Raw genomic sequence first — 72,089 nt, 5'->3', positions numbered from 1 at the left:
CCTATTTCATCACCTTCAACAACTGGTTGAGGTTCAGGTTCTCTGCCTTTGCCTCGACGTAATGGAAGTTTTTTCCTTATCACCATATCAGTAAAAACGATTTGCAGTTTTAAAACGAAGAAGAAGAGAAAGAAGAGATGATAACGATTTGGAGAATAGATGATCTGGAGTTTTAGTATGAATGAAAAGAGAAAGGAGAAGAGTTAGGGTTCTACAATGAGCAGAGAAAGAAGGGAAGCGTACGTGTGAATTAGAAATATGTTTTTGATTCTTTAGGTTTTTGGTCTATTCTCAAACGACTTCATATCAACAAACGGAATATTGGATGGAGATTTAACGACAAATTAAGTTGACCAAAAGTGTACCTAATATAGCTCAGTCAATATAATTTGGTGATTTATTTGGGTAATTGAAAAGTTTGTATTTTTTTAGAGAATTTGAGATAGTTTGGTATTTAAATACACATTTTCTCCGATCAAATCTAAAACTATGCTCTTTCTTAGCATTTTCTAATTCCTCATAAAAGCAATAGGCTTATCAAAAACTACGAGCTATCCCTTATCAAAAGCAGTAGGCTTATCAAAAACTACGACATATTATTTTGATTTCTTCTTTAATTTCTACTTTTATATCTCTACTTACATATTCATTTTTTGTTTGTTTGCATCTATTGAATGTGTTTAGAAAATGTTGCTTATAACATTGTTAGTCTTTTGTTACTTGTGCTTCTGAAAATTTGTAGTGTTTAGAAAAAATTTAGAAAGAATTTATGTAGTTTCACGAAAGCCTTCCAGAAAATCGGATGGTAACAAAATTGTAAAACTTTTTGCTTGGTGTCTTGTTCTCCTTAAACATGTTGATATCTTTGGTAGGCTCGTGAATTTTCTTATGATATTCTTAGTCTCTTGTTGCTTGTGCTTGTGAAAATGTGTAGAGTTTTAAAAATTTCAAGAAATATTTGTGTAGTTTCAAGAAAACCTTCCAAATAATAATTATTAAGACAATCTTAAGACAGTTTTTGTTCAAGATAGCTATCCTAAATTTGAAAAAAGTCTTCCAAAATCGGCAAAGCAAAAAGTTAATATTTAATATTTAATTAAAAATTATACCTGGAAGAATTATCAAGATCTCATAAGTAATACTAGAAATGTAAGATGAAATACGAGTATTAAAAGCAGATATGTGTACATCATATCATTCAGTGATCACCAAAGACAAGTACCGTCTGAGCATAAGCTGATGTCCACAGTGGAAGCCAACTCTCTCGCATGACCCGCTTTATTTGTTTTGACAACCTCCATATTAATCCCGGCCAGCTGTGAGAGTTAACAAAATCACACACAAGATACAAAAAGCATAATTATTTCCTGAAAGTTGCATAATATGTCATGATGTAGAGTGTAGACTACAACTGCAACATACAAATAAACACAAGGATGGATAAGGTTACCTTAAAAATTGGCTCCACTACATCATTAAAACTTTGATAGATCGTCCATGCCCTGACCTAGGGTTCAATATGACAAGCATCTTAGGTGCACTCTTACACCTGAAGACCAACTCAGGAGGAGTATCAATAGGGACCGAAAAAAAATTCAGACGAACCCTGTTTCTTCGAGACTAAAGGATGCGGCAAACAGTTGATAAAACACTCCTGATCTGCAAAACTAGCCACCCACTGAACAGCTTCCTCTACAGTAGGTGCGATGAAACGGAAATCTTTACGGCTTCTCTTTGGTTTTGTGAAGCAACCCTTCCCAATAGGATAAGCATGCACCGTGAAATGCTTGAGACCGACATTGTAAGTCAACTGTCAAAAAAATAACTATAGCATAGGTAAGTTTATTGACTCTGTTAGTGTATTACAAGATTCAAGAAAAAAAAAACTATACCGAGACAACATCATCAAGCTGTAGCACGTTAGAGCCCCAAACCAAAGCTCTCCTAGTAAGCCTTGCGTCAACTGCTTTCTTGTTAAACACGTCAGTGGCATCTTTCCCTCTCTTATCCAACAAAAGCTTCCCAGAGTAAACAAGACTACCTAACAAATCAGACTTCTCATCACCTCCTCCACCAATATCAATCCGATGCTCATCAGCCTTCGGTTTCACCTCCTCTGGATGATGATCACTACTAATCTCGCCGCCACTCGAAGACGCCTTCACCTTCTTGCCACGCTTCTGGGGGAACACGACGGGGGAAGACTGCTGAGATCCTCTTGTGGCTATCTGAGAGCAGGGACCTAAGCGTCTGAGCGACTGTTGTCCCTGAGTGATGCAGCAGCATCCTAATTGCTTTATCGACAAGTTTCCTTTTCAGTTGTTTCCTTTTTTCTTTTAGGGTTTATGTTTTCCTTTTAATATTAGGACTAGGATAAGACCCGCGCCTTGCGCGGGATGAAATTGTTATTTTTATTATGTTTTGGAGAATGAAACAACTGTTCGGTTTCATTTGGATTAGGGGTGTTCAATCCGGATATCGGGTAGGTTTCGGTTGGTTTGGTTTTTTCGGTATTTCGGTTAATAAAATATAATTGCTATTCTAAATTCATATTTACTTCGGTTCGATTTGGTTTACATCGGTTTTCAGTTTATTCGGTTTTATACCAAAAAACATAATTATTTACTTTGAGATCATATTATATATTTAAATAAAAGAATAAAAATAAAAAATGCTTCTATCATCTAATAAAATAATCAAATCTAGAATTAATATCCAAACTCTAAATTTTGGAAAAAAAATTAAAAAAAAACAAAACAGAAGCATGAAATAAAAACTTTTCTATTCTTCCATATTTAATGTGATTGTTTAATATCTTTTAATAATATAAAACAATAAAAGAACTAAGATACAAATATTGTTATCAAATATTCATTACTCATAATAACGAATTTTCATATATATCTTAATCATATTAGGTAATTTCATAACTTTTATTTAAGGAAAGTGCGAGATTGTTTTTTGTACATTATTTATCAATTCGATAGTTAGTTTAATAAAAAGTGTAATATAAGTTAAGATGAACAATATACTTTTCTATGAATATTATATTTTATATAGTTATTTATTAAATGAAACTTCATAATCATACGGTCCTATGATCATTCATATTGTTTTATAACAAAATATTTAAATAATTGATAACAAATTTTTCAATGTGAATAATTTAATAAGTTTATAATTTATAAATGTTCTTGAAAATTTATTGAAAGTTTTGAAATTAAAATATTGATGTAATCTTATATGGTATATAGTTTAATCTATATATATATATATATATATATATATATATTTGTTTTATTGTTAAATGATACTTTTTACTCATATGGTTTTAAAATCATGTGTATCTTTTTATAATAAAAGTGTTAAACCATTGATTATTAATTTTTAACATAATAATTTTAATAGTTTTAGTCATTTATTGTCATTTTGTTAAAATTCAAAATATAGCATATTCGAAAAAATCTAGAATTTAATTTTATAGGTAATTCAATTGTTTAATTTATTTTAATAATATAAAATTAAACAAAAAATTATGGAGGAGATATAAATTTTTATCAAATTTTTATTATTAGAAACATTAATTGTCATATATATATATTAGTCATTTATGATAATTCCGTAGGTTTTATTTGAGGAAAGAAAAAAAAATAGTAATTATATCTAGCAGAACAATCATAAATGCTTCTATCGTAAATATCATATCGTATGATCATATCATATAGTTTAACCAACAAATGTATCTAGCAACATATAAAAATCGAATGTGGACCTACTTATTTTTCAATTGAATGTAATTGACTACCTAATTGAGTGACACCTAAGTATTGGAGTCTTTTTTAATTATTACAAAATTGAAGTTACAATTTTTCAAATGTTTCTCTTTTAATATATAGAGGATTATCATAAAATTAAAATGCCAAATATATGATATTTACTATCATTAACTTTTCTTGCCAATCACTCAAAATTATTCTCGGGTTCTTTATTCGGTTTACTTGTGTATAATTAAAGTACCTTGCCAACCACTTAAATTGCTGACCAAGCATTCACGTTGGTTTTATTCGGTTTGTTTAGTTTTTGTTGAATCACGGTTTGTTTAGTCTTGATTGAATCACGTTTTGGTTAAGTCGTAACAACGCCAGCCACAATATAATTTTTGTACGTGCATTTTTTTATATGAAAAAATACTGCGTTCGAAATTTAGTTGGCCAACTACGTAGATGCATGAACTTTCACACGAACCTCCATTAACTGTTACGAAAGACACCGACCACTAATGATCACAAAAAATATTGATGGTGAAGTATTTTCGTACATAGTCTTAACTCCCCTGAAGGTATACTGAACATGAACTAAGACAGGCGTACCTGCATTAACTCATAATAAGTTTGAGCAACACTATTGGTTACAGCATACATCGACCATTTTGTCTTTTTTTTAACATTGTCTTAACTCCCCTGAAGCTACACTGAACAAACTCCACCCCTTCTTGTCCTTGAATGCAGCATTTCTTTGATCAATCCGCATGTACTTTCCGCAAGTATATTCTTCTTCTCGATCATTGCTTCCTCACTGTAACAGAAAGCTTGTTAACGGAGTAATGAACATAATGAACATAATGAACATAACTCGTAAGAAGTTTGAGCAACAATATGAGTTACATCAAACATCGACCATTTTGCATTTTTTAACATTTTCTTAACTTCCCTGAAGCTACACTGAACAAACTCCATCCCTTCATTTCCTTGAATGCAACATTGCTTTGATCAATCTGCAGGTACTTTCCGCATGTCTATTCTTCTTCTCGATCATTGCTTCCTCTCTGTAACAGAGCGCTTCCTAACAGAGTAATGAACATAATCGATTTTCTCTGTTTCATATATAGATTTTCAACATCAGAGCTTATCAACTTCGTTTTCAATAACCGATCATATTCATGCGTGTTTTAGGCTTCTCAGCAAAAAAATTGCAACTAATAAACGTCTTGCTCACACTCTATTGTATTCTCTGCTTCGTGTAAAGATTACCAACGTCAGAACTCATCAACCTTATGCTCAATAACCTATCCTCTTCATATGTGCTTTTGAATTCCTCGCAACGATTAAACGTCTTGCTCAAACTCTATTTACATTTTTTATTTTTCTTGCCAGCAGAGAATCTAAGTTTTTTTCATGTGGCCAGGAGACACTTGAGATCTCTTTGGTGTTCAAACATCTTAACACTGTAAACTAAACAGCATATGTGTGTGTAGAATCCCCGTATGTCGTCGAACAGAGTCAACTCGTCTCAAACAATCATGTATTCACTTTTTTTTTTCGTTTCCTTCTACGTTTAAATAAGGAAAGTTCGGAGAATCAAAAAACTCCCAAACGTTTCTCGTGACGACACGTGGCAGAGTCAATGTGAATACATTAAATGCAAAATGCTTCTCTTTTAATAATAAGGGGATAGAGATTTTAATGACGGTTTAAGAGTTCTATATAAAGAACTCTCTATTGGCTTTTGTATGGCATTCAGAGAATTTATAAAACTAGCTTTGGCTTTTAACCTTATAAGATTTGATTAAATTCATCTTCTAGGAAGCCTTGAACAAGATTTGATTGAATTCATCTTCTTCAAGTAGCAGGTCTCTGGAGATGTCAAATAGAAATTCCTAGATTGAGCTGATATCTATTCTTACCCGCCATCAGGTTGGTATCCGAGCAAAACACCCCACCGCCATTCCCCCAGAAATTTTTTCTTTCACCCGTCATCATGCCCCGACAGAAAAAAGAAACACAAGCTGAGATTCAGCAAAGAAACATGGAGGAGATGCAAGCTCAAATTGCACAACTCTCACAAGCGATGCAACGCTTGCTCGCCCAACGCAACGCCCCATAAGCTGTTGTTCGTGATGATGATGACGATGAACAATCAGATCATGACAACAATACAAACCCGTTCGCCGTTCCTGGAAGAAATCAGCTGCGAGCTCCTCTGGTGCAACACGAAGAACGCTGGGATCGGAGTTTCAAATTTGAAATTCCAGAATTTCATGGAAACCAGGTAGCAGAAGAACTCCTTGACTGGATCGCTACGGTTGAAGAAATCTTAGAGTTCAAGAAAGTTCCTCTTGAGCACTGTGTTACCGTCCTCGCCATGAGGTTTCGAAACAGAGCAACTGCTTGTTGGACTCAGCTTAAAACGTCTAGACAACGTATGGGCAAAGCAAAGATTGAGTCATGGGACAAGTTAAAAAAACATATGCGCAAGATGTTTCTTCCTTACAACTACGATCAGTTAATGTTTCAATGTTTGCAACATCTTCGCCAAGGAAGACGGACAGTGGAAGAATATTCAACTGAATTTTTCTTACTCCTCAACAGAATCGATCTTCACGATTCAGACAAACAACTTGTCGCATGTTTTATAGGAGGATTACGACAGCAGATTCAATTCACGTTGAACATGTTTAGCCCTCTTACACTGTCAGAAGCTCATCAGCAGGCTCTTACCATCGAGGGACAAAACATGACAACTGCTTCCCCTTGGTACTCCACTCGCCAACAACGTGTCCCACCGGCATCGTCTGCGTCCACATCAAATACATCACCATCCACTACTAATACGGAAACGGCTCTTGTACCCGTTGAGGTATCACGACCAGCACGAACAGGTACCTTGCGTTGTTTCTCTTGCGGTGAACCCAGTCACAGAATGGCAGCTTGTCCCACACGCAACAAACGAGGCCTTCTCCTGGACACTTCTGGTCGTGACGTTGAGGTTGTGTATGATGATACAACTGACGATGAAACCGAAGAACTAGTAGCCGACACATGTGTCTCTCTCATGCTACGAAGATCTTGTCTGGCGCCGCGTTCAGATGAGGAGTTTCCCCAGCGTAACAATCTCTTCCATTCCCGCTGTACTATAGAAGGCAAAGTTTGTAAACTCATTATTGACTCAGGCAGTTCTGAGAATGTGATCGCTGAAGATGCCGTTAAGAAACTATCTCTCCAAGACGAGCACCATCATGCTCTTTACAGGCTCGCTTGGCTACAACAAACCACCGACTTACTTGACACACGTCGAGCGTTAGACTCCTTTTCTATCGGTGATGCATACCATGACAAGGTTTACTGTGACGTTGCTCCAATAGACGCATGTCATATACTCCTAGGGCTCCCTTGGGAGATTGATAGAAGAGTAATCCATGATGGCTACCTCAACACTTACACCTTCAAATACAATAATCGCAGCTTTACTCTCAAGCCTTCTCCACCACCAAAACCACCTGCAATGCGCGAAGCAGACCTTGTCTTTGTCTTAACCGCAACACCAGCCTCATCACCCAACGACAATGAAACCAGACCAGAGTTTCAGGAAATTCTTCAAGAATTTGCAGATGTCTTTCCTGTGAGGGACTAAACTCACCACCTTATTTTTAGGTCAGGTTAAGATTTAAAGGAAGATAACGTGGGCTGAATCCCGTAAGAACTTGTAGAATGAATGAATGATTTTATTAATGTTTTCGGTAAGAACTGTTTACAAAAGATGTATATGAGATTACAAATATAATGACAATGTTTTAGAGCTTGCGCGTATGATCAGTTGAATTGTGAATAAGGGCTGAATGAATGTCCTCCTCTTCTTTGATCTTCTTTCTCTTTAAATAGCCTCAGGCCCCGATGGATCGTCACCAACTGGTTCCCGAGATTCCCTCCGTGATTTGAGGGATTTGTAACAGCTCCCCCTTGACCGGGTCCTGCGCCTACTTATACGTCCACGAGCTGCCTCCTTTCCGTGACCTCTCTAGTGAACATCTTTAGCTCACAGCCTTTGGCTCTGACTTAGCTGTTTTCGAGGTTTTAATTCGTGATGGGCCTATCGCGGCCCGTTATCATTTTCTGTTATTTACCATTAGCTAGCGGGCCATATTCGGGCCCAACAGTTGCCCCCAGCTTTCGAGAGACGATTTGTTATCTCGGGAGCTAAACCTAGCTGTCCAGCCTAGATCTTCTTGTTGAGATAATGATTATCAGTTATCTCAATCGTAGATATTCTTTGCTTAATCGGACGGCTGTAGTTATATTTAATGAGATCGACGGTTCAGATTAAAGGGAATTTGAAATGTAATTTCCGATTTTCGAGACGTGATGGGATATAAAGCTGCAGGTATTAACTGCTTCTCTCTCCACTTTCTCCACGCCTCTCGACGGTTTCCCAGGTAACTTCTCTCTTTTTATTTTACTGCATTGTCTTTTTTTTATATCTCTGTTTCTTGATCGAGTTGGTACTTCGTCTATAACCTCTTAGAGTTCCCGTTCTTGCTCGACGATTTCTTTCGATTCTTCCCTTTTCGCTTTCCTTTCTCTTTACCCTTTACTATCATGAGTCAAAAGGAAGGTTACGGTGAGATTCAAATCTCTGCTTCCAGTGCTCGTATTATGAAGGTTAAGCAAGAAGCCGGTGAGAAGATGAAGAAGGATGCCAAGAAGAAGAAGGCTAAAGATTCAATTGGAGGGAGAGTCTCCAAGCGAATGAAGAAGAAAGATGGCAAGAGCGCCTCCTCCGGACCTCACTCTCCTTCGCTATTGAAGAGTCAGGATGTTGTTAACCTCGTCGTCCAAGCTCACGGCAAGAAGGATTTAGCCAGAGCTTGTGCTGATGATGAAACCCCCGAAACTGTCCCAGAGGGTTGGTTCTGTGTCCATGAGAAATACATCTCCAAGTGTCACCTTAGGTTCCCTCTTCCAACCCTCTTGCTAGATCTTCTAGATAACTATCAATTACCCTTTCCCAGCTTTGCCCCTCGGTTATCCGAGTGGTGAATGGATTTATCACCAGGGCTAAGGAAGAAGGAGTTATCGTAGGGCTAACCGAGCTGATGAGTCTTTTCTTGATAAAGGAGAGCTCCACCAAGGAGGGAGGAAGCGGGACCTATTATCTCCCCTGTCGTCCAGGGCTAGGTATTTTTAAGTTCACGGCCAGTGATGATGACTGGCGGAAGAAGTATTTCTATGTCAAGATTGACCCTTCGACGGTTCCTGTAGGCCGAGCCCTCAGGACCTCTTGGTCTGACATATCTGGTTAGGATTTTAGGGATGTATTTGCTTGTTTACTTTTGCTTATCGTGATTTGCTAAACCCTTTGATTTTTCTTGCAGAGATTAAGGACCCTGTTAAGTTATCCAGTAAACTCACCAGAGCTCTCTGTAGGAAGTTGCAACACAGCCCTAATACCTGGGGAGCTTACACTACCACGAGAGTTGGATCAGCTAGGTTCCCTGATCGATTTAAGGCTTCTTTTCCTGATTCAGTCATGGTTGCAGGTTTCGAAGGTAACTTTCTTTTATTGATTTCAAATCTTTAATGCTTGAATTTGTCTTTTGCGATTAAGGATTCTCCTTTTGATTCAGTTTCTGAAGGTGAATCGATATTCTCAGTCTCATCGGGAGCCAGTACCTCAGAAAAGACTCAGTCACAAAAGATGCCTCTCCAGCCCTCGTTCCGTTCCAGGGGTAGATCAACCAAAGTCGCTAGCTCCTCTCGAGGAAGCGACAAGAATCAAGGAGGATCCTTCCTCAGCTCTGTGAAGGAAGTCCTTGATGAAGGAAGCTCTGCTCTTGTTAAAGATGCCAGTCGCTCCGAGCCCAGAGTTCAGGAAGTTGTCCCTCACTCCGAGGTCCCGGAGATGGAAGCTGATCCTCAAATGATGAAGGATACTCATGAGTTTGAGCCTCCGAGGAGCAAGAGGTCCAGGACCGACCAGGTTGAGAGACCTTCCAGGTCTTCCTCTTCTTCTAGAGGAGGAACCGTCGGCTGGAACTTCGCTCACTCGAAGCCTGGATCAGTCTTGGATGACTCGTGGGGTTTGGCTACGCTGATGAGGCACATGAAGAGAACTGGGTGCGCCCTCCCCTCGATCGCCAATCTCACGAACAAAGAGGAGTACGTTGAGATTGCCCATTGCATGCGTCAGGTATGGTTTTTATTTTAGTCTTTTAGCTTGATCTTCTTCAGAAGATGTTTATGAAGTTATCGTTTTCGTTTTTGTAGCTGGCTGGAGCTATCAACAGGGCTCAGTTCAAGTTTGAGGATACTGTGCACAATGCCCCCAATGCTGGTGAGCTAGCTCAGGTTACTGAGCTAGTTAGAGCTACTAAGATGGAGCTTGACCAGGCTCGGGTTCAGGTCTCTGAACTTCAAGCTGAGGTCGAGAGACTTGGCTCCAAGGCCGACATTCAACAAGGGAAGATTGAGAGTCAAGCGATGGATATCCAGGTGAAGGGTAGGAAGATCGCTGAGTTGGATTCTGCTCGGAAGATAGCTGAGTATCAGGTCAAGGAGCTGATTACTTCGTCTCAAGATAACCAGAAGAACAAGGAAGCTGAGGTCAAGTTGGCCGTTAGGAGAGGAAAGAGGGAGGTAGCTGATGCCTACAACAAGATCCTGGCTTCCGTGAAGGAGAAATTTGCCAAGAAGAAGGATGAGGCCGAGCTCCAGATTTATGCTCAAGAGCTTCAGGCTAACACCGACCTCTTGAAGGATATGCTGGAGAATGAAATCCAGAATGCTGAAGACGAGTATAACCGTTTGATGGCTTTGAAGCCGGAGGCGACTGCTGCATATAAGAAGGCGCATGTATGAGACTTCTCAATCAGCAAGCTTCCCATTCCTCAATTCTCAGAGAGTTCAGGTACATTCGAGATTAATATGTTTAATCTATCCTTTTCCGGAGACTATGGTTCTAACTTAGGTTTGGTGGACCCTGATTCAGCTCCAGTCGAGACGTCCCAGATGGGCGATAATAAGGAGGCAGATGAGGGAGATCCAGCCAAAGACATTGAACCAGCTGTGGGAGATAAGGATGTCGGGAGGAGTTCCCGTGATGATGTCTAAGAGTTGAGGCTCTTTTCAAGAATATTGTTTTTTATGACTTTTGCCCAATGGGCTTTAATTTCGTTTATGTATCAGATCTATAGCCTGAAGAGGCTTTTAAACATTGACTTGTTTTAGGGTCTTCGGAACCCTTGGTAGCCTGGGGAGGCTTTTAAACCCTTTTTATCTAAAACTTGGTTTTTATTTTCGTTCCAACTCTTTTGACTTGACTTAGTCGTTTCTTGGATGAATTCGAACTTCGTTAAGGGTTTCGATAGGAAATGTACCGCGGTTACTAAATAAGAGGTTTAGTGAATCCTCAGAATTAGATCTCGGATTTTTATGATAAGTCTAGAAGACTTGGATTGTATCTGGTTCCTTAAGAGGAGTTCCTGAAATATCGAGATTAGCTCAAGGTTTTTAGGAACCTGAGTTTGGTTTGGGGTTTTCTTTTGAGAGTGGTTCATGGGAACCTGAATTCGTTCGTGAGATTTTAATACCCATTGAAACTTGCTTAGGATTTTAAAACCTTTTGAGATTTGATAAAGATTTTAAAACTTTAGGTTCAGGTCCGTGGAGACCTGACTGTGTTTGAAGGATTTTAAGACCTTGTTGGTTTCTAAGGATTTTAAGACCTTAGGTTCATCAATTTGATTTTGCTTGAAGGATTTTAAGACCTTCAAAATTATTAAGGATTTTAAGACCTTAGCTCCAGGTTCTTGGAGACCTGAATTGATCCGAAGGGTTTTAAGACCTTAGGTCCGTGTTTGTTGGGACTTAAATTGTTAAAGAGTGGCGGTATCGAGGATAATTGCTTTATTAATAATAGAATACATGGTATCATAATAATCATACAATCGCCTGTTTGGGCTATGTGATTTTAATCAGACATATGCCCCATTTGGTCATGGTGAACAGAGTGTTGAAATGAGGTTGGGGCTGCACTCATGACGGAGTTGCCTACGTACCCAGTCAAGGGATCAAGCCTAACGTAGTTCAAGGAAATTAGGTACCTAATGATAGTATCTTTTGAGGTTCGTGGCGTTCCACGATCTGATTTCAGGTACCCTGGTTCGCACCTTCTGGAGCTTGTAGACTCCAGGTCGTACCACATGGATAATCCGGTAAGGACCCTCCCAATTGGTTCCTAACTTCCCAGCATCTGGCTCCTTGGTTCCTTCGAAAACTTTCCTAAGTACTAGGTCACCTACAGCGAACTGTCGGGGCCTGACTTAGGAGTTGTAATGTCGTGCCATTGCTTGCTGATAGTTTTGAATGCGAAGCAGAGCTCGGTCTCGTCTTTCCTCGATTAGATAGAGGCTGTCCGTCAGGAGCTGGTCATTAGCTGCAGGATCGGACGTACAGAGTTCCCGGCAGAGGCTACCAGCAGTGGTTTCGGCTGGGACGACAGCTTCCATCCCGTAGGCTAAGGAGAAAGGGGTTTCCTCTGTAGCCTTTCGTGGGGTGGTTCGACATGCCCATAGTACTTCGGGTAACTTTTCTGACCAGAGTTCCTTCTGGGTTCCGAGGCGTTTCTTGAGGTTTGCTAATACTGATTTATTAGCAGCCTCCGCCTGACCGTTTCCTTGAGGGCGTCGAGGTGTTGAGAAGGTCAGGCGGATATTCCATTTGTCACAAAATACTTTGAAGTCGTGGGATATGAATTGCCCTCCATTGTTAGTCACGATTTCGTATGGGACGCCGTGCCTACACACGATGTCTTTCCACACAAATCGTTCGACTTCGAATCTGGTTACCTGTTGAAAAGCTTCAGCCTCGATCAACTTCGTGAAGTAGTCTGTTAGGACTAAGAGGAAGCATAGCTTCTTCTTTCCACTTCCTGACGCTACTAGTGGTCCTACGATGTCCATGGACCACCTCATAAATGGGTAAGGAGCGGATATGTTGGATAGTTTTTCCGCAGATTGGTGTATAATCGGTGCATGTCTCTGGCATTTGTCGCATGAGGAAGAGTAGACCTCACAGTCTGCGATAATGGTAGGCCATAAATAGCCCTGTCTTTTGATTCGGATAGCTAGAGCTCTGCCACCGGCGTGGTTTCCACAGGAGCCGTCGTGCATTTCCTTCATGAGTTTCATAGCAACGAGGCCATGGACGCATTTTAGGTAAGGTCCGGAGACACTTCATTTGTGGAGGGCAGAATTGATTATGCAGTATCTCGCGCTTAATGCTTTGAGTTTTCGAGCCTCCCATTTATTGGGTGGAGTTTTTCCCTCTAGGATGTACTGCATGATTGGTATTCTCCAGTCCTCTCTCCCTACAACTTTGTTATGAAGAGACGAGAGAGGTTCCTGTTCGGGACCTGGTGTCGTGGTGCCCCCGGAGATATTCGTAGGATTAGGCTCTAGGAAGTCTGAATTCTGAGGAATATCTCCAATTTCCTCGTTGTTTTCCGGGGTCTGGATGGTGCCCCCAGATGAGTTTTTGAGAGCTGAGCGACTTCTAGTTTTGACTCTGCAGACGAGTGGGTCCGAGGTCTGGATGGTGCCCCCAGAGGTATTCGTAGGATTTGGCTCCTGGGAGTCTGAATTTCGGGGAATACCTTCATTTTTGTCGTTGTTCTCCGTGTTTTGGATCGTGTTCCCGGAGGTATGCTTTTTGAAGCTACGAATTTTGGCTTTTGGGAACCAGAATGTTGTGAGAACTTGGGTAGCTATCGTTTCAGGGTAGTTACCTTCGGTTTGCTCTTTTGGCTTGCTGTCTATCTCAGCTTTAGTAGCTATGTCGATACTTGCCTTTTCGATTCCTTCTACGGGTATAATCCGTTTTACGAGAGGATCTGATGTGGAGGCTAAAGCAGCCAACGCATCTGCTGATGAGTTCTCTCCTTGTGGGATCCTTGTTAGCTCAAATTTGTCGAATTGCCTAGTGAGGTTTTGAACGACTTCGAGATATACCCCCATTCTTTCGTCCCTCGTTTCGTATTCTTCGTGGAACTGGCTAGCTACTAGTTGTGAATCACTATAAGCGTTTAGCTCTCGAATTCCGAGGCTTAGGGCGAGTTTCAACCCTGCGTTTAGTGCTTCATATTCAGCCTCATTGTTTGAGGCACTGAATCCGAGTCTATAGGACTGCTCGATGGTATCTCCAGCTGAAGATGTCAGCCTTAGTCCGACACCGGAACCTTGTTTTGACGAGGCTCCGTCAACATACATGCTCCACTTCGGAGCTTCCATTTCCGAGTCTAATTGCTCAGATGCTAGCTCAATGACAAAATCGGCAAGGACATGTGCCTTTGTTGCTGCTCGAGGTCTGTACTCGATGTCATATTCGCTGAGTTCTATGGCCCACTTAGCCAATCGTCCTGATTGGCTGGGACTGTGCATAATCATTCGCAATGGTTGTGAAGTCATTACGACGATCGAGTGCGATTGGAGTAGGGTCGTAGTTTCCTGGCAGCTGTTACGACAGCCAGTGCTAACTTTTCCATAGTAGGGTACCTTGTTTCGGCGTCTATCAGACTCTTGCTAGTGTAATAGACAGGTCTCTGTTCGTTTTGTTATTCTCGTACCAGCACGCCGCTAACTGCAGCGGTTGACACGGCGAGGTACAGATACAGTGGCTCTCCTATTACTGGTTTGGACAGGATCGGAGGTTCGGAGAGGTAAGCTTTCAACTGCTTGAAGGCTTCCTCGCATTTCTCGTCCCATAAGAACTTCTTATTATTTTTTAGAAGTTTATAGAATGGGAGGCACTTATCGGTGGACCTGGATATGAATCGATTTAATGCTGCGATTCGTCCAGTCAATCTATGTACCTCTCGGGTTGTCTTAGGTGACGGCATTTCCAGGAAGGTCGCTATCTGCTGTGGGTTGGCTTCAATGCCTCTTTCGGTTACGAGGTAACCGAGGAACTCGCCTGAGGGTACCCCGAAGGTACATTTAGCGGGATTGAACTTCATATCGTATTTGTTAAGGATATCAAAGCATTCCCTTAAGTGGGAGATATGGCCTTCTCCAGCTGAGGACTTGACTAGCATATCGTCAATATAGACCTCCATAGTTTTTCCGAGTTGTCCAGCGTACATCTTATTCACTAGCCTCTGGTAAGTAGCTCCTGCGTTCTTCAACCCGAATGGCATAAACTTGTAGCAATAGGTTCCCCATTCCGTTATGAATGCCGTTTTTTCTTGATCTTCAGGATCCATGATGATTTCATTGTACCCTGAAAAAGCATCCATGAAGGCCAGAAGTCGATGGCCAGCTGTTGCTTCAACCAGGCGGTCGATATGAGGTATTGGGAAACTGTCTTTAGGACAAGCCTTGTTCAAGTCGGTGAAACTTACACAGATCCTCCATTTCCCGTTTTTCTTTTTTACAACTACCGGGTTAGCTAACCAGTCAGGGTAGTGTACCTCTCGGATGGACCCAGCTTTCGTAAGTCGGTCAACTTCTTCGTTAACGGCTTAAGCCTTTTCGAGGCCCAGCTTGCGACGCTTTTGTTTGATCGGTTTGAAAGTGGGGTCTACTTTCAGTTTATGGGTGGTGACATTCGGATCTATACCTTTCATGTCGTTGGTGGTCCATGCAAAGGTTTTGACATTGCTTTTTAGGAAGTCAATGAGCTCCTTTTTTGTCTCAAGAGGTAGCTCAGATCCAATGCTCACTTGTCTTTCAGGATTTGAGTCGTCGATGCAAACTTTCTCGGTGAGGTTCCTAGGGGGACCTCGAATATTTTGTTGCATCTCACGACCCTCCTGGATCTGTAATTGCTATTGGGAGGATTTTTTGAGGATTTCGAATCCTCCCAGGTAACAGATCCTGGAGATCTTCTGGCTACCATGTACGGTAGCTATCCCTTCAGGTGTCGGGAATTCACGCATTGATGATAAGTTGAGGCTACTGCTTTCATCTTATGGATCCAGGGTCTTCCTAGGATCGCATGGAATGGGGAAGGTCTCTCGATGACTACTAAATTGGTCATTTTCATTATTCCGCCAGCTATGATTGGGAGTTTGATAGTTCCTAATGAGGTAGCTGTTTCTCCGGAAAAACCTATGAGATTAGCTTTCTGGCCAATAATTTTGTAGTCGTCTATTTCCATCCCTTTCAGGGTGTTGTAGAAAATAAGATCGACAGAGCTTCCTGTATCTATCATAAGCTTAGGAACCTCGTACCCTGGGACGTTCAGGGTGACAATTAGGGCATCATCGTGCGGCCTGTCGAGGCCTGACGTCTCGCTTTCCCAAAAAGAAATCTTAGTGTTAGACTCGGGGTTTGGAGGCTTAGGTCTAGTGTTAGACACAGCCTTCCGCACGTTATTTTTAATAGAATTAACGAAGTCTTGACATATATCGGATCCTCCAAGGATACAGTCCACCCTCGAGTCGGGGCTCGATTGAGGTGATGGTTTGCTCAAGAGAGCCTCGATTTGTAGGCTTTTTCCTTGGGGGAATTTTCTAAGAATCATATCGACTCTTTTCTTGGGAGCTGGAGGTGGCGAGTCTGTCTCCTTCTCAGGTGACCTCTCGCGTTTTGGAGACGTATCTCTGGAACCTTTTTTCTGATAGGGCGGTGGCTTTTTGAGGTCCACGCCCTTTATTTCTCCGGCTGTGAATTTAGCTGCCAGCTGTCGTTATAGGTCCCAACATTCCTCAGTTGAGTGCCCTTCTCGATCGTGATAAGAGCAATGTTTGTTCTTATCGAAGCCTTTTGACCAGGGGGCTTTAGTCGTCGTGGCGACATGTTTTTCTTCCTTATCTTCCTCGACTGCATAAGAATGCTCTCCCTGAGTCTGATTGTTTCGGAAGTTCCCCTTTTTATGAGGTCCTTTTGCTTCCGAGGATTCACCCTTCGGGTGATTCTGAGGTTTCTTGTGGAGTTTATCCAGTGCAGCTGTCTCTTACTCCAGGGTAACATATCTGGCGGCTTTATGAAGAGCATCATCAATAGTCGGGGGAGGATTGAGTGTTAGCTCCCACCAGAATTCCGATTTATACCATAGACCTCTTCTAAGGGCCTCGATGGCGACTTGGTCGTTGGGGTTCGAGAGCTTAGTTCTTACTGCTCTGAATTTCTCAATGTAGACTCGTAACGAGTCTCCCATTCCTTGTCTGACTTTCCAGAGGTCAGCCTCAGATGCTTGTTTCAGGATATGGGTCGAGTACTGCTTCATAAAAGCATTGGTTAATTGATCGAAATTGTCTATCGAGGCTGGTTCAAGACCAGAGAACCATTCGAGGGCTGTTCTAACCAGGTTTTCGGCGAATGTCCTGCAGTAACCTGCTTCACATTCTTCTTTCGTAAAATGGGCTTTCACGATAGCTAACCGGAAGGCTCTCAAATAGGCCTTTGGGTCGGAGGTCTCATCGTATTCTGGGATTCTAATTTTTCGGGACTCTTATGTAAGAGCTGGCAATTCTGTCAGTGAATGGAGTCCCACGGGTTTCTTCAATCAAACTCTCAATTTCGGGAGCTGAGCTCGTTGCCTTATGGACTTGAGCATTCAACTTTAGGAGAGCTGCATGATTTTGCTCCATATATCTGTGAATAGCGTCAGGTCCCTCTAGAGGAAGGACATTTGGGTCATTATTAGGTATCTGACGGGCAGGTTCCTGACGGAATCGTGTTCGGTCATTTTCCCATGTAGCTGGTGGGCTAAGTCGCTCACCGGCTCTTGGGTTATTTGTATTTGTCCTTTGATGTCCGTCCGTATTCGGGGTCGAACTTCTGGTTTGATAAACCGAAGCTAGTTTTCTGCCCCCGGATGGGATGGATACTCCTGCTCCGGACCTGAATATAGGTGGCGGAGGTGGTAAGCGAGTGCTCTGGTCAGCAATCTGACTGGGAGTAGAGCTGGTTGTCGCTACGTTACTTCCCATAGCACTAGTGATGGGAGGGTTAAATGCGGGAGCTGTCCCAGCATGAGGTGTCTGGAAAGCATGTTCTCGTCCCTCCGGAACAGTGCTATCAAGAGAAAAATCTAAACGTCCTCGGGGGAACGAGGGATCGGTCAATCGTTCTCGGAAAGTGACCCCTGGACCTTGACGTTGCGGTGGTTGGGTTGTAGCGTTTAGATATCTGGTTATCTCTTCGAATCGTTGCTGCCGAACAGCTAGCTGATGCATTGTACGCTCATTCTCTTGAGCTTTGTCTACTAACTGCATCATCATCTGGCGAATCTCAGAAAGCTGAGCCTTCGTTTGATTCAGAGCGGTTTGCTGCTGAGGATTCTCGATGACTGGAAGCCCGGAGTTGGTTCCACCTGAAGATCTTGGGTTAGTTATTCCAGTGGCAGTCTGGCTCGTTCTAGCGCTAGCCAATGGCTGCTGCCCAGATCGGTGGTCGCCACGTCGAGGCTCCGGAGTTAGGAGACTAGAACCTCCATCGTTCGATGAGCCATCGCTCTGAATCGGGAGGTTAGGGTCAGATGGATTCGTTGTCTGATAGGTAGGATTCATCCTCAAGTGTTTAGAGTAAGGGATTCGATTATCTTCCCCACAAACGGCGCCAATTGTGAGGGACTAAACTCACCACCTGATTTTTAGGTCAGGTTAAGATTTAAAGGAAGATAACGTGGGCTGAATCCCGTAAGAACTTGTAGAATGAATGAATGATTTTATTGATGTTTTCAGTAAGAACTGTTTACAAAAGATGTATATGAGATTACAAAGATAATGACAATGTTTTTAGAGCTTGCGCGTATGATCAGTTGAATTGTGAATAAGGGCTGAATGAATGTCCTCCTCTTCTTCGATCTTCTTTCTCTTTAAATAGCCTCAGGCCCCGATGGATCGTCACCAACTGGTTCCCGAGATTCCCTCCGTGATTTGAGGGATTTGTAACAGCTCCCCCTTGACCGGGTCCTGCGCCTACTTATACGTCCACGAGCTGCCTCCTTTCCGTGACCTCTCTAGTGAACATCTTTAGCTCACAGCCTCTGGCTCTGACTTAGCTGTTTTCGAGGTTTTAATCCATGATGGGCCTATCGCGGCCCGTTATCATTTTCTGTTATTTACCATTAGCTAGCGGGCCATATTCGGGTCCAACATTTCCCACCGATCTTCCCCCTGGCTTACCACCGTTGCGTGACATACAGCACCAAATAGACTTCATCCCAGACGCAAACCTTCCTAACCGCGCTCACTATCGAATGAGTCCATCAGAACACGATGAGCTTCGAAAGCAAGTGGAAGATTTAGTTACTAAAGGTTTCCTATGGGAAAGCATGAGTCCTTGCGCCGTTCCGGCCCTTTTGATCACAAAGAAAGATGGTTCGTGGCGTATGTGCGTCGACAGTCGTGCAGTAAACAACATCACTGTACGAGTCGTTTTCCAATTCCTCGTCTCAATGATCTTCTTGATCAGATCGGAACTGCTCGAAATTTTTCGAACTTGGATTTGAAGAGCGGTTACCACCAGATTCGTATTCGTCAAGGTGATGAATGGAAAACAGCTTTCAAAACACGCGAAGGACTTTTTGAATGGATGGTAATGCCCTTTGGCCTCTCTAATGCACCAAGTACGTTCATGCGTGTCATGAATCAAGCTCTGTGCCCGTTCATCGGCAAGTTTGTCGTTGTTTACTTTGATGACATCCTAATTGTTAGCCTTACCATGGAAGACCATCTGAAACATCTGTGTGAAGTCCTCCTTGTCCTTCGAAGAGATAAACTTTTTGCAACATTAAAAAAATGTTCTTTCGGATCCTCACAAGTACATTTTTTGGGATATATAGTTTCTGCGGATGGCCTCGCCGTTGATCCTGCCAAAGTTTCAGCCATTATAAATTGGCCAGAACCGCGAACTATATTCGACGCACGGAGCTTCCATGGGCTTGCGTTTTTTTACCGGCGTTTTGTTTCTCAGTTCAGTGCTATCATGGCACCATTGACCAACTGCATCCGCGATGGAGCCTTTGTTTGGACACATGAGGCAGCAAACGCTTTCAATGCCATCAAAAACAAACTCAGTTCAGCACCTGTTCTCGCACTGCCGGATTTTTCCACCGTGTTTGAACTACACTGCGACGCATCTAAGACTGGGATTGGAGCCGTTCTTACTCAACGAAACCGGCCTATCGCTTTCTTTAGCGAGAAGATTTCTGGTGCTCGCTTTCGTTATAGCACATATGACATTGAGTTCTATGCTATTGTGCAAGCTATCAAACATTGGATGCATTACTTATTTCACAAGGAATTTGTCCTTTACACAGATCATGACGCTCTCAAACATCTCAGCACCCAGGACAAAGTCTTTTCGCGCCATGCTTCTTGGATTGCATATTTACAGCAGTTTACTTTTGTGATAAAGCACACCTCTGGCACAAGTAATCACGTGGCTGACGCTCTGAGTCGTCGAGATTATCTCCTCTCCATCCTTCATGTTTATGTGCCAGGCTTTAGCTCGTTTATGGACTTATAACCGACCGACAAATTTTTCGGTCGGATATGGGCAGCCGCGTCTGCAGGGTCCTCCTTAACTTACACTATTCATGATTGATTCTTGTTTCGGGATAACCATTTATGTATTCCAGACTGTAGTCTTCGCTTACAACTTATCTCTGAGCTTCATAAAGAAGGTAATGTAGGACGCGATAAAACTCTGCACCTCGTGACAGCTTCTTATTTCTGGCCAGCACTCCGCCGAGATGTGGAACGTTTTTTGGAACGATGTGTTACTTGTCAGAAATCAAAGGGACAAGCTTCAAATGCAGGTTTATATCTTCCTTTACCCGTACCTACTCAGCCATGGACTGATATAAGTATGGATTTTTCGTGGGGTTGCCAAGAACACAAAAAGGATTTGATTTTATTTTTGTCGTTGTGGATCGTTTCTCAAAGATGGTTCACTTTATCCCTTGCAAGAAAACTACAGATGCAGTTCAAGTCGCTACTCTTTTCTTCAGGGAAGTTTATCGCCTCCACGGCTTACTTGTCAATCGTCTCTGACAGAGATTCTCGGTTTCTTGGCCACTTTTGGCGCTCTTTATGGAAACTGTTGGATACAAGCCTTGATATGAGCTCAGCATATCATCCTCAAACTGATGGACAAACAGAGGTCACTAACCGTTCTCTCGGTAACCTGCTGCGTAGTCTCGTCGGTTCTTCAATAAAATCATGGGATTCTAAGTTACCACTGATATACCATGGATTTCACCCATTTTCTACCATGGTATAATGGTATTTTTATTATATAACTAATGTGTTTTCTAGCCTGTTAGGTATGTTTTCAGGTTCAGGAGTGTTTCGTGATAAAGTGATGCTTTTGGAGCATTTTGGAGTACAAGAGACAATACACCCTAGTTGACCATTCAAGACCAAGTCGGAAGTCAACATTCAGAGAAGAATCGATCGATACTCATCTAGAGTTGTCGATCGATGTAGCTGTGAAGATCCGCATACTAGAAGATTATAATCGATCGATACACATCAAGTGTTGTTGATCGATAGCGAGGACGAAATGGTTTAGCCGACTACTTCACCAAGACTTCACCAAATAACAAGATTGCCCTGACGAGTTTTTAACCTAATGGAAATGCTTAAATACTCTGCTAAGTGTTTTTGACGGCAAGCAAGCTTTTGCAACCAGAGAGAAAAGCAAGCAGAGAGTGTGAGAGAAAGCTAAAGTTTTATTTGTTTTGAGAGATTGGAGAGATCATTGAGAGATTTGTGATTGAACTCCATTTGTTTTCTATTCTCTATCTAATGCAATTCTTTGACCTATCTTGTGTTATGAATTGCTTAGATATGTCTGAGTAGTCTACTTGTTAGATCTAGGGTTTAAATAGGTTTTTGGGATTAGCCCGAAACTATATTTGCTAAATTGTGATATTCATCAAATAGATTGTACCCTATGCTTGTTCTAGAGTAGCTAACTAGAGCATAGATCACTAGGATCCTTATATTTTGAATTATCTGTTGAACTAGTTGTGTCCTTGGAGAAGAGCTAACCGCCCTCCTTGAGGCCTAGTGTTCATTATCAGCTCGCGCCTAGGCATTTCTAGAAGTCGTCGATCGGTATCCCAACCGGACAATCGATCGGTGCTGCGAAAGGTGTATCGCTCGATATCTCTAAAGGATATCGATCGACTCTTTTTCTGGTCAACAGACGACAGTTGAGATCAGAGATCTAGTTATTTAACCAGTGAGACATCACTGAGTGTTAAGCGGCTGAGTTCTTTAGTATCATGCAAACAACTTATTAGGCATTTATAGATATTATAATCTCCATTCCTGAATAATAGCCCTATGTCTAGCACTCTTCATTATCATTTAAACAACCATTCATATTGTTAGTTAGAGCAACTACCTTGCTCATTTTAGGATTGTCATTTACACCTAGGATTGATTAATTGATTAGATTTAATTGGTTCCCTAGCTCATCGTGATTCGATTCCTAAGTACTACAAGTGAACCTCTTATTTGAGAGAGTAAGGCTCTATAGGGTAATTTGAGCTGTATCAAATTTGGCGCCGTTGCCGGGGAGCTTTGATCGCCATTAGATTTAATTTTATCAATTTTAGGTTTTTCTTTTTCTTTAATCCCTTTCTGATTAAAATTTTTCTTGTCTTTTCAGGTACATGCCCAGCAGTACCAGAAGCAATAAGGGAAATCAACTACTATTCTCAGAAGATCCTGCACACTTGGAACGTTCAATCAGCAAAGACTTACGCTTTGCATCGATCGACAGAACCGCAGATCTGTCGACTGATATTCACGTTCAACCGTCGACCGATACTCAGACACCACCGTCGACCGATACTCTTCGCCGCTCCACATCGTTCGACACTACCCACCGTACATCGATCGATCGATACTAACCCGCCAGGCATGATTGCGATTGTTATTCTCACGCAGGGCGAGAATGGAAACATGTATGACCAGGATGGTCATCTGCGTAATGCAACAGGTTAGAAGCTAGATGCACAGGGTAACATAATTTCTGAGCCAGAAGCTGAGGCTACAGAAGAAGCTCAAACACGATCGTTGGCAGACTACAATCGTCCTGATGAGTACTACACCAACAGATCAGCTATTCGACTTCCAGAAATTCAGAAGCCGAACTTCGAGCTCAAGCCTCAGTACTACTCTCCCGTGTCACAAATACCCTACTCTGGGTTATCACACGAGCATCCTATGGACCATCTGGAGAGGTTCGAGGATCTTATAGCTGCTATTAGCATGAATGGAGTCCCTGAGAATTACATACTCTGCAAGCTCTTCAAATACTCACTGATTGGAGAAGCTTCACACTGGCTCAAGCAGCTACCTACAGGATCATTGACATCCTGGGCTGACATCAAAAACGCCTTCCTACGTAATTTCTTTGATGAGGCACATGCTGAAGACTTAAGGAGCAAAATCGCCACTTTCGTGCAAAAGTCTGGTGAGACTTTTAAAGACGCGTGGATCAGATTTAAGTTCTTCCAGCGAGACTGTCCACACCATGGATTCAATGAAGTGCAGCTGCTAAGCACTTTCTACAGAAGTATCGCCTTGAGGTATCAGATGGCTCTTGATACTGCTAGCGAGGAAAACTTCAACACCAAGAATCCAATAGAGGCTGTGAGACTTATTGAGAACCTAGCCAACAACAGCAGCACCAAGAACACTGACTCTGATAAGAAGAAATACTAGAGCTTGACCCGTGCGCCCGCACGGGTTGTTATTTTCATTTTATAGAAATGAATATTATTTAAATTTTATTGGTTTATATTTTAAATATTTATCATATTTTAAATATTTTATAAATACAACAATCAAATAGTTTACGTGCTGTAGAAAATAGTGATCCGTGTCCGCTACTAAACTTTTGATAAAATATTTACCTATTGATATGTTTGAGTAATATTTTTTTTAACATGAAATTATTTTCAAATGTAATAAGAATTTAAATATTTTGATAAGATATGGATCATACGGTGAGATTTAGATACATTAGAAAAAGAATATTTGGTTATAAACATTAAACATTGTTTTACAAAGATATTTAATTTTTTTGTTGAAAATAATTAATAGTAACTGAAATGACTAAATGTATATGTTAGAAATTTTTGAAATATATATAATCTTTGCGATTATATTATATTAAAAATAATATTAACTTAAAAATATTTCATATTGTTCTATAAGTTGTTTAAAGATATTTAAATCTTGGCATATATAAATTTTATTGTTCAAAATAATTAATGGTAAGTTAAACATATATTTTAAGAATATTCATAAGATTGTTTAGTATTGAATTTAAACTTGATTTATGTTCAAAATAATTAATGGTAACACTATCCAAGTTTAATATAGTTAAAATCGATTTTAAATTTGAATATCCCTAAAAATTAGTTAATTTGTTTAAGGAAATATATTAAATACGAAAATTAAGCTAAATTTGATTTATGAAATGGTTTAATAAATAGGAAAAGACAATGATTCCTTAAAGATAGTTTCATTTAATTACTTCAGTGGCATGTCATTGTAAATAAGTTGAAAAACTTAGGGATATTTTATATTTGTACTTCTGTTTTAATAATATAGATGTTGAAGCCATCGGGGAGGACCAAATGAGCTAAGTCAGAGCTAAGATAGTCTGCTCAGCTGAAGAAGGAGAGGCTAGAGAAGATGATATAGAGGAAAATGTGAACTACATTGGAGGTACTGGATTTCAGAGATATGGGAACCAAAATGGCAACATAAACTTTTTTGGCAATGGTCAGAAGAGTAACTACAACCAGAGTTCACAGTATCAGAAACATTTCACCAACACCAGGAACTATGGCAACTCAGATTACCAAAACCCACCACCACCCACCCAGGAGAGTAAGTTTGATGCCATGATTGATAGAGTTCTTGAAGGACAGCAGAAGCTTATAGTGGACTTCAATGGAAAGATTGAATCTGTCTTCAACAATCTGAACACAAGGATAGACACCATTTGTACTCAAGTTAGGAAGCTTGAGACACAAATTGTTCAAACTGAAGACTCTATCAGGAAAACTGGAACTTCTAAGAAGTAGGAGAAGGAAGCATGAAACACCACGTGAATGACATCATAGATAATGATTTCTGGCAAGTGGTGAAGCATGAAAACCTTCAAGAAGGAGATTTTGAAGTGGAAAGTTCACTAAGTTTTGGTGGATCGCAATGGTGTCGATCGACACCAGTTAGTCCATATCGATCGACACAATCGATGTCATTTCCAGATACGACTGCAGATTGCAACGCGGTTAGGATTTTGACACATGCTGAATTCACGGCTTCGCATCCACATTCACCCACCCCCACCTACGAAGATATCGACCGACGAGACGAGTCACTCATCGATCGACACAAAGATGAAACACGCATCGATCGACACTTTTCTCCACCTATCGATCGACACGCACCTCTCACATACCGAGTGCAACTACCATCGATTGACAGCAATCGAATCAATGCACTCCGACCCACACCGAAACCACCAGCTGACCCTGTAGAGACTACTAGTAACCCTTCAGACACTACACGGAACTGAAGGAAGAAGGTTAAGGAGTATGAAGGAGAAAACTCCTAAGAACCTTAAGAGGGAAGCTAATGAGAAGGAGATAGATGGTTTCACTAAGAGAGTTATCAGAATCCCACTAGAAAAGGTTTACTTCACAAGTAGATTGTGGATGTTCTTCAGAGAAACAAGGGAGACTGAAAATGACATTAGGAGAATGTTTGACAATGTCAGAGAAGATATGAGGAAAAGGATCACATTGAAGAAGAAGAGTGATCCTTGGAAGTTTGCAATACCATGTGTAGTAAAGGGAATTGAGTTTCCTCATGCACTATGTGACACTGGTTCATCAGTCAGTATCTTACCAAAGGTTATGGCAGACCATATGGGTTTGAAAGTAGAGCCTTCACCAGAGATCTTCACTTTTGTGGATTACACTCAGAAAAATTCTGGAGGCTTGATCAGAGACCTGGAAGTGCAAGTTGGTAATGCCATAGTCCCTGTGGATTTTCATGTCCTGGATATCAAGTTAAATTGGAACTCTTCCCTTCTACTTGGAAGAGCATTTCTGGCTACAGTATGAGTTGTATGTGACATGAACACCAACAGGATGTGCTTGAATATGATAGATCTAGATATCCACTACGACCCTGTCAAACTTGGCAAACCACCAGCCAAAACCGTGGGAAAAGAAGATGATCTTGGTATCATTGTAGTTTGTCATTGTGAAGTAGAGTATGAAACAGAGTACTCGGGATCGATCGACGACCTCATTACATCATCGATCGACAGCAGCGAGTCAGAAGAGATCGACACCAACCATGGATTATCGATCGACAGAGGTACACCAGATGATGAACTCGATTTACCATATCATTGCTACCCGAATTTCGCCATCCAACCCAACAACAAACAAGACGATTGGGCAGATACCGGATTTCATGAAAGTTTTGCAGTAGATACAGCTAGATATTCCCACAATGGAGACCACTTAGAAGAATATGATGAAGATTACTGGGAAGAAAGAGCTTGGGAACATTACATGGAGAATGATAGATTTGCAAATCGATTCCCAAGAACAACCTGCTCCAAATCAATCGACATCCACCGCCCACCATCGATCGGCTATCTACCTCATCCAGCAAAACGACATCGTCCATCGATCGACATCGCCAGCATCACATTGATCGATATTGAGTCAGACGACTTAAAGAACAAAATCGGAATTTCACCGATTAGGGCAACAGATGGGTATATAAAGTTGTCAACATCAACCACGAAAATTCAAACTTCAACAACACATACCCAGCAGCCTCCAGCAACAAGCAACATCACCATGGAGACCTGCAACATCAAGAACAATCGATCCAACCATGCAGCTAAACGATCATCATCGACCGCCATCACCACTGCACCATCGATCGATTCCTTTAGCAGAGCTCAATCTCGATTTCATAATTCATATGATATCAGGAATGCTTCACTAACACCTGATGAATTTGGTATTTTCAGGGACAGAGATTGCTTTGCAAGAGCCATGGATGGAAGGATCTTACACATATCCAGAGAGGACATAGCGGAAATCCTTCAAGTTGCCAATGGACCAGACAACCTGTTCACACAGCAACGTGGCCATCCAGACATCCTAGGTCACGTCCAAGACAACCACCACGTCACCATGAGAGAGGATACAGTTCCTCAACGTTTTGGTCAACATGGGAACTCACAATCGATCATATCGTTTCATCACCATCGATCGACAGCGCAAGAGCTAGATCAACCGACATACGTATTGAGTTTGGAAGACGTGCATTTGATACCGATGGATACAGAAGATTCAGATAGGAAGAGAGGGACGAATTTGGTGTCCACAGAGATGAGTTTGGACATGCTAGGGGAGTTGATGGTGAAATCTTCCCTGTCACCAAAGAGCACATAAGAAAAATCTTGGAGAGACATCTCTAGTTCAGAGGAGTTTCTTAAGCCTTCACGCCATTACCATGCATACAGAACATCACCAGTACCCTACAGCAAGGAGAAGATAGATGATATGGTGACTGATGTGTGGGGAGCTCAGGCACACCTGGAGGAAGAATTCCGCACATTGGTGGAAGATACCTACCAGCCATTGGATCGCAGCTATGGAGCTCTTCAAAGTGATATGGCAGTGCTGAGGATGGAGATTGAGAGCATTAGAACCATGCTTGAGAAGGAAGCTATGCCACCAATATCGATCGACACAGCACCATCGCCATCGATCGATATCGGCAAGACTACATCCAACACCCAACCAGAATGTTCATCACCTAAAAGATATGAATGGGAGATTGCTTACATTAATACACAGATTGGAAACGTCTACAGCCCTCTCAACAACAATGTCGAATGGTTAAGCAAAAGGATTGATCTTCTACAGCAAGATTTGGAAACAATTCGCCAGAAGGATCAACCTCAAAGTCAAAACGCGACATCGATCGACAGGCCTAGACCCACATCGATCGACATCGAGCAACCACCAACGCAGACAGCATGCACAGCAGCAGAAGTTGATCAGATCAAACATGAGCTATACGAAGCTATGGATGCTATGGAAGAGAGGCTCAACAGGCGATGTGATGACATTGACGACCCTCTCAACGAAAGAGTGACCAACCTATGCAGAGCTACTGGTCTATTGAAGAATGAGATACTTGCTATTCAGAGAACTCTTGAGTACCAAGGAAAACTTTCAGAATCGATCGACACAGTTACCACTGGATCGACCGACAGAACTCCCAGCGAGACGACCGACGCACACGTTGTAGCATCGATCGACACCGAGTCCTTGACAGACCGAGATCAACTGACTAATGACCAGATTGACGCCTTACAACATGAAGAATTGTTCGAGCATTCAACAAATGATTTCTACCATCATCAGTTCGACATGGAAGATTTAGACAGGAGGTTACAAGTCATCAAAGCCAATTTAGCAAATATACTCCAAAGATGGACAAGATCAGATGATGCCACAAGAAGTTTCACTGCTACTGTGTCCACAGATGAAGGAGATGTTTGCCCACCAGCGAACAACTGCTCCTACCACAACTGAGTCACACACCACCAAAGTCAAGCTAAATGACTATAACAAAGCGCTGAGTGGGAGGCAACCCACTATTAGATTTTATTCTATTTTAAGTTTTTGTTACATTTTTACTTTTATTTTTCGCATTGATTTTTGCAGATTTTAAAGATCCAAGTAGAATGATGATTCCGTCGACCGACACAATCCTTTCACATCGCTCGACACCACACGACCATCACTAACGATCGACGTATACCTATACGTATCGATCGACGCCATCGCGGTCAGGTTTAGTCATTCTATCTTGTTACATTAAGTACTTATGATTTATTTATTCACTTCACTCCGACTGTGTTACACTGGGACAGTGTAATTTAAGTCTGTGGAAGGTTTACTAATATGTGTTTTTATTTTGGTTTTTATTTAAAATGTTTTCAAAATTATTTTTCGCATAAGTACTAAAATGGGGACATTGATATTGATTTATACTTGATTATCTAACCACTCTTTAGCACCATTCTAGATTACTGATTGCAGATAGTACTAAAGATGCTAAAGTGGATCAACCTGTCACCTATATACACTAGCTGAGATTGTTTGAAGGAACCAAAGCTGACCTCCAACACTAATATTGACTTTATTTGCTTGTCTTGGGGCTTGGTAATCACTAGATCGGAATCCTCTTACAAGTCTGGAAGGTAAAAAGTCTGTGTGTTTCTGGTTCCCTTCCTTCTCTCTCTTCGGCATATCAAAGATCTAAGTTTATGTTATAAAAGATGGAAATGATTTCTTGAGAGGCAGAGGGGTAGGAGTGTCTCCTACGACCCCATTATTCTAAATCTCAGGGATGATCACACATTGTGGAAACGATGGATAGGTAAATTACCTGAGACCCCATTATTCGCTACACTTTGTCAAAATGTATGAGTTACAATTGCAATGTCAATGAGATAGACTAGATGACCTTCGTGGCATCAAAACCTATTGAAATTGAAACTAATAAGAGATCCAGAGAAGAGAGATGAGGGGAGAAAGGGATCAGAGAAGATTACATGTGTGTTCAGATACTTGTTTGAGTTGAATCCATGTGTCCTTTGATCGATACTCCCAAGGTAAAGCCTGAACTTTTATTTTATGTTAAGAAATGAGGTTAGTAGAGGGGAATGTGAGATGAGATTTGCTAAGTTGTGGACTAGATTTAATTTGGTTGCTAAGCTAGGACAATGCATAATGAACTTCTGTGATTAGGATGTTTAGATATGAATTGCAAACCCATAGAGTGATGACTTCAATGTTTTGAATCTTTGAGTCCCTACTGTTTTCAAACCTTTTCCAAAGACTATTGAGTTTTTGCTTGAGAACAAGCAAAGGAGTAAGTCTGGGGGAGTTGATATAACATGGATTTCACCCATTTTCTACCATGGTATAATGGTATTTTTATTATAACTAATGTGTTTTCTAGCCTGTTAGGTATGTTTTCAGGTTCATGAGTGTTTCGTGATAAAGTGATGCTTTTGGAGCATTTTGGAGTACAAGAGACAATACACCCGAGTTGACCATTCAAGACCAAGTCGGAAGTCAACATTTAGAGAAGAATCGATCGATACTCATCCAGAGTTGTCGATCGATGTAGCTGTGAAGATCCGCATACTAGAAGATTATAATCGATCGATACACATCAAGTGTTGTCGATCAATAGTGAGGACGAAATGGTTTAGCCGACTACTTCACCACGACTTCACCAAATTATGAGATTGCCCCTGACGAGTTTTTAACCTAATGGAAATGCTTAAATACCCTGCTAAGTGTTTTTGACGGCAAGCAAGCTTTTGTAACCAGATTGAAAAGCAAGCAGAGAGTGTGAGAGAAAGCTAGAGTTTTATTTGTTTTGAGAGATTGGAGAGATCATTGAGAGATTTGTGATTGAACTCCATTTTTTTTCTATTCTCTATCTAATGCAATTCTTTTACCTATCTTGTGTTATGAATTGCTTAGCTATATCTGAGTAGTCTACTTGTTAGATCTAGGGTTTAAATAGGTTTGTGGGATTAGCCCCAAACTATATTTGCTAAGTTGTGATATTCATCAAATAGATTGTACCCTATGCTTGTTCTAGAGTAGCTAACTAGAGCATAGATCACTAGGATCCTTATATCTTGAATTATCTGTTTGAACTAGTTGTCTCCTTGGAGAAGAGCTAACCGCCCTCCTTGAGGCCTAGTGTTCATTATCAGCTCACGCCTAGGCATTTCTAGAAGCCGTCGATCGATATCCCAACCGGACAATCGATCGGCGCTGCGAAAGGTGTATCGCTCGATATCTCTAAAGGATATCGATCGACTCTTTTTCTGGTCAACAGACGACAGTTGAGATCAGAGATCTAGTTATTTAACCAGTGAGACATCACTGAGTGTTAAGCAGCTGGGTTCTTTAGTATCATGCAAACAACTTATTAGGCATTTATAGATATTATAATCTCCATTCCTGAATAATAGCCCTATGTCTAGCACTCTTCATTATCATTTAAACAACCATTCATATTGTTAGTTAGAGAAACTACCTTGCTCATTTTAGGATTGTCATTTACATTTCATCATAAAAACCAACTTCACCTAGGATTGATTAATTGATTAGATTTAATTGGTTCCCTAGCTCCTCGTGATTCGATCCCTAAGTACTACAGCTGAACCTCTTATTTGAGAGAGTAAGGCTCTGTAGGGTAATTTGAGCTGTAACAACCACAAGCAGAATTTGCTCATAATCATGCCGTCAACCGCAGTTCGAAGTTCTGTCCTTTTCAGGTCATTTATGGGATCGTTCCTTGTGCCTCGCCGGATCTCTCAACTTTACCTGATCGCACCCGTCTTCATGGAGGAGCTGAAGCATTTATCGAACAAGTAGTCGAGACACACGAGCAGACAACAGCTAACTTGGAGAATTCGGTTCAGAAGTACAAAACTGCAGCTGATTATCATCGACATCGCCTCATATTTAAAGTCGGCGATCAAGTCTGGGCAGTTCTCACTCGAGATCGTATGCCTGCACATTCTTATAACAAGTTAAAGGCAAAAAAGATTGGTCCGTTGGAAATTCTAGAGCGTATCAATGACAATGCCTATCGTCTACAACTTCCAGCTGGTATTACAACATCTGATGTCTTCAATATCAAGTACCTGTCACGATACTTTCCTCCTGACCAGCCGTCTGATTCGAGGCCGAATCCTCTTTACCCTGGGGACCTGATGCAGCAGCATCCTAATTTCTTTATCGACAAGTTTCCTTTTCAGTTTTTTCCTTTTTGCTTTTAGGGTTTATGTTTTCCTTTTAATATTAGGATAGAGATTTTAATGACGGTTTAAGAGTACTATATAAAGAACTCTCTATTGGCTTTTGTATGGCATTCAGAGAATTTATAAAACTAGCTTTTGCTTTTAACCTTATAAGATTTGATTAAATTCATCTTCTAGGAAGCCTTGAACAAGATTTGATTGAATTCATCTTCTTCAAGTAGCAGGTCTCTGGAGATTTCAAATCGAAATCCCTAGATTGAGCTGATATCAATTTTTACCCGCCATCACTGAGGGACGGATACTTTTAAAGAGGGAGTCCGATTCACACCACTCTTCTGCATATCCGTAAAGCTAAATTGGAACGATTTCAGAGATGATCAAAGCAGTGAAACCTATATCGGATCCGATTACGCGATTTCGAAGCTTCCTTGCCTATAAGAGATCAAAGATGGCGAAGCCGAAGGATAACGTCGGACTTGGAGATCGTCACCATTAATTGATTTTCAAATCTCTATTTTTAACTACTCAAAGGAAGGGCATAAAAGTAAATGATTCGTTTAGTGAAACCTATTTTTGTGACTTTAGACCTTGAGTGCTATTTTGAGAACAAAAACTTAGTTTAGTGCTATCTTAGACTTTTTCTCTTATTTATTCATAAAAACATATCTTTGATTTATGTTTTTGACTATATAATTTTTTCACCGATTGAAATTAAAATAAGAAATGTTTGAGTAAAACAAACTAAATTGAACTTTTAACCATATGCAAAACCTAGTTATTTTAAAAAAATTATTCTATATTTGGCACAAAGTTAATACTGATTAACTAATAAAGAAAAATCTGCACTATTATTATTATGATAATATAATTAATTATGGAATTATTCTTAAGGTAATATAATTAATAAAATTGTTAAATTAAGTGAATTATGGCAATACAATTAATGTAATACTAATATCCATGTTTTTAAACCATTTTCATTTATATTGCTATCTATGTTTCCAAACAGTACTAAAATGTACTTTAGTTTTAATAAAATAGACTAGATTTTGACTCGCACGCTCATGCGAGTGTATTTTTTATAAAATGTGTTGCTATTTGTTTTTCATGTCAATATTAGAATTGCACAAAAAACCCGAATAAAAAAATTGAACCAATCCCGATCCAAAAAGAAGTACCAACCTGAACCGAAATTGATTAAATATCTAAATTATTCAAAATTTTGGTATTTAGATAACTGAAACTGATTTCGATCTGAACCGCAGTATTTCAGATATCCGAATGTATTTGAAAAAGATTTATATAATTATATTTTTTTGATTTAATGTATATAAAAACATCCAGAATATATATATAAATAGTCAAATGTAAATATTTAAAATAGTTAAAGTATACACAAAACACCAAAAATACTTAAAATAATTATTGATTCTCTATCCAAATATTTAAATCAAACCAATTTATATGTTAAGTTTAGGTATTCTGAAATATGTTATTCAATATGACCTCGTGGCTGACCATTGAGTAACACCCGATATTGTACCGATGATATACACTCCATTAAAAGTTTAATCCAATGAGGATCAAAACCCATCTTCGAGAGAAGAGCTTTAATGAAATCCCATTCTATCCGATCGTATGCTTTACTCATATCCGTTTTGATGGCCATATATTTTCCTTGGCACGCCTTGTTTGTCCGCAGACCATGAAACATTTCCTGAGCTATCAGAATATTGTCTGAGATCAGTCTCCCTGCCACAAATGCCGATTGAGTCTCTGATATCAGGATTGGGAGATAAATTTTCAATCTCTGACATAACACCTTAGATATGATTTTGTATCCCACATTACACAAACTTATTGGCCGCAGTTCTGTCATCCTTGTGGGCCTTTCCGTTTTAGGTATCATGCATATGTTAGTAATATTTAACCTTGAGTCCAGCTCCCCCGTCATTAAGAAATTATTTACCATCTTCACCAAATCCTGTTTCACCACATGCCACGAGTGTTGGAAGAAAAGTGCTGTCATTCCATCAGGACCCAGAGCCTTTTCTGGATGCATCATAAATAGAGCGGTTCGGACTTCCTCCTCAGTTGCCAGCCGCAGTAGCCTGTCGTTCATCTGTGGTGTAATACCCGGCCTTATTTCCTCCAAAAATTGATCAAAATCTGTAGGCGAGGTTGTATTGAATAAATCCTCAAAATAATTTACTGCCACTTTCTCAATACCATTATCCTCCGTAATCCAATTCCCATTGGCATCATGAAGACCCACAATCCTATTACGTGTTCTCCGTTGTTTTGTTAAAGCATGGAAAAAGTTGGTATTACGATCCCCTAACGTGTTCCACAAATTTCGACTTTTCTGATGCCAATACTCCTCTTCATCCTTATACGCTTCCTGGAGTTTCCGAGATATCTCCATAATGTCCTCCTGGGTCCTAGAATCATCCATCTGAACTTTCTCAAGTGCTTTCTGCAGTTCCCCTATTTTTTCTTTTCCAGTTGGTGGGTTATTTTTCCTCCATTTCGCAATTTCGTGTCGACAATTGCTAATCTTCTCCACAATATCCACCTGGTCCGACTCCCTGTCCTGCACCCAGCCCATCGTAATCGAATCCATAAAACCCTCTTTACCAATCCATCTCTTGTCAAATCTAAATTGTCCTCTTCGCCTTATAACTTTATCTTCCAAATATGCAACTACTGGACGGTGATCCGAACCTACCATTCCTAAATATTCTGTGTAGGAACAGGGAAGAAGAGTATGCCACTCTTCATTGGCAAGTGCTCTGTCTAACCTACATCGAACCATAAAAGCCCCTTTTCCTTTTCCTCTCCTTCCTTGCCATGACATTGTATTTCCCTTCGCCGGGAATTCCAGTAAACCACTATTACGAATCATATTATTAAAAGGAACAAAGGTATCCGGGTGCCTTATGGCACCACCTTCTTTCTCATGTGTTTTTTGAATGTCCTCCGGCGCGTCAGGTCTGGGCTCTATCCCAGATACCATCTAACTCAACAATTTTCCCGACAGAATCTTTGTTTACAAATATGGATTACTTGTTTTGGAGGATAAGACCTGAATTGGAAGATCATCACTTTGCTTGGATATTGTGGTATATCTGGAAAGGAAGAAATAATAAGGTCATCAGCAACTTGGACATAGACCCGCATGAAACCCTTCAATTAGCGATGACAGAATCACGGCTATGGGCGGAGGCCCAAGTAGTACAAGTGCCAACACCAAATACATAACAACAGAATCTTCCGATGATTCCTGGCCGGTGGTGTTTTGTGGATGCATCTTGGAAGGACAAGGAAGTTTTCTCAGGGCAGGGATGGTATAGTACACTCGAATGGTTTACTGGACTAATGGGAGCACGGAATATAAGAGCTTCTCTTTCTCCTCTTCACGCTGAGATAGAAGCTTTAATTTGGGCAATGGAATGCATGAGAAATTTGCGTCAGTTTCGGGTCACGTTTGCAACAGATTGTCTGCAACTGGTGAAGATGGTGTCTGAACCAGATGATTGGCCTGCATTTGCTAATATGTTAGAAGATATCAAGACCTTGAAAGAATCGTTCCACAGCTTGGAGATCATTCATGTACCCCGCACACAAAATTTGAAGGCCGATGGCTTAGCACGCAGTGCTAGGAAACAAACGACCTTTGTTGTGCACATGGATGCAGAACTACCGTTTTGGTTTACAGAGTCTGTTTGAGTCTGTAAAAGTCGATGACAAAAAAAAAAAAAAAAATATGTTATTCAAATTTATATGTAATTTATTATTTTGTTTATATATTTTGAGAAATTTAAAGTATATAACGAATTTAAAAATAATTTAAATGGGTTATCCGAACCCGAACGAACCCGCAAAGATCTGAATCGAATCTGAACCAAAATTTAGAAATATTCAAATAAGACTGAAATCTTTGACCCTGGAAACCCGAAACCCAAATAGACCCGAACCAATAACGAATGGATACGCAAAAACCCACCCCTAATTCACAATCTATTTTTTCCCTTAAAAACATAACAAACATATAATTAATAGTACTTTATATGTACTATCATATAAATAATCACATATATTATATTTTAACAATTTAATGTGAAATATTAAATTCATAATTTAAGTTGGTATATGAAATTTGACTTTGTATTGTATTTTTCTTATATATATTGAAAACATATTTTAATAATGGTTATTGGAAAATATTATAGTAAAAATAAATTTTTGAAAATATGTATATTTTGAGTCAGTTTTGATATAAATCAAATTTAAATTATTATTCTGTTTTGAAATATATATAAAGTTTAAATTTTGTTTATGATTATTTAGACAAATGATATTTTTAGATAATTAGATTAGCTCATTTTCGTATATTTTAAAGTTTGCCCAAATAGATTGTTTCTCATAATATAATAGATTTCCAATTTTTCTTAATAACATAAATTCATTATTTTCTTAAAATTATGCTATCTATGTTTTCAAATAACATTATATTTTTTTATACTTTTATTCATGTTTCCAAACAAATATATATATATATATATCTTTTAAATTGTTATCTAAGTTTCCAAACAAACATCTTTTAAAAATTGTTATCTATGTTTCCAAACAAATCTAATTTGTACTTCAGTTTTAATAATAAACTAGATTTTGACCCGCCCTTAAAAAGGGCGGGTATTTTTTTGTTGGAAAAATTATTTTACGTAATAAAAATTATGATTTTTGATAAATTATATATTTTAACTTTTTATGAAATTTATCTTAAATTTACTTATATGAATTATTTTTGTTATTTTAAATATGACTAAATTTTTGAAGATTCTAGATAATTCTAATCCGTAATATGATTTTATTTATTAAACCCGAAACTAAACTTATTTTACACTGATTTTTTTTAATTTAAATAAAATATTTTATATCTTCAACACTCTCTGTATTGAAAAAAATATTTGTGCATTTCAAAACATTTTCTATAGTTTTATTAAATTTAGTTTATGTGATTTAGTTTTTATTTTAAATGAAACTATTTTTTTAAGATGTTGAGATAATTCAGACACGTATTATGATTTTGTTGATTTAATCATTTGTTATTTCAAATCGATTTTATTTTGAGGTTTCATTTAATAAATGCTTTCAAATAATTACTAACGTGAAAGATTTTTTGGAAAGATATGTTGCAAATATTTAAGAGACAAAATGTTTAAAAAGACTAAGAACTGAATTATTAAATATTATTTACTGTAATTGCAAAATAATGATTTTTTATTGGTTGCAAATACTGCTGGCAAAAGGTACATACAATATTTGTAATTAATTGGAAAAGTCAAGACCATATTCATAAGAAGTATTTTAATAGTATAAATGTTCATGCCTAACTGATTTTATAAACTGATAAAAATTGTTTATTTAGTAAAATAATTATATTAAATGAAAAATTAAGTGTAAATATAACATATTTTTATTTTTTATTTAAGTTATTATTTTATTTATAAAAACATGGCTTTGAATATTTTTTTTGGTTACGTTATTTTCCACCGGTTGACACTAAAATAATTTTTTTTACTAAATTGAACATTTAACCATATATAAAACTTAGTTATTTACATTTTTGATATTATAATTGGCACAAAATCTATATTGATTAACTAATAAATAAAATCTGCACTATTATTATTATGGTAATGTAATTAATGATGTATATTATTGTTAAGGTAATATAATAAATAAAATTATTAAGCTCATTGAAATATAGAAATACAATTAATGTAATATAATTAATGATGTGTATTATCGTTAAGGTAATATAATTAATAAAATTATTAAGCTAACTGAAATATAGAAATATAATTAATGTAATATTATTCATGTTTCCAAACAACTTTCATTTAGAATACTATACTTGTTTCCAAACATCTCCAAAATGTACTTCAACTTTAATAATATAGATGGTAATGTAATTAATGATGTATATTATTGTTAAGGTAATATAATAAATAAAATTATTAAGCTCATTGAAATATAGAAATACAATTAATGTAATATAATTAATGATGTGTATTATCGTTAAGGTAATATAATTAATAAAATTATATATTAAGCTAACTGAAATATAGAAATATAATTAATGTAATAGGGAAGACGATCTATTTCCCCACGAGTAATATCATATAGCACCAAATGTCCACGGAACTATTGCCTCGTTCCATTTGCCCCCGAATCCAAAGTTCGAATCCTATTTCCACACCAACTAAAACGAAAAATTTATATGTCCCAGATTATAAATTTCGAATCTTAATTCTCCATAAGTCTGGTTAGACATTGGGTTACTGTTCGTAGGTTAATTAGTTAACCATAATAAGCCAGATTAAACCAATGTCTGGTCGGATTACTTTAATAAACCGAAATTAGATCCGATTAAGACCCGATTACTTTAATAAACCCGACCAAATCCTGGGTTGAAAGTCCAAACGCCGTAAGAACCGCCAAGTCCCTTTCTTTATCAAATCCTAACCCTAAATCAGAGAGAACAGAGAAAAAGAAGAGACGAAGAGAGAGTGTTGAAGTTGAAGTTTTTCCATGGCGAATGAAGTGAACGCGAATGAAGTGAACGCTGCGAATGAAGTAAACGGTGAGGACTTTGATGAAGAAACAGTTGAGAGAGAAGAAAACGAGATTGAACAGGTGGTTGAAGAATTCATCGATGAGCCTCCTGTACGCCACGACGAGTGTCCCTCGAGTGAGGATGAGGGAGATGAACCTCGTAAGAAGGCGAAGAAGGTGGTCCCTGTGAAACGTGGTGCTGGAAATCTGTACAAGGGGCAACATTTCTTGAATGGTGTGGCTTTCAAGGACTCTGTGCTCGATTATGCTCTGAGAACAGGCCGAAATATCAAGCAGTACAGGTATGATAAGGATAAGATTGGGTTCATCTGTGTTGGTGCTGAAGCATGTGAATGGAAAGTGTATGCGTCCACTCTTCCTAAAGATAATGTCTGGAAAATTAGAATCTTCACAGAGGAGCATTCATGTATTCAAAATGGTGATTGTGAGATGTTAAAAGTTCCTCAAATTGCAAGGCTTTTTGTTGATAAGATTAGAGAGGAACCAGAATACTACATGCCCATGAAGATTGAAGAATTGGTTCAAGAAAAATGGGGGTTTACGGTATCTAGGCCTCAGTGTCAGGCTGCAAGAAACAAGGCACTAAGGTGGATTGAGTTCGAGAATGATCACATGTTTGCCCGGCTAAGAGATTATGCTGCTGAGTTGCTCGAATCAAACCCGGGTTCGATTGTGGAGATTGAGACTCTGACTAACACGACTGGTGAGAAAGAGATCGAGGAGTTCAACAGGATATTTATTTGCTTTGATAACATCAGAAAGACATGGAAAGAGTCGTGTAGGCAACTAATAGGAGTCGATGGATGCTTCTTAAAGCACAAAGTCAAGGGGCAGCTTCTTGTTGCATTAGGAAGGGATGCGGATAATGCTATATATCCAATAGCATGGGGGGCTGTTCAAGTGGAAAACACAGAAAACTGGTTATGGTTTGTGAGAAAGATCAAAGATGTCTTGGGATTGAATCAGGGGCTTGGTTACATACTAGTGTCAGATCGACAAAAGGTATGTGGTTAATCTTTATGTGCTTTTGGTGGTATGTTAAGGATGACTTTTGATGTTTCTATTTTTCTGTTTTTTAGGGATTGATAAGTGCTGTTCAGACTGAGTTACCACAGATTGAACATAGAATGTGTGTACGCCATATCTATGGTAATCTGAAGAAGAATCATGCTAGTAGAAAAGAGATGAAGTCATTGATATGGAACTTGGCATGGAGCTACAACGAGACTGAGTTCCTTCAACGTTTAGATAAGATTTTCTGCTATGATGCTGGTGTGTACGATGATGTTCAAAAGAGTAAGCCTAGGACATGGTGTAGAGCCTTCTACAAGCTGGTAACTACTGTGAAGATGTAGAAAATAATTCTACAGAGTCTTTCAACAACACAATATCTAAGGCTAGGGAGTTTGCTTTTTTGCCAATGCTAGAGGGCATTCGTAGATTGGCAATGGCTCGTATTGCAAAGAGATCAGTCATCGCTAATGCCCACAAAGGTTTGTCTACTCATTTTTCTATTTGTCCTCGGTTTTAATGCTATGTTTCTTGATCATTTTTTTTTGTATTTCAGGTTTATGTACACCATATGTTACAGACTTTCTTAAGGTTGAGCATAAAAAAGCATCTGCGTGCAAGGTTACTAGAAGTACAAATGGGATGTATGAAGTAAAGTTGAGTTCATGCACTTACCGTGTTAGCTTGGAGAGGAGGACTTGCACATGCATGAAGTTTGAAATCTGTGGCATCCCTTGTGAGCATGCTTATGGAGTGATGCTGCAGAAGAAGTTAGCCCCTGAAAATTATGTGTGTCAGTGGTTTCACACAGCTACATGGCGAAGAAACTACAGAGATGGTCTTGTTCCTGTGAGAGGTGCTGACTTCTGGCCTAAAACGTCTGCTCCTGATGTCCATATTCCTCCTGAACCGCCTCAACCTGCTCGAAAGAAGATTACTAAAGCAGATAAGAAAAGGAAGAGAGGAGTCAATGAATCACCAACAAAGAAAGCCCCAAAGAACAAGAAACGTACTATGCATTGTGGGACTTGTGGAGAACCTAATCACAACTCAAGATTCCACAAAAAGCAACAGGTTTGTTCTGTTTTGATCCTTGATATCACCTTTGTTAATCGACTTCTGTTTTTTGTCACTAATGTGACTTCTATTTTTGCAGGCTTCTCAAGGTCTTCCTCGAGTTCCTTCTCAAGTTGCTTCTCCAGCTGCATCTCAGACTGCTTCTCAAGCTGCTTCACATGAAGACATGTGCTGATGTTCTTTAGCTTTTGTTTTTTAGTACTATTTTATGTTTGAATTATCTCGGAATGTGGTTGTTATCCTTTTTTCTAGACTATTGTCGGCTTTTGGTGTGTATTTTAACACTTCTTTTGTTCAAAACGAATGATATTTATCCTTTTTATATCTAATGCCTCTTCTTTTCAATAAAGTGTCTCAAATAAAAGTTATTTAGCATTGAAAATCAAATCATTTAACATTGAAAAACATAGTCATTTAACATTGAAAAGCAAAGTCATTTAACAATAAAAACATATTCTTCCATTGTCTTACATAACAACATTACTAAAACACAACAAACATAACTAAACACAACCATTTTCTTCTTATCACATTCACCATGATTTGAGAAAAACCTTCATGACACCAACCAACACCACACATCCAACGACAGCTGATAGCATCGTTTTCTTCATGCTACCTTTAGCTTCAGCCAACACTTCATCCACCTTATCAAACAGCTCTTTCTCCACTTTCATTTGAACTCTCTCACCCAACAAAATCTCATTTCTTTTCATTTCTCTCAACTCTTCTTCAAGTCTTGCAGTTTTGAATTCAAGTTTTTCAACCTCATTTATCAGTGCCTCATCAATCCATTTGAAGAAATGATTATCATTCTCAAGCTAAAAATAACAACAAAGCTTATTAAAATCGATAACAGAAAATAACACAGTTTATTAACTACCTAATTCAAACATCACAGCAATAACACAACACAGCTAATGAGAGAGAACTCACCTTCTTTCTTGCAGCATAAGCACAACGAAAATACCTTCGGTAAGGATTGTAGTCAGATTTCGACATCAGAGGAAGAATTTCTTCACCACACCAGCATCTCTTCGGAATTCCGTTGATCACTCCACCCCTGCGACGAGAAGAACTCACTCCAATCGATGCTACAGATGTGTTACTCGAATCTCCTGACATTGTTCTCTCAAAGCTTCAAACACAGAAGAGGGTTTTAGGGTTCTTATTTCAATTTGAAAAGGGGCTTTGGTTGTTCTATCGGGATTTTAGAGTTTTGTAAAATCGAGTCGGATCGGATTTTAGTTCTGCTTCGAGTTAGGTTTGGTCGGGTTTTATTTAAGTTTCTGGTTTAATATTGTTTGGTTTGGCGTCCAAAACCGTGGTTTGACTTTCGGTTAACAAGATCGTGACAAAACCAAGATTGGTGTGGAAATAGGATTCGAACTTTGGATTCGGGGGCAAATGGAACGAGGCAATAGTTCCTTGGACATTTGGTGCTATATGATACTACTCGTGGGGAAATAGATCGTCTTCCCAATGTAATATTATTCATGTTTCCAAATAACTTTTATTTAGAATACTATACTTGTTTCCAAACATCTCCAAAATGTACTTCAACTTTAATAATATAGATATACTTCAATTTATGTTTCCAAACAATTCTCATTTATACTGTTATCCATATTTTTAAATAATACTAAATTGTACTTCAATTTTAATAATATGGATTTTATATTGCAGTATTTAAGGGTCAAATCCACATAGACTCTATCATTACTCAATAATTTATTAGTATTCGAATTAAAGCTAAATTGGTAGTATTAAAAGATAAGAAATAGAAATAGCAAATTGTTTGTAGTTCAAAATGGTGAAAAGCTAGACCTTTGGGAATTCTTACGTTCTCTGGAAATGCAACTATTATCAGTTATTAGGAATTCAATGGAATAGTCCTGAACTCAAACTCAGTGTATAACTAATTAGTTCTCACAGTAAAAGTATCTAATGTTTAAATCAGGGTTTTCTGTTGTCTCAGTCTTACCCGAGTATAGTATCAATTGATACCTTGAAAGGTAATTGATAAAAATCTTAAACAAGCCTTATTGTACAGGTTTGATATATTCTCTAATCGCCTAGGTTACTCTTGTACACCTACTTTATTAGTCTTTCTAGGCCTTAATTTCTGGTAATATAGTACGATTTCGCTTATGTCAATTGTCCTAAGATCTAAGATTAGGGTGACCAATCCTAATAAAAGCATGAAGCTCAACCTTTAAATAAAAATTTTGTAGATTTCCCTGATAAATTTACATTTAGCAATTCATAGAACAATCTTTGATAAACACTAAGTCTAACAATGGAATTACTCAAACATAATCATGAAAGACATAATTGAAATCTGAATAAACTGCATAGACGGTAAAGTAAGAAATAATGGAGTTCAAGATCTTCTCTGAAATAGTTCAGATCTTTCTCTCCTAAGCTCAAACATAATATATAGGGTTTCTAACCGTTTCTGAGTTCTGTTGTATTAATATAAATTTTTGGGCCAAAACTGTAATCTTGAATCTTCATTAACTCGCATGTAAAACAGAGCACCAAGCTACACAAGGAGACTGTGCCGATCGACACTTCTTTCTCTCCTAAGGACTAATCTTCAAGTTCCATAGCAGCTTCATCCAAAACTCCAAAATGATCCAATAACTCCAATTTCATCCATTCCACTCAAAGATTCCAAAAACTCCAAAACATAATATAAAGACTTAGTTAAATAATATATTATGGCATAAAAAGCGGTCAAATCTATAGTATATCAAACACTCTCCAAACCCTCTTATTTATTGTACAAGACTTTCAATACACACTACACATAGTTACCTAATATTTGCCAAAATTAGATGACATAATATTTTGGCAAAATAATAATGGAAATTTTGGGGGAAAAGGAACAAGTAAACTAAACTATTGTCTCCTTATTAAAAAATCAAATTTTATCACTTATTACCCTTCTTGTAAATAAAAATTCATATCAATATATTTACAATGAAAAAATTTAAGAAAAATATAAAACATGAAGTAGTCAAGCATGTGCATATATGAAAAATATTTTTAGATTCAAAAAAATATTTGGAAGAGTAAGTTCAAAAATAGGTTAAATGTGTTAGAATATCAAATCTACCATCTACGACGAATTAGAATATACAGTCTACCTAAGATACAATGATCTACTCAAGGTAGAATGAAAAATACACCAACAATATTTCGACCTACTAAGGCAGAATAACAAATCTACATTTCCTTCTAAGTTATGTATATTTGGTAGATTACAAAGCACAATAAAAATTATCATATCTGCCATGGCAGAACATACTTTCTTCACACTTTTATTTTAGGGAAAATTACCAATAGAGAACAAAAAAACAAGGGTGTTGTCCCTTTGGTATACATCTTTTTTTTGTCCAATTTTTCTCCTTTTTACCCTTTGTATTTCTGAAAACTAATGAAATAAATACTTTTGTGAATAAAAAAAATATTAAAAATATAAAAAATTAATAAAATACCTATATACACAGGCTGTTTTTTTTTCTTTCAAAAAGTTGATAAATAAAAATTTGAAAATACGTTCTACTAAAGGTAGAATGTGCCTTCTTTAGAAAATGGTATAGTAGAAAACGATTTCTAAAATAAACACGTTCATCTACTATTTTATTTGTAAACAAAATCCGAAAATCCGAAAATCTAGGAAAAACGGTTACCAAATATTCCCTAAGTCTTTTTATTTCCATTTTAAATGTTTTTTTTCCTAAATTTACTTCTTACCCACGTTTGTACTTCTTAGTAAATTTTTAATGTTATTATTTTTCTTTATAATTAAACTATAATTGTTAATTTCATTATTTTTCTTTATAATTAAATCCTAATTGTATTTTGAAGTTTATGCATCTTTTTTACTTCTTGGTAATTTCTTAATTTTATTATTTTCTTTATATCCTAATTTTATTATTTATTTATAAATTAAATCCTAATTGTATTTTTAAGTTAATTAGGAAGGACTAAACTAGGTTATCATTAATGTTTATACTATAGGGACAAAAATTTTGGTTTTAATTTTAAGGTGACAAGACTATAGTTAGTTTGTTCTTTTTTTCTAAATTTCTCAATAATTGTTATGATTTGACATTTGACATATGACAAAACACTATTATTAATTATTTATTATTGATCCATATGTTCATTTAGTGCTTACCACATAAAACACTAATGTGATAATCCATACCAGCATTCAACAATCAACAAATAACCATCTTGTCTTATTTTTTATTTTCTTATAATATGACTTTATTATATTTGTTACTTTAAAAGTTTACGAGGGTATTTTTATTGTCCTCTACTTTGGTGATCAGAGATATTCTCGTTTTACTTTGATCTTCATTGTAATGGTTATTTCAAATTCTTCAAAGAATTCTAAAGTAAACTTTTACGAAGAGATTCTTGTGAAACGGAAAAAGTCATTTCATATTCAACATCTTGAATGATCGTGCAAAAATATATATGTATTTTTAAAAAATCGAATAACATACATTTTGTTTATTGTTTATAACGATGACATACCTAAGTCGCCACGTCAACTACCAAACCAACTAATTTTGTTGATGAAGATGTAGAATATTTTCAAAATAAAATAAATCAAAATAGTTTTTAATTAGTTAAAATTAATAATATTTAATTAAATAATGAAATTTTGTTATTCGTAAATTTTTTCATCATATATTTTATATTTCGTAACTACAATTGAATAAAATATATATTTTTTAAATAAAATAATATATTCGTTTACAACGTCAATGTTTTCAAAACCGGACCGGACCGGCCAGTCGGGCCGGTCCAACCGTGAATCGTTATGTAAACTGAGTTCGGGTTGATTTAAAAATTAGATTTAGATTAAACCATCAAACTCGGTTAAAAACCGGTTAAACCGGTGACTCGGGTCGATTAAGAAAACCGGTTCACCAAAATATTAAACGTCGTTCATTAATTTTGATATAGAAATGGTAACTTCTTAATTTGATTCCGGATTCTCAGTGTTTTGTTTGAAAACCAAAATTATTTCTTCCCCTTTTAGTTTTCTTTTATTATATTTGTTTCCTTCTCTTCGTTATACAGATATACTATAAAGCATTAAATTGTTATCCATTGATGCTCACATTTATTATAATTTACATATATATATACTACTATATAAATCGTGGTCAAGCATAAATCAATACTCAATAGTGATTACAAACATTATTGTTTAATAATAATTCTAATGGTATGTTTTATTTATGACGTTAAAGATTTCTGTTGTTCAATAAAAAAAACATTAAAGATTTCTAGGTATACTCCCCCAGTTAATCATATTTCCACACATATATATATCTATCTATATTTATATATAATTGGGTTCTCTCCCTCCTTAGACGTGACACGTCGGATTACACGTCAGTAATTCGAGCGCTGCTGTTGTGACACCGTTTCATTAATGTGCTCCTTTCATAACTGCGGGCTTGACGTTGGGCTTCTGTCTCGCGTTCGTTTGCGGCCCATCAACCACATATGTCGAAGGAAACCCTAATCAGTTGCAGACGCGACACTTCGTGTTCTTCGTTTCTCTTAGATTGGCAAAGGGACGATCGAGTTTCTTCAGTGTGAGATCATCAGGAATTGGACTTTCAGACGACCTTTGGTTTACATACGACGGTGAATGTCTCCGTCAACGATTTTCAGAGAATCGCCTGGGTATAGCCGACTATCACCACCCCGCCAATTTCGTGGACGTCTCCATCTACATCATCATATTCCGTGGCGCTAGGTTCAGCCCTTCCGGCAACACCGACTTTCACTTTGGCTACCAAGTTGCCTGCTCAAATATACTACTAATCTAAGATCCAGAATATCATCGAAATTTCTGGACTTGAGTCTGAAGTCACTTGGGTACGTAAGGTTTTACTTCATTCATCTTACAGAAGTCGAAAGAATTGCGGCACCTTCTTTTTGTTTCGCCTATATTTCTCATTTATACTGCTCAGTGATCCTTTTTCTAGCTGGTTAAGAGGAACTCACCGCTTTGGATCGAGAAAGATGAAGATAATGATGGCGAAATTTGATTCCACTTTGAATTCGAGCAAGTTTTTTCCCTTCACGAGTTTTTTCTTGGGTTTCCACTCAAACATATGCTAATAAACTTTAACCAATTTTTTGTCTCCCAGCACAGGAGCGGATTGAATCAGCAAAAGCTTGAGAATTGTAATCCAGAAGGAAAAGCAGCTGACTTTAGGTAAGTTCTTACTCATGCTTCAGAAGGTCTATTTGTAACTGATCCTATGTCTTACTGTCCATTGCCCGTCAGGTTGTTCCTTCCCTTAGTAGTTATTTGTGCTATCTGTTCGAGTTATTGGAATAGGGAAGTCAGCTAGCGTGTCATCTCACGGTGAAATAGTACCACTTAGTATGCAGATGTATGGTTGTAGAGTGCTACAAAAAGTACAAAGCCACTACACTTTTCCTGGACCTTTAAAAATGTTAAAATAGTGGACTAATGGATGAAAATTCGTTCTGGTGATGTCATAGAACCTGATAAGAGAGTTCGTTTAGCACATAAACTTGACGGGCAACCAGGCAGGTCATGAGATACGTTCAGACACCAAAACAGAAACCAGGAGCTCTTGAAATGCATCGATAATACTTCTTCAGACTGTTGGATCGATGTTACCTGAGGTAACTTACCTGCAGTCCATGGTCAAGTTTATTTGGTCTCTATGCATCCTTATGGCTGCCGAGCAATCATGCACTAAGAATTAAAGTAATGCATGTTTTTAACCCTTCTCCCTATCTTGGTTTCTTCATTATTACACAATAGCAATTTTTCTTCACGTTTTTTTTGCTCTTATGTATAGAGTAACCATATCTTTGATTAGTACTGAATGTCCCTGTAAATCTAGGTTTTTAACTAAGGCTATGTGGGATGACATTGGAGTCACACAGATTGGGACTGTCCAAGAAAAGAGAATTTTTTATAGACTTCAGATGTCAAACATTGTCTCTTTGTTTCAGTGGAAGTGTTTATTTTTAGCAGTGTTTGTTGTCCTTATGTATAAAATGTGCTCTGTATAATGATTCTAGCTAAGTCTGTTTTGGCTTCATCATGTTTCTGTTTAAATGGTTCAAATATAGCTGTTATATTTTGTGAGCATTCAAAACTCTCATTCTTGGGTTGGTGCCCACAAGAAGCACGGATGTCTGATGGTATGCTAAGTGCAACAGTGAAATTAACTAATAACTTGATCATCAAGGCGAATGCTCAAATTAGTGCTACCACCAGAGATTTTGTTTGTTCTATGGTGTTTAACTGTACTTTCATTCCATAAAGTATTATATCAGAAACTCTTATATTTAACAAATTTGTTTACATGCTCTTCCAGCGAACAAATGAGCCTCATATGTCCCATTCAGTGATAGAAAAGATTGAACAATGTAATTTCAAATAAAAAACACCTAATACCACCCAATTGGAGAAATAAATACAAATGTACATAAACTTGCTAGCAATTACACATCATATAAACTTATAAAATAAACGTTAAAATCCTATAAGACCGACCGCAATAAAAATAAATAAACCCCTACCCTCCCCCCCCCCCTCCAAAAACAATAAAGTTCTCAAACAACAAACTAAAATTATTACAATAAAGACTACATATGGCATGTAAAATAGGCAAGGAACAAACTATTATAAAAAATTGTCGCCCAGAAGGTTTGAAACAATACAAAAAATTACAACAGTGGCAGAGAAACGTCTTTTAACAAAACTCATGGAGTCATCTCTGATACCAATTCACGCCGCGCCTTGAATTGTCATAATTTACACTTATTTTCTCATCACCACAAAATCAGAAATAAGCAAACCATTTCCTGCTACTACATATAACATGGTGTCATAAACTAAAAATGTTCATTACAATAAAATAAAGAAGGAGAACATTAAGATATGCTACACACAATAACATCAAATAAAAAACACAACTAATATTCCGCGCAATAATTTTTTTGATTTGTCTGAACTTTAGATTTTCTTTTATTATGTCGACGTGAAATAAAATAATAAGAAGATATATATGTTACATTTTCTGAATTATTTTTGCTAATTTTGTATTCTGTGAAAATAAAGAACAATGAAGTTAAACCAAAAAAATTAATTAAAAATAACAACACAATCTCAAAATTTTATTTATTATTTGTTTGTTTATAATTAAAATCATATCATTTTAATCTATTAATTTGAATTTCCTGTTTGTCTGTTAATTTAAATTTCCAGTATGAGATATATTTCTCTGTTATGGTTTTCTTCATGTTTTTTTGCTATAAATCAGTATAATGTTTGTCTATGTTTACCGGTTAACCGGTCCCGCTGTTATTATTCTGAGCTGCCTGTTAGAAATATAAGTTAATATCTATTATATTAAAAATTGGTGTGTGAGATGGTGAATCCCGGTTTCAACTCTAACCTTCTTATAGGGATCCCAGTATTTTTTTCGATTCGGAAAAGCTTCATGTTTTGATATCAAGGAAGGGAGATGGAGAGTTTGGAGTATTAAACACGAAATCACAACTCCATCCGTTGCAGATAGCGAAAGGAAGTTCAGAAGTTACACATCACCATCACATGAAGATATTAAATTAAAAAAAATCGCCGGAACACATGTCGCATCTAGGGACTTCGACTTAATGACATGAAATCCCATGTAGATAGCTTAGGAGTGAATAAAACCCTTATTTGTAATGATAGATAGATAACTGAAATATATATTAATTAACAAAAAATCATCTTAAACCTTTTAACATGAAAAATTATATTTATTTTAAAAAATCATAACTAATTCTTCAGATAACATGGTTCATTTAGTTTTCTAATATGTACAAAATTTAACTAATATGTATATTTTAAAATAATAACAATTTATATTAAATATTTATTCTAACTATTTTAATTATTTGTTAATTTTCATCCCACCCGTAGGGCGGGCCGACCCTAGTATATGTATATACTAAAGATATAGAGAAATTGCACTCTACACACAAGGAAAACATCCAAATTAGCTATATACCATGGTTTTGTCCTTATTCGAAATGTCTAACATCGAATTGTTCATTTTACCCTTTTTACAGAACACATCGGTTTGAACGATTCACACATTATTTTTGAATATATCAAAAGTAATTATAACCAAATCCATACGCAACATATGCTTCAGACAAGTTGATGTTTTAAAATAATATATTATTCAATTCTCCCCATGAAACGTTTTGATCGAGGAAACCCAAAGGCACCTATCCATTTTCAATTGATATTTAAATGTCACTGTTCCTCTCCTTTCTGTCACAGTGAAAACAAACAAATATATATCTCAAAATCTCTCTCTATCTACTGGAAACCCTTCGATCAACGTAATGGACCGAAATCACAGCGATTCGACGAACTACTCATTCCCCGAAAGAATGTTCGCTATTGGTGAGGAACATGTCGGCATCAGGGTAACACCATATCACAAACCCTCCTCTATCGCCAAAATCATCAACGCCTTAGAAGAAAGTGAGGCGAGGTTTATCAGAGAATCTTCGTTTGGTAAATTACTAGAGATTGCAGATAAACCTCCATTTTCTGGGAGGTTTGGGCGATATCTTTTTCCCGTCAATTGAAGATCATTAAGAAGCAAGAAGTCTGGTTTCTTTTCGCCGGAAAACCAATCAGATTCTCAATCAGGGAATTCGCATTGGTTACTGGTCTCAATTGCCGCAACTACCCACCACACTCAAAGAAGAGGAGCAAGAAATTGCTATCGGAGAAACCGTACTGGGTAGAACTATTCGAGACTATGACCGACGTACTCGTTTCTCATGTTGTGACGATGCTTAAAAAGAAGACGGTCACCAACGAAAGAATGAGGATTAAGTACGCTCTGCTTGCTCTCCTATCAGCCGTTATTCTTCCGACTTCACACAATCCCCGTATCTCACATGCCTTTGTTGAGAAGATAAAAGATCTTGATGAGTTTCTGTCATATCCATGGGGCCGTGCTTCGTTCGAGATGCTTATCAGCAGCATTAAAGAGAGAAACGAGGTATCTCTTTCACAGAACACAATCGCTTTCAAAGGGTTTGTGATGGCCGTTCAGCTCGTGCTCATCGAAGATGTTCCTTCACTGTTGGGGGTTGTAAGAGACGGTGGATCGTCTGGTTCGGAAGCAGAGTCTGGAGAAGATGAAGACACTACGGTCGATGATACGGATGGGAAGAAGAGCATCAACACAGGGCATGTCCGCGACATTGACGTTGCGTGCAAGGTAATTTTTTAGAGAAAAGAGGTTATCTAAACGCTTGTTAGGACACTAACATTCTAGTTACTTTTATTGTTTTACAGGCGCAAGTGACATCCATTATATCCTTAGGTGTTGAATTATCGAACATTGACACAGAAACTGAGGAGTGCGTTGAAGAAGAAGATGACCACGTCGTCGATCTTGTCAAGGCTGTCGAAGAAGGGTTCTCATTCTGTAACCGACATTTCAAAGGTGGCATCTCTAAAGACGAAGTTTACCGCATGCGTGAAGAAGGAAAAAAAGAAACAGGGAATCGTAAAACAGCCAGAGCCCAGCATAGTCAACCCGCTCCTGGTGGCATTGATACTGAGTATGTAGCCAATATTGTGAAGAATTGCGTTTCAGCAGAAACATGCAAGATGGGTCACCAAATAAAAGAGTTAGCTGCGTCAGTTTCCAACTCGCAAAACATCTTTCAGAAAAACATGGAAGAGATGTTACTAAATTTTCTGAAAGAAATGGAGAAGATGATCACCAATCGTTCCATAGGGCCCAATGTACAACCTCAACCAGATAACACCGCCGGAGGGAGCACCCAGATGGGAGAGAAGAACTCGGTTGATGCGACTGACATAATTCATCAAGCTATGGTTTTTGCTAATAATGAGACATCAAAGACCCGTAACGTAAGTCTATTGGTCATATAAGTCTTCTTTATTTCCCTTATTATTTTTCAAAATTTTTGATGACTCTTCCATTGTAACAGGCTCCTTCGGAACCTAGTCCGCATGGAGAAGGGGGACATGGTGTCGAAAAATCTTCAGACAATACAACGGATGAGCTGCGTGTAAGCGAGCAATGCCTGCAAGGTTATGGAGGAGCTGACAAGGAGGAGACGGTCATGGTATCACTTTCTTTTTCCTTTACTTGATATAGCACGCTAACAAACCGCTTCGCTTACACTACGGAAACTTAGACCTAATAAATGTATTGTTATAGCGGATAATCATTTCCGTAGAACGCCAACACAACCCATGACTATCTACAGGTGCAAAATGTACAGGTACAAAATGTCGTCGCTCCCCCTTTAATCAGCACCGAGGGAAGCCATGATGATTTGAGCAACATCGAAGGATCTCCCATTGTTGCCAAGACTCCTAACGCAAACAAGGTTTGTTTAATATGACATTTTTCACTAACAAGTTGCAAAGTCTATTTTTTCATTCACATTACTGGCCGTCCACGTGTTTTGAGTAGGAGGAAGCTTCAACGATGATGACATTTCCGGACCCTTCTTTCTCAATTGGCCTCACCCAACTCAACCAATCTGATGCCCATGCAGCGGTTCAAAGAGACTCCCCAGGAAGGACGACGACCCATTACCGGACGCTGATGACAATGCTCCTTTGGTTAACAGGAAAAGCAAGCGACCAAGGGTTGCGCCGAAGAATCTTGTAGGCGATTATCAGTGTGACAAAATTTTCCTCACGCGTGCCTGAGAATCCTTTGTCAACTCCACATGCACGACGACGAGCATAGATTACGCGGCCAAAGTTGCGGTCCTTTCGGAGTGCTCGCCTCCCCATTGTAAGTTGAAGTAGTTAACATGCTAACAAATATCTTTCAATTCTACAACTGTTTTGAATAACTGCTAAATTTTTGTTTGTCATTGCTTACACATTTTTGTACGACCAGTGTCATTGATTTTGGTAGCCTTACGCTCGAGAGCAGTGAGTTGTTGGCCATTGTGGAGAGGTCTTCTCACTTATCCGCTAAGGTTTTTGTTGCACTTTATTATTCTTTGAAGTACTTCAATTGTTATAGACGTTTAGAACACTATACTTATCCTCATTTTTTCATCTCAACAGATATTGGATGTGCTTACTCACCACACGCGATCCTTGTTTCTATCAATTCCAGAACAGTTGCAGAACAAGAACTTTGTTTTCCTAGACACTAAGTTTGTCTCCGTCCTCGGTAACTCATATACAAAGTTCTCGAAGACGCAAAAGAAAGCTAATGTCCGATTCCCAGCCGCTCTATGCTCTTTTCTCACGGCTGACTGCCCTATCGCTGAAGCCTCTCGATTCTATTTCCCCTTCAACTTTGACAGACAGCATTGGGTGGGGGTTTGTGTTGATTTCTCTCAGTCGCAGGTTATCGTGCTTGACTGCAACTCATCGTTGAAGACAGACGCGATGATTGCAAAGGACCTGTGCCCTGTGGCTTAAATGTTCCCCTAAGTTCCTAAGCTAACATGAGCTCTCTAGGATTTGCTTTCCCTCTAGGATTTTTTGCTCTGCCCTTCTTCCTCTCCCTAAGCTCCTTTATATACTCCTTCTTATGACGGTCTATTCTCCTTCTGGGCCGCAAGGCGGGCTTTTTTCCATTTTCGTCGGCCTCCATGTTTATCGGGAAACTTGACATTTATCTTCGGGAAACTTGACATTTATCCTTCCGGAAATTTAGCATTCATCTTGTTATGTAAAGATAAACGTAAATCGTCGTATCTATCTTAGATAATCGTAAACGGACTGTCCGATCGCGTTTGGTCCCTTTCGGGCCGTCTCTAGGACTTCCGTTGTTTTCTACGATTTCTTCGGAAGTTCTTCATTCGTTCGTAGAGTTGAGACGAGTGGTGTCTTAAGATAACCATCGCTGTTTCGTACGAAGAATTTAGGATCTTCCTTCCCGTCGCTATCTTACGAGTTTCCGAAGTGTTTCCGATGATCTTAGATTGGAGTAAGAACCGGAGTTTCGTACGCGGAATCTCAATGATTCGTCCTGCGAGGACTTGGGAAAGACTCGAAGTACAGACTTCTGATGGCCGGGGACTGGGACTTGTGTACCGGAGATTGTTGTCCGAAGACCCGAGCCAGCACGGGGCTAGCCGCCCGGCGACCATGGCCAGCACGGGCGCTAGCCGCCGGCGGCCACGGCCAGCACGGGGCTAGCCGCCCGGCGACCACGGCCAGCACGGGCGCTAGCCGCCGGCGGCCACGGCCAGCACGGGGCTAGCCGTCCGGCGACCACGGCCAGCACGGGCGCTAGCCGCCGGCGACCACGGCCAGCACGGGGCTAGCCGCCCGGAGACCACGGCCAGCACGGGCGCTAGCCGCCGGCGACCACGGCCAGCACGGGGGCTAGCCGCCCGGCGGCCTGGGTCTCGGCGAGGGCTTCGATTTGATATCTTGCTCGTTTTCTGGGTCCTCACGGTTTGAGAGAACGGGCTCTTTGAAGTTTCAAGGCGGATTCCTTGTCGTTCGGCCTGTCCAAACTTAGATTACTTCTCGTTTCTTCCGTATACTTTCGTATGGTCGTGTCATATCAGCTACGTACCTAATGTCTCTCGGTTCTTCTTGATTGTATCATCGAAGTTTTACGACTAAATCTGAGTTGGTTTTCTCGTAAAATTTATCGTGTAAACAAGAACGATCGACTTTAACATAGGTTTTTAAGCTATACAACTTGTTTTGCTTTCGACGCTTGTTTTATGGAAAGTCCGCGCGCGATAAATATTTTTAGCCGTTGATTTCGAGATAACCGTTTTTGACCCCAACAGTTAGCCCCCCAGCCTGTAAGACGCGGAGACGATCTTGCGGGCGGAAGATTATGAGTTGAAAATCGAAATTTTTGGCTAAGAGTATTTCATTGCGGAAATCCACATCACCTTTGATTGGCGATCTTGAACGTGATGTCGGGAAGACCGTGAGTTCGTTGCTTAATGTGAAGAAAGAGAAGAACATATGTCCTCGAAAGTCCGTCGTCTTCAACAGAAGATTCAGATTCTCGAGGAGACGGAGACTCGCAACTTCGACTCGATTCTCGCTGGTCTGAAATCCGTGTGCACCCTTGTCCTGGATTCGGAGGGTTCGGAGGACCAGGACCAGGCAATCAAGGATCGCGAAGCCGGCGCATATGAGACATGCAGCGGTGGTGCGACCAATGGAGGCGACGGTGAGACCGTTCCTTCTTTGGGTGAGTTTTGAGGATGAAGGTGATGCTCCGGGGAGCGTCTAGGTTTATCAATCCCTTTAGGGATTTTTATTTTGATTGTGTTTCGGCCATTTAAGAGGAGATGATGTGTATTTGCGGGACTGGCTGTTGGTGGCTTTGAATCCCGGCCTTTTTCAGGGCATCTGTTGAACTCTGCGGTTCAATCTTTATAAAATATTAATGTTGCGTTTTCAGAACTTCTGTCTATCGAAGTTAGAGGGACAGGGTGTGAGTTGTCGTCTCATTCCTGCCTCCCTGATGATCACCGTATCCGTCGTTTGTACAAAGCGAGATTTTCCTGCGGTTTACGATTTACGCGAAAATTCGTGAAAACGTACAGACTTGAGTGAAGAGACAAGTTTTGGGATCTCGTGTCGTTGACGCTTTGCCTATAAGATGTTAAGATACCAGCAAGGCTGGGTTTAGGGCAAGACCTAGGTTTACTCTCAGACAGAGGCTGTGCGATGACACATCGGCTTTCGTTTTGCCTGTTTGTGATTTTAACCTGATTCGTACCGTTTTAAAATCCGCGAAGTGGTATCGGCTTATATGATTTGTCTGGGCACGAATCGAGCTACTTCCTTTACGAAGTGCTGAACCAAATTTGGATTTTTTGTATAGCCCGCTATGGGATCCTTGTCGGATGTAAAAGAGCCTACCCTTAGGTGGCTTGTCTGTTTAGGACGTTAGAGTTCGTTTGTTGTGATCAGCAACAACGATATGATGCCGTTTAGAAGGCGTATGAAGGTTTTAATCGAAAAACGAATGTTCAGGCACGAAGCGACGTCTCGCAGTGCTTTGAAGTTTGTTTTTCTTATGCCATAAAGGACTATGGGCTTTTAGAAATCGCGGAATGTTTCCGGGCGATAGTTTATGATTTATTTGGTGGATACTGGATCCATTGTTGAGGCCGTTTAGCGATTGGCGAGTTTGTTTGCGAAGAGTTTTGAAAATTCGGTTTCTGTGTTTGTAAAGAGTTTCAAAAATCCGGTTTCTTCAAAAAACATAGGATTATACAAGCATACACATTTCAAATATGTACGAGTTAATTTTCCCTTGTGCCGCATTTCAAATGTTCGCGGGCTTGGAGATGTTTTGCGAATGTCCGTAGTCAGAAACTGTTGTTTCAGTTTGGACGTGCAAGTTATAAAATTTTGATCGAGGAATTAGGACCAGGGGTCGCGTATATTTGACCCAGGGAGAATTGTCTACCTTCGCTTTGCTTCGCGAAGTGTTGGCCTTCCGGGATTTAAGAACGACTCGTATAACTCTTGGAGCTTTGTCACGAGTGTTTCTTTTCATGCTTTGTTTACGGGGAGTATAGAACTTAATCAGTCGATGTTAAGTTCAAATTTTTCCGTTAACCGTATGGCTGTTAGGACTGATTTTATTACGAGAAATTTATCGCATGATTTCTGCTTTTGGGCTATGCGACAGAGTTGCTCGCGTAATGGTCACTTGGCGTTTTATGACAAATTGTGGATTATCGTTTGGCCCTTAAGTGATTGGAGCGGCGATCGTTCAGCTGTTTTGTCTTGGCGTGAAGGCTGTGTTCAGCCGTTTAACCAAGGAGTTGGTAAACGATCAGACCACGACCTTTTCGCATTAAGGTCATATTGGTTCACGATTGTCCTTAATGGTGATGCCGAATTCAGGTCCGGGCTTTATGGAAAGATGTAGTTGGCCGAGGGCCGAATAGAGTTCGTCGAGATAGACATGCCAATCATAACGGAGTTTTCCGAGTTATGGGTGATGGCTTTTTGAAACGATTTTCCACTTTAGGTTTCAGTTATACGATAGATGCTTCGTATAAAGTTTCCTTTGGTCGCATGAAAATTGTTTCATTTTATCCGAGGAAACAAAGTTTAACGAACCGACGAAGAACACGTTCGGATTCAGTTTTGGGTTATTTCCCGCTTGGACGTAATTTTCCGTATTGCGATGTCGTTTTGCATGAGACCGATCTTGGTTTTCCCTATGCTGTTTTTGTGTAACATGTTCTTGTTATACGAAAGTAATGGATGACCGGTTTCATGGAGATATAAAATCGCAGATAGTCAAAGTAGCCTTGTTTCCGTGGTTTACACGGGAAATGTTTCCGCTTTGACTTGGTGTTTTTTTTTTTTTTTTTTTTTGGCGAAAGTTGCTTCGGGTTACTCATGAAGTTTTACCGAAGGTTATTTCGTTAATTTTGTAGCTCACCATCGTGCCATTAGTCTCACGGAAGCGGAATGAGTATGCCAAGGATGCGCGGCGATCGTTTCTCGGATTTTCGAGAGATTAGATCGGTTTGCGTGTTCTGTCTAGGCAGTCAAGAAACAATAGAACAAAACTGGAAGAAAATGCCTAAGACTTAGCTTGCTAGACTATTGTTGGGGTCAAAATCGGTCAAGTCGAAATCGATGTCCGAAAGTCTCGGAAAAAACATGACAAATGTTAGAGCAACCTCGAGAGACTAATTGTTAATCTAGAAACCTTAGGAAAATATTAAGTTCGAGATTAATCATCTCGAAATCAACGGCTAGAAACATTTTCTACACAAGAAAAAACCTACGGAAAACTAAAAACACACAAGCCGAAGGAACCGAGCAGCCGACTCCGGTCGTGGCCGTGGCCGCCGGCGGCTAGCGCCCGTGCTGGCCGTGGTCGCCGGGCGGCTAGCCCCGTGCTGGCCGTGGCCGCCGGCGGCTAGCGCCCGTGCTGGCCGTGGTCGCCGGGCGGCTAGCCCCGTGCTGGCCGTGGCCGCCGGCGGCTAGCGCCCGTGCTGGCTGTGGTCGCCGGGCGGCTAGCCCCGTGCTGGCCGTGGCCGGCGGCGGCTAGCGCCCGTGCTGGCCGTGGTCGCCGAGCGGCTAGTCCCGTGCTGGCTCGGGTCGTCGGACGGCTAGTCTTCGTGCGTAAGTTCTAGGCCTCCGGGTCGCCAGAAGTCCGTGTTTTGCGACTTTCCGAGATCCCGCAAACAAAACTCCTTTTCCTGCTCCAAGATTTCGAAGAACCCATAAGACGTCAACGGACAGAAAGACTTCGTGTAAAACGGTGATGGTTATCTTAAAACACCATTCGCCTCAGCAATGGATCGAAGATCTTCCGAAAGACTCGACATCCAAGTAGGAGCATTCTTTCAAAGAAATCGTAGAAAACAACGGAAGTCCGGAAGACGGCCCGAAAGGGACCAAACCCGATCGGACGACCCATTTACGATTTTCTAAAAGATTGATATGACGGTTTACAATTATCTTCACATAACAAGATAAATGTTAAACTTCCGAAAGGATAAATGTCAAATTTCCGAAAGGATAAATGTCAACTTTCCCGATAAACACGAAGGCCGACGAAAATGGAAAAAGCCCAGCTCGCGGCAGACTCAGCCCGTCAAGAATAGACCGTCATATGGGAGTATATAAGAAAAGCTAGGAGCAGAGGAAGGGGGATACAAGCAAATGCACGACGGATCAGCCGTCGATGCCAACACTGAGAAGACTCCTGCCGGAAACGTATCGACGGTCACTGCCGAGGCAAACACCGCGATGCTGGACCAGGTAAAGGAACTGTTCGCCACGCCCAGAAACGGTCGGAAGAACAAGAGAAAGTAATGGCTTCACTCGCTCAACAGGTCAATACCTTAACAGTGAAAAGCAAACTCCCGCGCGGATCCACCAAGGTGAGGCGTGTCAGGAGGCTCGACTTCGGAACTTCCGGAGACCAAGAAAAAGATGCCCCGAGAAAATCCCCGGAACTCGTCCCTGACGATACCACTCCGACGGGGCAGAAGAAAACGACGGGCAACCTCCCACCTCCCGCTAGGGAAAACGAAGGAGACGATGTCGAAAGAATCAATCTGGATATCAGCGATCAATCGGATCCGTCCGACGAAGACGCCGACATCCACCACAGAAGGACCCGAAGTCAGTCAGCTCGACTGGCGGCAGCCTTCAAAAAACCCATGACAGAAGAGGAAGAAGACCTCTACTGGTCAGAGCGAGAAAGGTTGGCTGAGGACCAGACTCGGGCCTATCGCAGCCAACGTAGACAAAGGAGCGCGAACGGCGCCAACGAGATCCATGATTTGGGCGAGTACATCGCCAAAACTTCAGCCGAGGTGAAAGCGGTAAAATCGCAGATTCACCACACAACCAGCACTGCCCCCGAGATCGACCTGCTCCTCGAGGAATCGAGAAAAACTCCGTTCACCTCTCGAATCACGGACGCACGAGTCTCAGATCCTGGGAAAATAAAGCTTCCCACCTACGATGGAACCACAGATCCAAAGGCACATCTGCAGTCTTTCCAGATTGCGATGGCAAGGTCTAAACTTCCGGAGCGGGAAAAGGACGTCGGCTGCTGTCTCCTATTCGTCGAGAACCTCAGAGGTGCTGCGCTCGAGTGGTTCTCACACTTGAAAAGAAACTCCATCGGAAGTTTCCGCCAGCTTGCTTCAGCTTTTCTGAAGCAATTCTCCATGTTCATGGACAGGGAAACTTCCGACGTAGACCTTTGGAGTCTAATTCAAAAGGAAGACGAACCGCTCCGCGACTAAATAAGGAGGTTCAAACTCGTGATGTCCAGGGTAACAGGCCTCAGCGACAGAGTCGCCATCGACGCCCTGAGAAAAAACCTCTGGTACAAATCGAAATACCGAAAGTGGATTTCTCTGGAAAGGCCACGCACCATCCAGGACACTCTCCACAAGGCAACGGATTTCATCATCATGGAAGAAGAGATGAAAGTCCTAGCACAAAAGCATGGACCGCAAAAAGCGTCCGGCACGAAGAAAACCTCTCGTAACGACAAGTACGTCCATCACGAAGGGGAAGACGTCCAAGGCGAACATAACTACGCCGTTAATTCCGAACAAGGAAGGACCGCCGGAAACACTTGGACGCGGAACTCGTACAAGGACAATTCCAGCTGCGAGTTCCATCAGACGAGAGGTCACTCCACCGCCAACTGCAAAGTCCTCGGCGCCAGACTCATTACCAAGCTGCTTGCCGGCGAACTAGCAACGGTCAGGAGTGTGAAAGACTTGCTCCTAGATTCTGACCGTCCGCCGAAGACCGACGGAGCCAACCCCGAGAATAACGCTCCTGGAACTCAATCGGGCGAAAAACACGAACGGAGAAAAGACGGCGAAGGAAACAACAACAACCGCCGAAGGGTCAACATGATCATCGGAGGATCGCATTTTTACCAGGACTCCGTTTCATCGATCAAAGCCTACGGACGGAGGGCCGAAACAAGCCCCGAATGGTGTCCAGAGGACGACGTTCCCAATCACGCAATCATCTTCGAGGAACAGGATACGGCCGGACTCGATAAACCCCACTACGATCCTCTGGTCATCGACTTGGTGATTCAGGATCTCGAAGTCGGCCGCATCCTCATCGACACAGGAAGCACGTTCAACATCATGTTCCGCGACACTCTGCAGAGGATGAACATACCCCTCGGAGAAGTCATCCCAGAACCAAGACCATTGACTGGATTCTCGGGCGTCACATCCATGACCCTCGAAAAAATCAGACTCCCGGTCATGGCTAAAGAAGTCACGAAGATCGTCGAATTCGCGGTATTGGATAACCCGGCTATCTATAACGCCATAATGGGAACTCCTTGGATAAACGCCATGAAGGCAGTCCCGTCCACTTACCATCTCGGCGTCAAGTTTCCAACACCGACTCGAACGGCGGTAATCTGGGGAAGCCAAAAACAGTCGCGGCTCTGCTTCCTGGCCGAACATAAATTGCGCAGCAATCGGAACGCCCCAGTAGCTAACCCGAAGCGAACTAAGAAGAATCTGAGTATCTCCGAGAACTCAGCAAAGAACAGCTCGGATTTGTCCGAACAGGCCACAACTCAGGATAGCGGGAAAATCCTCGAGTCCATCGCCGAATAAATGGATGACCTAACTCCCAACGCGACCGCCGACTTAGCTGAAACAGTCAAGGCGCCGGAAATTGTGGAGTAATAGCAACCGCGACAGAAACAGAACTACGAGATGGCTTGATCCTCGCAAGAGGTAGGTAGGCAGCTCGTCGCAACCCGACGAGTTCAGCTATCCCCCTCACCAAAAAGGGGGGGGGAAGATGGGAACAAACATCCTTGTACTCCCGCAAAAATACTTTTCACATGTACTGTACATTATAAATTATTTTAATTCAAATGCTTACTCAACATTACGGAAAACAAAAATCATATCTTTGAGGAACGCGAGACGTCGTTAGTTCCCGAAAAGTCTTGATTCTCCAGTCTCCTCCAAACAGTCCATCCGCGACTCTAAAAAATCTACCAAACAGTCCGTCCGCGACTCTAAAATTCATTTTCCGTCGATTGGCCCCGCCGGAAAAACATAGAAACGTTTCGCTCAATCAAATTCGTAGTCTGGCTTCTAACGAGTCCTCTTGCATCCGACAAGGATATCATAGCGCGCTATACAAAAAATCCAAATTTTGGTTAGCTCTTCGTAAAGGAAGTAGCTCGACTCGTATCCAAACGAATCATATAAGCCGATAAGCACTTCGCAGATTCTAAAACGGTACGAGTCAGGTCGAAATCGCAAACAGGCAAAACGAAAGCCGATTTGTCATCGCACAGCTTCAGTCCGAAAGTAGACCTAGGTCTTGCCCTAAACCCGGCCTTGCTGGTATCTAAGACATCTCATAGGCATAAGTATCCAAAATACGAGATTCCAAAATTTGCCTCTTATCGCTTACAAACTTAAACGTTCGCTACAAAGTAACCTACGGACCTAGCGACAAAAAAAAGGGATCGGCCGAAAAACATAAAGTCACGCGACCTCCTAAGGGTCGCAACACATACATACAAACGGCCACACTTGGCCTATCACAAATTATAGTCGAATGCGTAACAATCGGTTAGAGATATTCCGAACGAGGAGTCGGGCTGGTCGACCTCTTCACCCCCGTCGCCTGCATTCGAACCCGCGCCTACATCCGCCGTATCTTCCGAGACTTGGATAGGATTCCACAATTCTCGAATTCTCCCTTCGATCGGAGGAACAAAGGATTCGGCGTTAGCGCATATTCTCATCGAGCCATCCATCGTGGCAAGTTCGCCGGAAAGAGAGAAGTCCTCACGCTGCATCTTGTGAAGAGTACCGACCGAACCACGACACTCGCGAAAATCGCCTACAAAGTCTTGAGCCTCTTTGTACGCTTCGAATTCGGTAGAGAAAATTTCGACCCTTCGGTTCAGCTCGGCGGCAGCTCTTCTCCGTCCGCTCCTTTCCGCACAAACGAGGGCTCGAGCCTGGACCTCGGCTTGTCGGCGTTTTTGCTCCTCCACCTCCAACCGATACTTGGCGAATTCCCTTTCCGTTTCCTCCGCTTTGAAACGGGCCAGCCGGGCAGTACGGAAACTTCCATCGATCGATGTATTCCACACTCTCACGGCCTGCAAAGAAGCCAAGGTCAAATAAAAAGAAAAGGGGATTTACTCAAGTCTCAAAAAAAACAAACCTCATTGACTAAGCGCACCCTCCGCAGTCACCTTGTCCCTCTCCTCGTTGTCCAAAGTCTCGTCACGGGAAAACGCCGGAGGGAGTTCATCAAAGAAGTCACCCGGGGGAGGAACATCCTGATTCTCTGTAGTGAAGCCAGGATCGTATCTCGGCAGCTCGCCATCTCCCGACGAGGTCTCGAAAGCGATCCCTTCATCCTTCCGAGGTCTCCGCCTCTGCCTTGAAGGGGCAAAAACGTAGGATCTATCATTGACACAGGGCCGCGTACCGCCTCGCGATCGGTGAAGCGCGACCGCCCCTCGAATCCGGTCAAGAGTAAAGGAGTTCCAGGAACAAGGCCTTGTCCTAGAAATATCTCTCTTGGTCGAAAGATCGGAAGGAACATGCGCGAGACACCTGTTCTCTAAAAAAAAAAAACACACACGTTCAGTACTCGCCTTTCGGATTCTAAGAAAGGGGATGCGACAATCTTACCTCGCTGGTACAACCAGTCCGTCGGGAATAGGTGGAGAAAGCCTTCCTCGACAGACTCTCCATCTATCCTCACGAAACAGAAACGATCAACATGATCCTTGGCGTGCGAGGTGACTCCATGGATTACCGAAAAATTAGTCCTCGCCTTCATGGAGTATACTCCATTGATGCTCGTCGTCTTGGAGTTCCACAACCCTTCGAAGTCAGCAGGGCTAAGGTCCATCCCTAACTCGTAACTCAAAATCACAACGCCAAGCCAGCTCTCCAAAGCCGGCACGTTCAGCTGGCTGATTGCGATTCCGAAACGGTCGAGGGCCTGAACAATGACCCCAGGGATTGGGAACCACAATCGGCATTGCGTCAAGAACGCCTCGTAACAAGTAAAGTAACCTTTCGGAGGATGCTCCGAACTCTCATTCCCACGAGGAATGCAAAACATGACTCCCTTCGGAACCTCATAAAACTCTCGAAGAATTCCGAGATATTCAGGGGATACTTCGCTCGGTGAGTCAATTTCCTTACGCGTCCTCAGAGGTCGCCGGGGAATCGGGTTTACAGGAAGGGGAGCGTCAGAACCGAAGACGGCGTCGCAATACGCACTCCTGTCAATCTCTGAAACCTCGGGTTTCGGAACTTCCTCCTCGGCATGAAAACTATCCGAAGACGAGTGAGACTGCCTCCTCGAGGATTTTGATCTTGAAGTCATTCTTTCTTAAAGGTAGAGAGAGAATTTGCAAGAGAGAGATTAACTTGAGATTCTTGGGTGAAATAAGAATGGTAAAGAATTCACAAGTCTTTATAGGCAAGGATTTGACTATTCACCCCGACCTTCGACACGATTTCGTCTCCATACTTTCCTCACGAACCATACCGCAAGCTAGGACCTACAAACCTTACGGCTCCTAGCTAGCTGGGGGGCTAACTGTTGGGATCAAAATCGGTCAAGACGAAATCGATGTCCGAAAGTCTCGGAAAAACATGAAAAATGTTAGAGCAACCTCGAGAGACTAATTGTTAATCGAGAAACCTTAGGAAAATATTAAGTTCGAGATTAATCATCTCGAAATCAACGGCTAGAAACATTTTCTACACAAGGAAAAACCTACGGAAAACTAAAAACGCACAAGCCGAAGGAACCGAGCAGCCGACTCCGGTCGTGGCCGTGGCCGCCGGGCGGCTAGCCCCGTGCTTGCCGTGGCCGCCGGCGGCTAGCGCCCGTGCTGGCCGTGGTCGCCGGGCGGCTAGCCCCGTGCTGGCCGTGGTCGCCGGGCGGCTAGCCCCGTGCTGGCCGTGGCCGCCGGCGGCTAGCGCCCGTGCTGGCCGTGGTCGCCGGGCGGCTAGCCCCGTGCTGGCCGTGGCCGCCGGCGGCTAGCGCCCGTGCTGGCCGTGGTCGCCGAGCGGCTAGTCCCGTGCTGGCTCGGGTCGTCGAACGGCTAGTCTTCGTGCGTAAGTTCTAGGCCTCCGGGTCGCCAGAAGTCCGTGTTTTGCAACTTTCCGAGATCCCGCAAACAAAACTCCTTTTCCTGCTCCAAGATTTCGAAGAACCCATAAGACGTCAATGGACAGAAAGACTTCGTGTAAAACGGTGATGGTTATCTTCAAACACCATTCGCCTCAGCAATGGATCGAAGATCTTCCGAAAGACTCGACATCCAAGTAGGAGCATTCTTTCAAAGAAATCGTAGAAAACAACGGAAGTCCGGAAGACGGCCCGAAAGGGACCAAACCCGATCGGACGACCCATTTACGATTTTCTAAAAGATTGTTATGACGGTTTACAATTATCTTCACATAACAAGATAAATGTTAAACTTCTGAAAGGATAAATGTCAAATTTCCGAAAGGATAAATGTCAACTTTCCTGATAAACATGAAGGCCGACGAAAATGGAAAAAGCCCAGCTCGCGGCAGACTCAGCCCGTCAAGAATAGACCGTCATATGGGAGTATATAAGAAAAGCTAGGAGCAGAGGAAGGGGGATCCGAAATCAGAAGAAAGAAACCACTCTAGAGCAACTTAGAGACTAGCGACGATCGACAGCTCTTGCGGCCGAGATCTAGACCTGTTGTTCAATCGCTCTCCGCAGATTCGGAAATAAGATTCTTTATTTTTGCTCTCTTTATTTTACGCATTTATTCCGAAATTAGACTCGTATTAACTTTGTCGTGCGTGGCCCAGCAGATAGCCGGGATCCTCGGGAAAACTAGGTCAACTTAGTTTTCCTACGTTTAAACTTAACTAAAATCGACAGTGCGAATTTCGGTTCCCACAACTATCCACCTAGGTTCTAAGTTCCCTAAATTTTACGGCAGTTTACAAGACGTTCCCATTCCTTTCCTATGAAAAAATTAAAACCTTGATAAAATTTTCTAAGTCGGACGTACCTTAGTCTCATTGATTACTCGAGATTGCCTCGTGTCCGTTCCTCTTTGTCTTCTAACGTTTCATTGTCAAAGGTCTTCGCCTAAGTTCATATCCTCGTTTCTTCGTACTGCTGGTTAAATCGACCATGTACCCGAAGGAATAGTGCAGAATCGTTGAAGCAAAGGGAGGAGAAGTAGGCGAAACTCGAAGAAGGCTAAGGTGGGCGGACAAGTGAAAACGATTGGCAAGACGTCACTTGAGTGAGGCTTGATATTTCGTCAAGCTATGAGTGAACTGGTCAGGTCAAGAAGCTTATGATATTGTTTTTCTTTACGAATGATATTTCGTAAAATATTGCCGAGCTTTTACTTTACGAGAGTTTTTCAACAAAATGTTGTCGAGTTAATTTTACGGAAACTGTTTCGTAAAATGTTGTCGAGTTTAATCGTGCAGAAGCTGTCTCGTGAAGTATTGTCTAGGATTATTTTACGAAAGGTGCAAAGTATTGGATTGGACTATCGTCGGAATAGTTTTGCAAAGATTTGCCGCGTTCGCCGAACAGTTCCCGGGGGCGCCTAGAGCAGGACTCTGCGTCTAGCCGCCCGGGGGCGCCTAGAGCGGGACGCTGTGTCTAGCCGCCCGGGACCGTGCTCCTCGTGTCACTTGTGCGTTTTCTCGGTTTTTTAGGTTTCTCGATCAACACTCGGTCTCTCAAGGTTTCTTGATTAACACTTGGTTTTTCCGAGGACTTTCAGGTATCGATTTCATCTTGATCGATCTTGACCTCCAGCAAGAAGTCGTTTCCTAGAACGTTGTTGACCTTTTATTTTACGAGAGTTATTTTGCAAAATGTTGTCGAGTTAATTTAACGGAAACTGTTTTGTAAAATGTTGTCGAGTTTAATCATGCAAAAGGTGTCTCGTGAAATATTTTCGAGGATTTATTTTACGAAAGGTGTCCCGTAAAACGTTATCGAATTTTAACATTAGAAACGCCGATTGGTAACCCGATCAGTTGTGCTTTCTGTTTCATGAGTAATCTGGGGTTTCTCCGCGATTTCCGGGAGAACAAGTCTTTATTTTTCCGGGAAATTCTAAAAAACATTTTCAGTCGAAACTCTACTCGGTAATCAGACCGTCATATCAGCCTTGGGCTCGATCCTACCTAAAATCGTATGTGGGTCGTTTAGCCGTGATTCGGGCCCCTTTTGGGCTGTCTTGGGACTTAGACGTTTTTACGATTTTTCTTTAGAAAAAGCCGTTGATGTGACGCTGGTTTTTCCGAAAGGATTTCAATTCCCCGTATAGTTAAGGCAACTGGTGTTCAAGCTAACCATAGCCGTTTTATACGGTAGGCAGGAATCCGTCTCCACTACCAAGTCTTTTTATGAATTTTCCCGAAGTCTTTCTTCGATAACCCCAAACGAGGGGGGTTGTGTCCATCGACGATAGGAGTTTGTTTCCTGCGGTTGCCTCGACCAGACGGTCGATGTGCGGAAGCGGAAAACAATCCTTCGGGCATGCTTTGTTGAGATCAGTAAAGTCGACGCACACTCGCCATTTCCCGTTCTTCTTCTTGACGACGACGGGATTGGCGAGCCAGTCGGGATATCTTACTTCTGTTATTGATCCAACTTTGAGGAGTCTTTCGACTTCCTCATTAACCGCAGTTGCCCGTTCGGGGCCTAGCTTTCGTCTCTTTTGTTTTACGGGTTTATGAGTTGGATCGATGATGAGTTCGTGACATGTTACGTTAATGTCGATTCCCGGCATATCTTCCGCAGCCCAAGCGAACGTGTTAAGGTTCTTCTTGAGACATGCGATGAGTTCTGCTTTCAATGGATCGCGGAGATTGGCTCCAATCTCCACGCACCGCTCTGGGTTAGTCTCGTCGAGGCAGACCGAAATTACTGGTTCGCAAGTGGGCTCACGTTTCCCTTCTAGGGCTTCAGCTCTTTGCGATTGCCAGAAGATTTCTGGAGGGTCCTGCGATGCTGGTTCGTGGGTTGCTTGCTTTTTTGGGTTAGTTTCGGGCTCAGAGTTTTTTCGTTTTAACCCAGCGGCCAAGCAGACTTGCGGCGGTTTACGATCTCCTTGTATTGTTTCATCTCCGAGGAGGGTCGGAAATTTGAGGCACAGATGGAAAGTCGAGGGGATTGCTCGCATGGAGTTTAACCACGGAGTCCCGACGATCGCGTTATATGCTGCTGGACCGTCGACTACCAAAAATTCCACCATCTTCGTGACGCTCCCGGCTCTGACCGAGAGATCGACTGAGCCGAGGGTCATTGTGATGTTTCCTGAGAGTTCGATTATCGGATTGGGATCGTCCGTGATAGCGCTTAGGTCGATTCCCATCCTCTCGAGAGTGTTTTTATATATAATATTTGTCGAGCATCCGGTGTCGACCAATATTCTTGCTACGTCGATGTCCTGGATTGTTAGTCTGATAACGAGGAGTTCGTCGTGAGGTTTGGCTTGACCAGCCGTTGCTCTGTCCCCGAATGACACGATGTTGCGGACAGGTGATGTGGCCATGCTGTTATTACCAATCGTAGGTTTTTGAGTAAGAGAATCCGACCCCCCTCCTTCTAGCGCCAAACTGTGGGAACCGAAATTCGCACTGTCGATTTTTATTAAGTAAATCGGAGGAAAGGTAAGTAAACCTAACTTTCCCTGAAGGTCCGGATTCTCTGCGACAACCAACGACAAGTGATCAAATAAATGCGGGAAGGTTTTATTAAGATTTGAAACTGGACCTTAAGGAAGGCTGCCTACGTACCCCTTTCGAGGATCAAGTCGGACGTAGTTCAGTTGGAAGGGTTTGAACAAGAGATCGAACTGCCTGGCGGAGTTCGTCTAGTACGAGCGTTAGTCATAGAAACAGGTATGTCGAGAATAATGCCTAGGGTTTCTATGTGCGGAACTCTAAGTAAAAGGATTGTTAGATCCTTCCGAGAGAGACATGAGTCTGCGGACAAGATGAAAATAGAACGAGAGGCGGCCGGACGTTCTAGGTCCTGCCTTGCTAGTCTACCGCCTAAATTCTAAGTTCCTAAGCTAACAGGAGCTCTCTAGGATTTGCTTTCCCTCTAGGATTTTTGCTCTGCTCTTCTTCCTCTCCCAAAGCTCCTTTATATACTCCTTATGACGGTCTATTCTCCTTCTGGGCCGCAAGGCGGCTTTTTTCCATTTTCGTCGGCCTTCATGTTTATCGGGAAACTTGACATTTATCTTCGGGAAACTTGACATTTATCCTTCCGGAAATTTAGCATTCATCTTGTTACGTAAAGATAAACGTAAATCGTCGTATCTATCTTAGATAATCGTAAACGGACTGTCCGATCGCGTTTGGTCCCTTTCGGGCCGTCTCTAGGACTTCCGTTGTTTTCTACGATTTCTTCGGAAGTTCTTCATTCGTTCGTAGAGTTGAGACGAGTGGTGTCTTAAGATAACCATCGCTGTTTCGTACGAAGAATTTAGGATCTTCCTTCCCGTCGATATCTTACGAGTTTCCGAAGTGTTTCCGACGGTCTTAGATTGGAGTAAGAACCGGAGTTTCGTACGCGGAATCTCAATGATTCGTCCTGCGAGGACTTGGGAAAGACTCGAAATACAGACTTCTGATGGCCGGGGACTGGGACTTGTGTACCGGAGATTGTTGTCCGAAGACCCGAGCCAGCACGGGGCTAGCCGCCCGGCGACCACGACCAGCACGAACGCTAGCCGCCGGCGGCCACGGCCAGCACGGGGCTAGCCGCCCGGCGACCACGGCCAGCACGGGCGCTAGCCGCCGGCGGCCACGGCCAGCACGGGGCTAGCCGCCCAGCGACCACGGCCAGCACGGGCGCTAGCCGCCGGCGACCACGGCCAGCACGGGGCTAGCCGCCCGGCGACCACGGCCAGCACGGGCACTAGCCGCCGGCGACCACGGCCAGCACGGGGCTAGCCGCCCGGCGGCCTGGGTCTCGGCGAGGGCTTCGATTTGATATCTTGCTCGTTTTCTGGGTTCTCACGGTTTGATAGAACGGGCTCTTTGAAGTTTCAAGGCGGATTCCTTGTCGTTCGGCCTGTCCAAACTTAGATTACTTCTTGTTTCTTCCGTATACTTTCGTATGGTCGTGTCATATCAGCTACGGACCTAATGTCTCTAGGTTCTTCTTGATTGTATCATCGAATTTTTACGACTAAATCTGAGTTGGTTTTCTCGTAAAGTTTATCGTGTAAAACAAGAACGATCGACTTTAACATAGGTTTTTTAAGCTATACAACTTGTTTGCTTTCGACGCTTGTTTTATGGAAAGTCCGCGCACGATAAATATTTTTAGCCGTTGATTTCGAGATAACCGTTTTTTGACCCCAACAAGTATTAGCACACACGTATCTGCGAATGATTTTCATTCTTATATATTTGTTACTTTGAAACTTATGTATCTCGTTATATAATTTTATGGACTCTAAAATAAAAATTTTAACATGCTAAGTAGTTAGAAAGAAAAAAACTATTTCTCTCTCAGCCCACTTATAAATACGAGGCCCACTCCTTTCATTCCATCCTACATTATTGGTTACCCTAGACGCCGCACAATCACCACCCCCGTCCTAAACCGATGTCGATCAAATCGAAGGGTAGTTCGTCGTCTCATCCATGTAATCAATCTCGATGGTTATCACCCTTATTGAGCCACATTATTAGTTAATCCTGTATATATGTTCTGATGTTCCAGTCAGCCTCCGTAGAGCAGATCGGGCTAAGGGTTTTCCGACTCATTGTCGATGTGGAGAAGAGGCTGTGATCAAGACTTCGGGTACAGTAAAAAACCCTGGGAGGCTCTTCTACTGTTGTCCCCTTGGCTCAGAGGGGGTAATTTTTCGACAAAGTTATTCCACTCATTGTTTTGATTTTATTTATTACCTCCCCTCATCTATATTTCCCTTTTCCTTTTTATACCATCACAGGACAAATATCATCTTTTTCAAGGACGGATGAACGTGTTGTCGAAGAAGTTGAGGATTTAAAGGTCTCGGTGAGTGAGATGAAACAGGAGATATCGGCGCTCAGATCTGACATTGCTGGTTTGGAGAATCAACTCGAACAGAACAAGCTGATGCTTGAGTTTCCCTCCAACGGAAATAGTTGCTGTCTAATTCTCTAATCCTTTTGATCCGTTTAAATCATTAAGCGTCGTCGTCTGTAATTTGCAAGCATATGTATTAATTATTAGCAAGCGATCTATTTTGTCCCAGTGAACTTATGGGTTATTTCTTCGTCCAACTGAAATGTATTTAATGTAGTTGTTCCCGGTTGACCGTCTGTAATGTAAGATGTATTAACTATTCCAACGTTTTATTTTGTGTATTCATGGATGTTAAAATGCCCACGTCTTTTTTCACAAGTAATATCACTTCATTCATCTAAATTAGAATTTCTTGATATGAGCATAGTTTCTTAATATCATTTCAACTTGTATAGATGTACAGGAAGTCTTATTTTCGTACGACCGTCTAATTTATGTTTTCGGATGGATAAAAGTTGTATTGTCATCCACACTCCTTTCCGAACTTTGCAAACAAACATTTTAGCATATTTTTTTGGAAATATTAACACGCTACGTAAAGTATTATGATATTTTCTACTTTATTTAGCTTTGCCAACTTCACCATTATCGTCAATATTTATGATTTTAACAGGCTAATCACAATGCATTTCAGCAAACATGTGTATACTTGACATCATCCGGAAAAAAGCATACAATAATTAAGGTACAAACCAAACTGTAGACACATTAACTTGAAAACATGTGTACACTTCATCCATACAATTTGGATTTTCTTGATATGATCATATTTTCTTAATATCACTTCATCTTGTATCGACTTAGAGAAAGTCATATTTTCGTAGTTCAGTGTATTTTTTTTTGTTTTTTGGATGGACAAAAGTTATATTTGTCAATTGCACTCATTTCTTAGGCATGGATAAAAAAAAAGAAATCCTATAAAATTTCGGATTTTCGCACACATACTTATTAACATATATTTCTGGAACATTAACACGCTACGCTAAACATTATAATATTTTCTACTTTTTTTAGCTTTGCTAACTTCACCATTATCCATATTGTTTATGATTCTAACAGGCTAATCAAAAATGCGATTCAGCAAACATGTGTGTACTTTACAGTGTAGACAGATTAACTTGAAAAGAGGGAATTTTTATTTATAATGACAATGCGATACATCATAGTTCCTACACACCTTCATAGTGGGTTTCGAAACAAGTTCTCATAAAAATAGGATAATATGAGGTTTCTCCCACTATGATTTCCACCTTCTTGCCTAACAACTCTCCCTTCGCATGAAATCCTCTGCTACATAGCTTATTTTCACATACTTATATGGCTTCCTTGCATGTTGATTTGTTGTGCTCCAACCCCTTACAGCGGCTGCACAAAGTTCTCCTCCGGATGCGTTTCATCTAGCAGTCAGATCCAAAACATAATTTATTTCAGACATGGTTAGATTGTTAGCTCTTTATGTTCGTAAGGAATATTGTTTTTAACTTACTATTTTCTCCCCCGTGAGAAGAACCTCTGCTTTCCTGGTAGTCTTCTTGTAAGAGTTGGGCACAGATGCATACCACCCAAATCAGCCGCCAGATCGGTCTCAACATTGTAGTCCGGAACCGGGAGTACATGTAGAAACCCTTAAAAAAAATATTATAATAAAGATTGGAGTTGAGGTCAAGCTTTTGGGAATCAAAGAAAGATGAAGAATGTTGAGTTTTGATCATTTCAAACTTAACATGGTTCAGAGAAAAAAAATATTATAATAAAGATTGGTCGAGCATCTGTTTTGAGGTCGAGCCGCGGGCGATAAGGATCGATCGGCAAGTTTTGAAGTACAAGTGGTCGAAGAATTGATCGTGAGTGAGCCATGAGTCAGATAAGCTGCTCTACCATTGATAGAAGTTTCTTAGATTGATCAGACGGTAGTGTTCGAAGCATAACATTTTTGGAAGCACGGCGTTTTAGAAGCTCGACGTTTTTGAAGCCGACGTTTCTTAACCACTAAGTTTTCCCGGAAAATCTTCGTATCGGTAAATT

The 72,089-nt window shown here is 40.7% G+C and overlaps 5 protein-coding genes, 1 long non-coding RNA gene and 1 pseudogene across 7 annotated transcripts in view; 5 read left to right on the top strand and 2 right to left on the bottom strand.

The window, feature by feature from the left end:
• The window catches only part of LOC130511185 (uncharacterized), a 1,122-nt gene extending 1,036 nt beyond the window's left edge, over window positions 1–86 (bottom strand). The window contains exon 1 of the mRNA XM_057008062.1: window positions 1–86. This exon is cut by the window's left edge and continues 1,036 nt beyond it. Within this exon, the coding sequence (XP_056864042.1) occupies window positions 1–86 (86 nt within the window).
• Window positions 87–35,029: 34,943 nt separating this feature from the next.
• LOC130511184 (uncharacterized) lies at window positions 35,030–35,380 on the top strand. The gene has a single exon (XM_057008061.1). It carries the CDS (start codon window positions 35,030–35,032, stop codon window positions 35,378–35,380), a length of 351 nt encoding a protein of 116 aa, XP_056864041.1.
• A 2,434-nt stretch (window positions 35,381–37,814) lies between these two features.
• LOC108850287 (uncharacterized) lies at window positions 37,815–40,649 on the top strand. Its single transcript, XM_018623848.2, has 4 exons — window positions 37,815–39,295; window positions 39,373–39,786; window positions 39,861–40,378; window positions 40,461–40,649. The coding sequence occupies exons 1-2, from the start codon at window positions 38,249–38,251 to the stop codon at window positions 39,646–39,648; spliced, it is 1,323 nt and encodes a 440-aa protein (XP_018479350.2). The 5' UTR covers window positions 37,815–38,248; the 3' UTR covers window positions 39,649–39,786; window positions 39,861–40,378; window positions 40,461–40,649.
• On the top strand, window positions 39,741–40,556 carry LOC130511183 (uncharacterized). Its single transcript, XM_057008060.1, has 3 exons — window positions 39,741–39,786; window positions 39,861–40,378; window positions 40,461–40,556. The coding sequence occupies exons 1-3, from the start codon at window positions 39,741–39,743 to the stop codon at window positions 40,554–40,556; spliced, it is 660 nt and encodes a 219-aa protein (XP_056864040.1).
• Window positions 40,650–40,914: 265 nt separating the features above from the next.
• LOC108850286 (uncharacterized protein At4g04775-like) lies at window positions 40,915–41,506 on the bottom strand. Its single transcript, XM_057008059.1, has 3 exons — window positions 41,318–41,506; window positions 41,149–41,202; window positions 40,915–41,067 (listed from the first exon to the last, which is right to left on the bottom strand). The coding sequence occupies exons 1-3, from the start codon at window positions 41,504–41,506 to the stop codon at window positions 40,915–40,917; spliced, it is 396 nt and encodes a 131-aa protein (XP_056864039.1).
• A 5,061-nt stretch (window positions 41,507–46,567) lies between these two features.
• Window positions 46,568–47,555, top strand: LOC108854196 (uncharacterized). Of its 2 annotated transcripts, XR_001949864.2 has the most exons (3): window positions 46,568–46,640; window positions 46,713–47,165; window positions 47,305–47,555. It is a non-coding gene; the product is annotated as an uncharacterized LOC108854196 (long non-coding RNA). The 2 variants fall into 2 exon arrangements; XR_008944445.1 differs by having other exon boundaries at window positions 46,573–47,165.
• A 2,142-nt stretch (window positions 47,556–49,697) lies between these two features.
• Window positions 49,698–70,345, top strand: LOC108850284 (uncharacterized; annotated as a pseudogene).
• Window positions 70,346–72,089: the final 1,744 nt, after the last annotated feature.

Source organism: Raphanus sativus, chromosome 4 (assembly GCF_000801105.2).
Source record: "Raphanus sativus cultivar WK10039 chromosome 4, ASM80110v3, whole genome shotgun sequence".
In the NCBI taxonomy this organism is placed as follows: domain Eukaryota; kingdom Viridiplantae; phylum Streptophyta; class Magnoliopsida; order Brassicales; family Brassicaceae; genus Raphanus; species Raphanus sativus.
The sequence above is the reverse complement of the archived record's forward strand: the minus strand, read 5'-3'. Positions and strand labels throughout refer to the sequence as shown.

Coding starts and splice junctions, on each gene's coding strand:
- LOC130511184 (XM_057008061.1), top strand. CDS start 35,030: ATGGGAGCACGGAATATAAGAGCTTCTCTTTCTCCTCTTCACGCTGAG.
- LOC108850287 (XM_018623848.2), top strand. CDS start 38,249: ATGGCGAATGAAGTGAACGCGAATGAAGTGAACGCTGCGAATGAAGTA. Junction 39,296..39,372: donor TAGTGTCAGATCGACAAAAG/GTATGTGGTTAA, acceptor TCTGTTTTTTAG/GGATTGATAAGTGCTGTTCA.
- LOC130511183 (XM_057008060.1), top strand. CDS start 39,741: ATGGCTCGTATTGCAAAGAGATCAGTCATCGCTAATGCCCACAAAG. Junction 39,787..39,860: donor CATCGCTAATGCCCACAAAG/GTTTGTCTACTC, acceptor TTTGTATTTCAG/GTTTATGTACACCATATGTT. Junction 40,379..40,460: donor GATTCCACAAAAAGCAACAG/GTTTGTTCTGTT, acceptor CTATTTTTGCAG/GCTTCTCAAGGTCTTCCTCG.
- LOC108850286 (XM_057008059.1), bottom strand. CDS start 41,506: ATGTCAGGAGATTCGAGTAACACATCTGTAGCATCGATTGGAGTGAGT. Junction 41,203..41,317: donor CTTATGCTGCAAGAAAGAAG/GTGAGTTCTCTC, acceptor TGTTATTTTTAG/CTTGAGAATGATAATCATTT. Junction 41,068..41,148: donor ATGAGGCACTGATAAATGAG/GTTGAAAAACTT, acceptor TTGTTGGGTGAG/AGAGTTCAAATGAAAGTGGA.